The sequence below is a fragment of the Rhododendron vialii genome, chromosome 4a (assembly GCF_030253575.1).
Source record: "Rhododendron vialii isolate Sample 1 chromosome 4a, ASM3025357v1".
Classification (NCBI taxonomy): Eukaryota; Viridiplantae; Streptophyta; class Magnoliopsida; order Ericales; family Ericaceae; genus Rhododendron; species Rhododendron vialii.
Window position 1 is genome coordinate 11,808,560 of NC_080560.1, and position 72,089 is coordinate 11,880,648.

General features: G+C 39.8%; 2 protein-coding genes across 2 annotated transcripts; both read left to right on the forward strand.

Annotated features, from left to right (window-relative positions):
• Nucleotides 1-11,787: 11,787 nt before the first annotated feature.
• Nucleotides 11,788-19,641, forward strand: LOC131321775 (wall-associated receptor kinase 2-like). Its single transcript, XM_058352722.1, has 4 exons — nucleotides 11,788-12,427; nucleotides 13,763-14,042; nucleotides 14,179-14,343; nucleotides 18,246-19,641. The coding sequence occupies exons 1-4, from the start codon at nucleotides 11,792-11,794 to the stop codon at nucleotides 19,451-19,453; spliced, it is 2,289 nt and encodes a 762-aa protein (XP_058208705.1). The 5' UTR covers nucleotides 11,788-11,791; the 3' UTR covers nucleotides 19,454-19,641.
• Nucleotides 19,642-32,716: 13,075 nt separating this feature from the next.
• Nucleotides 32,717-35,652, forward strand: LOC131323675 (wall-associated receptor kinase 5-like). The gene is made up of 2 exons (XM_058355523.1): nucleotides 32,717-32,954; nucleotides 35,413-35,652. Exons 1-2 carry the CDS (start codon nucleotides 32,751-32,753, stop codon nucleotides 35,650-35,652), a joined length of 444 nt encoding a protein of 147 aa, XP_058211506.1. The 5' UTR covers nucleotides 32,717-32,750.
• The last annotated feature ends 36,437 nt before the right edge of the window (nucleotides 35,653-72,089 follow it).

The window sequence follows — 72,089 nt, forward strand, 5'->3', positions numbered from 1 at the left end:
CGTTCACCTTTTGCTCCTCTCTCCCATACTCTTATCTTTTGCTCCTCTCTTTATTGTATGAATTATTTTGACCATTAAAATATTATTTTTATGTTAAAGAGTTTCCCATTAAAATATTATTTTTTTTCTCTCTCTCTACCACTTCTCTCATCCTCTCTTGTTCTTTATATATTATATTAAACAGTTTTAAAAAAAATTTAAGTGCTCCAATTTACGATCTATTTGAATTTGTTCAAAAATTTTATTTTGAAGATCATATTATTTTACAGAATGATGATTAATTTTTGTTTCTAGAGCTCTTATAATTAATATATAAACAGTCTAAAAAATTAAATACTTTAATATTCAATCTTTTTGAACTTGTGCGAAGATCTTATTTTTTTTGATCATTTTATCCTATAAAGACATAGGGTCATAATTAATTTTTATCTCTAATATTCTCATAATCAAGTATCTGTTCTACAGGATTCTAAATGAAGAACATATACTTAATTATGATAGCCCTAAACACAAAAAGTAATATGACCTTTTAGGATAATGATTAAAAAAAATTGCACCGGTCCAAACGAATTAAAAATTAGAGCACTTAATTCTTTTATCATATTTTTAATGTATAAGCAGTCTAAAAAAATTAAATAGATGGAAGTGTATATTTTAATAGGTATTAAGTAAAATAGATAGTGTTGATGTAATTGTGAAAGAAAAAATTAATAGCTTAATAAAAAATATGCATTATTCATGAGGTAGTTATTTATTAATGTACATGCTCTAAGAGATAAAGGGGGAGAGAGACAGAGTAAAAAAAGAGCGAAAGCTGAAGTGGCTTGTCTTACTTGGCCTCAACCGCCGACATTTCCTGTGGCTGCTAATTCCAGCGCTTTCCAAGGAGAGGCTCTTTTCGCACCCCCTGACAACTCCCTCCTCTGGGCCCCATCATTTTTCCCCCCCTTTCCCCGCCCTGCCCCCGTTTTAGGGTTTTTTTTAGTTTCTTTTTAATTTTACTTATAGAAGACTTTAAATACTTTTTTTTTACTAAGACTTTAATTACTGTTTTATTTTTTTTTACTTTAATTACTTTTCTAAATTTCAATCCGTTTGAATCGGTGGAAAGATTTTTTAGTTTTCTGATAATTTTATCTTAAATGGTCATAATTAAATTTTAATTCTAGGGCTCTCATTGATTAGTCCTAAGAGATATTTGATTTTATAACTTTCTTAGGGCTAATCAACGAGAGTCCTAGAGTCAAAATTTAATTATGACCATTTAGGATCAAATGATCAGAAAACTAAAATCTTTCCATTGGTTCAAACGGATTGAAATTTGGAAAATTTAATTTTTTTAACTTCTTTATACAGTTTATATATTAAAAAATATAGTTAAAAATTTAAGTATTTCAAATTTCAATCCGTTTGAACAGATGAAAAGATTTTAGTTTTCTGATCATTTTATTCTAAATGGTCATAATTAAATTTTGACTCTAGGACTCTCGTTAATTAGCCTTAAGAAAGTTATAGAATCAAATATCTTTTAGGGCTAATCAACGAGAGTCTTAAAGTCAAAATTTAATTATGACAATTTAGGATAAAATGATCAGAAAATTAAAATCTTTCCACCCGTTCAAACGGATTGAAATTTGAAAAACATAATTTTTTTATCCTCTTTATACCGTTTATATATTAAAAAATATGATTAAAAAATTAAGTGTTTCAAATTTTAATCCGTTTGAACCGGTGAAAAGATTTTAATTTTCTGATCATTTTATTCTAAATGGTCATAATTGAATTTTGACTCTAGGACTATCGTTAATTAGCCCTAAGAAAGTTGTAGAATCAAATATCTCTTAGGGCTAATCGACGAGAGCTTTAGAGTCAAAATTTAATTATGACCATTTAGGATAAAATGATCTGAAAACTAAAATCTTTCCAGAGATTCAAACGGATTAAAATTTGAAATACTTAATTTTTTAACCATATTTTTTAATAAACTGTCTAAAGAGGTTAAAAAATTAAAATGTTCCAAATTTCAATCCATTTGAACCAGTGGAAAGATTTTAGTTTTTTGATCATTTTATTCTAAATGGTCATAATTAAATTTTGACTGTAAAGCTCTCGTCGATTAGCCATGAGAGATATTTGATTCTACAACTTTCTTAGTGCCAAAAATTTATTATAACTATTGAAGATAAAATGATAAAAAAAAATTTCACCGATTCAACCGGATTGAAAATTAGAATAATAAAATAATATTAAATAAATAAAAGAGAAAAAAGATACAGATTACATAGTATAAACATTGTATGTAAATAAATAAAAAAAGAGAAAATGGGTTCGATATTTCTGGGATGCGTGGGGATATTTTCGTAAGAGGGGAGGTGGGGTCGGGAGGTGCATGTGTCAGGGGATGCGTGGGAATATTTTCGTAAGAGGTGAGGTGGGGTCGGGAGGTGCGTGTGTCAGGGAGGTGCGAGAAGAGATTTACTTTTCCAAGCGCTGCAGGGACTTGGGACCCGGGTTAACTGGGTTGTACTGAGTAACAGAGAAAGGATGAGGTACAGGGGGACAGGTGTCACATGTTGAAGGCTGGGACACGGAGTCGGACAGGCACAAGTCGGACAGAGGATCTCAAGACCCGGAATAGTACTTTGGTTGGTTCAAACTTTTAAAACCTTCAACCACCCCATTAAAGTAAGAAGATGACCAAGACTTCCATGCAACATAAAAAAAAAACACACGGTTCCAACACATTTAAAAAAAAAAAAAAAAACAATTCCAACATAGTTTGAAAAAAAAAAAGAATAAATTCTTTACACCGCCGGTGTAAACATTGTTTCCTCTAAATCAATTGCATTGCGCCACATCGCCATATTTTATTAATTGGGACTACTATTTTGACACGTGTCGCAATGCAATTATTTCAGAGGAAACAAATGTTTACACTGGCGGTGTAAAGAATTTATTCTCAAAAAGAAAACACCTCCAACACAGTTTGAAAAAAAAACAAAAAAAAACACAGTTCCAACACTGTTTCAATACACAATATTCAATGCATATACCTGCTTTCCATTGTCTCATAAATCAATCAAAAACAGTGGGGCACCATTCAAAGCCATTGAATACATACACCTCCTTGCCAAAACAAACAAACAATTTTGCACAGTGAGCATCTTTGCCATTTTGACACGTGTCGCAATGCAATTGTTTTAGAGGAAACAAATGTTTATACTGACGGTGTAAAAAATTTATTCTCAAAAAGAAAACACCTCCAACACAGTTTGAAAAAAAAACAAAAAAAAACACAGTTCCAACACTGTTTCAATACATAATATTCAATGCATATACCTGCTTTCCATTGTCTCGTAAATCAATCAAAAATAGTGGCACCATTCAATGCCATTGAATACATACACCTACTTGCCAAAACAAACAAACAATTTTGCACAGTGAGCATCTCTGCCATATCTACCGGCAAGTTCCAACAGAGCAAAAGTGGATCTGGACAAAAGAAAAAGTGATCCTCATTCAATGCAATGACCCATGGTCAGCATTGGGACCACGTTGGCTTTCAATTTCCTGCTGTACTCACTGGACGACCCCTTCTAGCCCAATTTTTCTACGATGTCCCAATGTAGTATTGGAGCATGATGTCCCCATTTAATATGAGTCTTTAGATAAATTTTTAGGTGAATTTGAGTCATTGAATCAAAACCATCTCCAAAAAGTATGATGGTTTTATATTTTTCTTCAAAAAAAACGTCATTATATTTACCATGAACACTGGCTCTACTTATTATAGTTTATGCTAAAACTTACCACAAAATATTGTATACTTACCACAACAAAAGACTACAATTCAAAGTTTTTTGCCCTTTCTCTCTCTAACTTGTTCTTTAGGTAGCCGGTTTGGCAGGAAAATATATTTTTTTGGCCGAAAAATGTACATTTTTGCAAGAATTTTTTTAATTATTGAAAATTTATAAGTTCACACCACTTTTTGTCATATTCACCCTACTTTTTTTCATTTTCTTAATCATTTGTGTAATAGACTATCAAATATTGAGAGAAAATATAAATATAATTTGATAATATTTAATTTGTAAACAAATTTTTTATAACAAATTTTTGAAAATAAATATTTAAGCCAAAAAATTGCCTTGATTTTAGATTCATGTTGTTAATATATTTCATTAAATTATTTTTAATTAAAAAGTATTTTACAAATATTATTGTAAAAATAATTATTCATTTACTGTTTTGAATTACTTACAATTAATGTTGTTAAGAAATTCCATTAAATTTTTACAATAAATGGCGGTTTGTCGTGGCGGCTTGGAGCTCACGATCCAACGGTGGGTGGTTGGGCTGCCTCCTCCTCCTCCTCCTTCTTCTCCCTCTTTCTCTCTCTTTCTCTCTCTCTCAACTTTTATATATCCCAAGTATAGGAGGAGTCTTGGTATCCCCTCCGCACCGTTTCAATTTTTCGGCCATTTTCCGAGCATATCTTATCAAAAATTATGATCATAGGACTTTAGTAAATACATGATCAGCACACGTGAAAAATACAAGAAAACAAAAACTAGTTTCCGATTCCGTGTGTTTTTGGATCCAATTTTTGTTTTTTTTTTTTTTAATTTTCATGTGTGTTGATCATGTAGCTACTAAAATCCGATGAACATGATTTTTTTGAAATTAAATTTCTAGCCAAGCTCTAAAAAAAGAACAAAATTGATCATCAAATTGTGCTCGAAAAATTGAAAATGAAACAAAACCAATCATCAAATTGTGCTCGAAAAATTGAAAATGAAACAAAACCGATCATCAATTTGTGCTCGAAAAATTGAAAATGAACTGAAACTCTGAAAGGGGATACCAAGACCCTTCCTATACTTGAGACATAGAAATTATATATTAAGGAACCCTAATTGTGGACAATTTAAGATTCTCCTATTGTCCTTGGATCCCAAACTCAAATTTCTGCTCCCAAAAATTTAAATAGAACGTAATCCAAAAAATATAATTTGCTAAGTGTGTTTAGCCTGAATAATATATTGAGATATACAACTCAAAGCAAATATTTTTGGACTAGCCTCTAAACAAATTGCATGCACTTAGGATACCTTTTTCAGTAATGCTACACGCACAGCAAATGTGCACAGATTTTGTGCACAGATTTTTTGTGGGGCCCACTACGGGTCCCATACAAATAATCCGAGCCGTTCATTAAATGTAAAACATTTTTTCAAGAGCCCTCACAAAAAATCAGCTCAATCCAATACTCATAGATGCTTGATTCAATCATTTAACTTTTCATTCGAATCTCAGGATAATGAAAAGTTAAATGATTGAATCAAACACTTATAGATATAGGATTGAGCTGATTTTTTATGAGGGCCCTTGGAAAAATGTTTTACATTTAATAAACGGCTCGGATTATTTGTGTGGGACCCGTAGTGGGCCTTACAAAAAATATGTGCACAAAATCTGTGCACATTTGCTGTGCGTGCAGCATTACTGTACCATTTTAGGGGAAGATTGATATAGAAAGACTTGAAAGCTGTAAGTCCCAAAACGCTGCGTCTCATTTGGTTGGCAATTTCATTTACAGAACACACTTTAGTTTGTATCCCATTTTTATCGAGTCAGTATTTTTTTTATTTTAAGCTATCAAAGTATCAAGTCTATATAAGATTGGAGTGGAAGTAATCTTGTTATGTAATTGAGAGTAAGCGTATCGGCCGGATAAAATAGGAAAGATTTATGTGATTAACTTTCCGACTTGCTAAATAACTTGGGTTAGCTCAGTTAGCCAAGACTCTTACATCTCACTAGGAGGTTATGAATAGAGTCTTTCTACTTGTGTGTGGGTGTTCTTTCTTTTATATTTAGTGGAGTTATTTCTCCCCCTAATAAGGCTTGTAATTGAGTTAGGCTAATAATGATTGTGGTCCCTTAATCGAGTCTTTCCAGTTGACCGGGCCATTTAGTGGCAGCTAGCCTCTCAATATACGTGATAAAAAAGATTGCAAGACTTCATATGAAAGGAAAGGGGTTCTGCTCTCCAAAGTTGTCAAGAGATTGAGAGGAAAAAAAAACCAGTAGTGGTTTTCCCCATTTTGTTGATGATATTGCCGTGTGAAACATGAGAAGGAAAAATACCCATTTATGTTTAGCCGGGACTCCTGAGGGGGCATATTGGAAGTGGTCTTTGCTTTGTTTTGTCTTGGAGTACAGTGACAACTCCAAGAAGTTTATATGCACATCTTTGATTCAACTATTTGAATTGTTTTTCAATGTGTTTTTGGAAGTATCTTGGAAGATTTGTGGATTGGCAACGGTCAAGCACTGCTGCATTGGGTGTGGTGAACGGGTGATTTGACAAGTAGGTCTTAAGGCGATTGTGAGGATTTAAATCGAAGGTAAGATTACTTGTAATTAAGTACACATGGAGTATAGTGTTTTGATTCCTTCACCTTTTTTTTTTTTTACCCATTTGGGGTTTTCCACATATATTTTGCCGTTCGTTGTTTGTTTGCCTTCTGTTTGTGAGATTGTATTACTTTTCGTTTGATGGGTTGATTAATTGAAGAGATAAAACATAGCAAATTTTAAACCCAGACAATTTAGGATTTTTCAAAAATTAACATTCTCACTCGACTTGATAATTCAAATATTCTACAACCACACTCAAAATCATACATCCAAATACACACCCTCTCACAAAACACAAAGATCCCTTGTGTTTTGTGGGAGAGTGTAATTTTGGGTGTGGTTGTAGCATCTCTCTTGATAATTTTGGGATGCGAGCCAGTGTGTAATTAACTGGGTGTCTCTAAAGTCTCAAGACCTACTTGCCGAGAAATGCTACACTTAATAGCATCCCGTTACACTCTGGCGTGGCAGTGTCCCACAATTGGGCAGATTTTGCTAATTAGGTACTCCCTCCGTCCGGATTTAATAGTCCATTGTTCAATTCTAACCGGATAAAAAAAGAGTTATATCTTTAAATTGATAATGAATTTTATATCTAATATAGATTTTGTTTGATAGATCTCAATTAGTTCTATAAGATAATGTTTTCAAAATTATATAAAACATAATAAATTAAAAAATATAATCGATTGAAAAATAGTACAAACTCCAAAAATGACTATTAAATCTGGACGGGGAGAGTAGAATGGTTCTTACGATGCAACGATTTGCCATGAACTTGCAGATTCTTACTTGATTATGCCGTACGTGTCCGAATCTGTGTCCATGCCCAATGTTTCTTTTTATTGCACATGCATATATACTACTAAGTCAAAACAGAAAACTAAGCTCTCTCGAAAGACCAAAGACACCATCTTTAATTCCTGGAAGTTGCATGAGAAAGCAACATGACCATTTTATTCCTTTGTTCCCACTTAAAAAAAGAAGAAGAAGAGGATAACTTGAAGGACATGTACAAACTAATAGAAGAAAATAACACAACAAAATCCATTTAAACTGATTTTTTTTAATTTTATTGAAGGTCATGTAATTACATCGTCTGAGTACAAGTTACAAGATTCATCTCTCAACGTGTGGGAATTAAAAAAACTTCTAAAGTACTACATGACTATTCGTCCGATTATAATATAATATATATACTCCTACATGCATCACTATCGTCTTGCACGGTCCAAGGAAAAGCCATCTACTAGTACCACAAAATAGGGCAAACACCGTAGAGAGGGGCAGAAAGAGTACTATTTCTTTAAAACTCAGGAGACCCAATCCCATGGATATCCACCTAGTACCATACACTAGAACAAGTTTGAGTCCTTCAAAATCATGTTCACTTGTGAGCTTCAAAATTGCATATACAAATAAAGACAAAAAAGGGATTCCGCTGAAAATGGCGATGATCACAGGTTCAAAATGCGGAAACAGTTTTCTCCACACGCGAATATATTCTCATGCACGACGATAAAGTAAACAAAGATGGTACTAGAAAGTAAAAAGTACTGGTACGGATCGGAGTCATAGCTCATGCTAGTTGATTACCAGAAGTGCCAGCAAGGGCACAAAACTAAAGTTGGTCCTGTATTCTCGCAAGTCTCCCAAACAAAAAACCAGCAAAAATAAACAGATCACTGAACTACACAATCAACTCATCGAATTTAGTCAATCAAACTAACCACAAAAAATTCCCAATTTCGTAATGGATCACAAACCCTAATTTTTGGGGGTCCCCAAATTTTAGAACCCTAAGATAGAGAATCTAGGGCTCATAGAGAGAGAGACCTTGGTCGAAGTTTGAGCTCGTCGTCGATGTCAGTGCGTTGGTGGTGGTCGACAAAGGCCCATAAGTGGTCGTCGGAATGGGGAAGATAGTGGTGATGGTTGGCAGTGGTGGGATGTTGGCTGGGTGGGTCGCCCCTCTCTCCCCCTCACTCTCTCTAGTCTGGAGGCTCTGCTCTTGTGAGTTTATAAGTCTGAAACTTATTTCAGTATTTTTTACTTTTCATAATTTTAGTTTAGCTTTTCATCATAATTTTGGGGTTAATCATTCATCTCGACAAGACAAATCGGAAAAGTATAAAAACATGGGCCAATGTTGAAAAAATTTAAATAAGACGGTACTTTAGACAAATAAGATAGTTGTTTAATACTTATTTCGTCTTTAGTGATCTTTTGTTTGCTTTCGGTCATAATTTTGTACTTTTTAGACTCCTTTTGTTGAGATAGATGATTAATTCAAAAAATATCACTCAAATCTAACAAAAATTAAAAAAAAAAAAATACACAAAACGAAAAAATATTTAAGTTTAAGGGAAACTTCGTCTTTATTTTTGATTTTTCACATTTTTTTTGGCTGGGTTAAATCAGTAGGTCCCAGAGTTGACGTAGCTCGTCACGTCAGCGTGTTGTAATCATGGTCTAAAGGGATGTTGTAATAAGTGTAAGAGCAAGTTTATCAATAATTAGGTAAAAAATTTTGTGAACAGTGCACATTTTTTATTTTACCTACTCACATTTCTTTCAACACTACACCAACACTATCTATTTAACCTATCCTCTATTAAAATAAACCTTTTTCTTTCTCAAAAAGTACAACAAAGTACAATTTAAAAAAAAAAGAAAAACGAAACAGGGAGAGAGAGGGACAGAGAGAGGAAAGAGAAAATAATTTTTTTTCCTTACCTGATGAACAGTTGCTAGGTAAAAGTGTCGAAGCACTGTTCACAAATTCATTTTAGCTCTTTGTTTATCTAATCTAGTGTAGGACTATTTTTCCTCTTTTGATGAGTTAAAATAGCTATAAAGCTATTTTAGCTTTGCTGGTAAAATTGCTCTAACATTTCTGCAAGTTGATCTACCTCTTACACTTGTCACATCATTATCTTAAATTATTACAACCGGAAAAAGCGAGTTGATTTATTTAAAAGCTAACCATCTCCAATAATATCTCATCTTTTTTAAATATAGAAAATTAGTCTTAGGTCTATTATGTGAATTTCATAAGTCTATAACTCCACATATTAATTTTGTAAGGTCTTAAGTCCATTTTAGGGTACTTTAAAATATGATAGTATACCTTAGAATTTAGGCACTTTCACAAGATTTTAGGATGCAATTTTATTATTGTAGGGTATGATAGATTATCCTAGCGTGGGATACCCTAGGGTTTAGGCACTTTTATAGGATTTTAGAGTGCACTTTTCTATTATAGGTTTTTAGTGGTTTATGCACTTTCATAGGATTTAGGGTTTTAGGCACTTTCATAGGGTACTCTAGAATTTAGGTTGTGTGGAATTGTGACTTTACAAAACTATTAGGTGGACTTGTAAACTTATGAAATATCTATACTGAACCTATCACTAAACCTATATGCTTAAAATCGTAGATAAGCTAAGTTGACCTAGTAACTGGTCGATGACTTGAACATTTAGCGACTTGCAGATGTGGTCAAGTTTAATTTGAGAAATTTGTTTTCTCGTTTTACATAATCTTACCGCGTTAATCAAGTAGAACTCAGCAAACTTTTTTTTTTTGTCAAAAGTAAAAAAATTGTATTGGTAAACGTCCAACAACACTTATAAAACGGAGATCGCTATAAAGAATTTGCATAAAGCCAAACTAATCGTTTAAAAATACAAAACAAGTTAATCACAAGATAATCGATGTCTTTCATCATAACCCAGACATGACCTGATGTAACAGCGACACTTTTAAACTGCCTAACATCTAATTAGGAGTCTCAAACGAGGAAAAATGCAAAGTTAAAAACAAAAGACACCAAATACCCAAACGATTAGAAGCACTCCACCTACGTATGAACGCACTAATGAACTCCCAAAAACTACAGATCTGTTAAGCCGCGGGGGGTTGCCTCGCCAAAGATATCGTGTAGAGATAGAGTGCTGAAGCACAAATATCGTTGTGAAGCAACCTCGATTGAGAGAATCCGATCTATAGATAAAATTTGTCCAAAGACAAAACTAATAACTCTCGTTGAACAATAGACAAAACTCTTATACAAAATTCGTCCAAAGATAAAACTAATAACTATCGTTGAACGAGAGACAAAACTTTCGTAAAACGAGAGACAAAACTCTCACAGATTAGACAACAAGTCGTTGATCTGAAGAGACGGAAGAAAAAAAAAAAAAAAACAAAGAAATGGAGTCAGTTGTACCATGGTCTCCCCCTCCCGCCGCCTCATATGGGTATGAAACCCAAGGGGGAAGGGAAGGGACAAGAGGAGTTGTGGGAGCTAGAATTGAAAGAGAGGGAGAGGGAGAGATAGATAGGGTTGAATTACATGTTCGATGTAATCGTCCACATAATCTCAGGCAAATATTTAACAAATATATTGATCAAGAGTCGAGTTCAAATATTTGATATTCTAGGCTGACACTACTCAAATCATGCCCACCACTTGATTTGTGGTTTAGGGGCACCCAAATTTCTGTTCCACAAATTGCAACCTGGATGTCACTCTCAGAGAAAATGCACCACTTGAATTCTTGTCTCTTGTTTTAAAAATTTGAATGGCTGTATTCCACGCCCTCCGATTCTAACTTTTCTTATTAGCTTAAATTCCTTCTCTCGCTTTCATTTAGGGTTGCTCAATCAAACTAACCACAAAAAATTTCCAATTTCGTAATGGATTTCAAACCCTAATTTTTGGGGGTCTCCAAATTTTAGAACCCTAAGATGGAGAATCTAGGGCGCAGAAAGAGAGACCTTGGTCGAAGTTCGAGCTTGTCGTAAGTGTCGGTGCGGTGGTGGTGGTCGTTAGAAGCCCAGGAGTACGTGGTCGCCGGAGTGGGGAAGGCAATGGTGGGGATGGTGGCTGGGTGGGTCTCCCCCCGGCTCTATCTGGTCTGGAGGCGGCGTTATCATATACTTATAAGTCTGAAATTTATTTCGGTATTCCTTACTTTTCGTAATTTTTTGTTTAGCCTTTCGTTGTAAAATGGAATAAATAATTCAGTTTTCGAAATTTTTTTGTTTAACCTTTCGTTGTAAAATGGAATAAATAATTCAGTTTACAAAAATGAGGTCGGAATTTATCAAACGAACCAGGTGGAGGAAAAAAGCCACGTTTTTTTATTTTTGATTTTCCACTTTTATTTTTTTGGCTGTGTTAAATCAGTGGGTCCCGGAGCTGACGTGGCATGCCAATCAGCGTGTTGTAACCATGTTGTAAAACGGATGTTGTAATTAAGCGTAGCATTTCTGCAAGTTGAATTCTTGTTTTGAAAATTTGAAAATGGCTGTATATATTCCACGCCCTCCTCCTATGTTCCAACACTTGCTATTATATATGTGTCCACCCTTAAACATGTATGTCCATGCAGTACTCCTCTTGTTTCTTTCATGGCTCCTCTTATTAGCACAACCCACAATACTAGCAAAAAACGTAACCGCCAACATCGCCGCTGTAACCTCCAACAGCTTCCTCAGCACCAAGCCCAACTGCCAACCTAAATGCGGAAACCTAAACGTCCCTTACCCGTTCGGCATAGGGGCTGCCTGCTCCTTGGATTCGAACTTCATAATCAACTGCAGCAATTCAAAGCCCTTCATGGACGAACTCGTGGTCTTATCCATCTCACCAACCCAAGTCCGGATCCGAAACGTTGTCGCTTCCATGTGCTACAACAAGACCGGGGCCGTGACCAATAATATTGGCCTGGCCTGGACTTCGTTGCCGTTTGACGAGCCATACACCTTTTCGGACACCGCAAATAAGTTGACGGTCGTCGGCTGCGATGACCGGGGCGAACTCTGGGCGTATAGTCAAGCTGGGAGCCTCACTAGTGGGTGTGGGTCCATATGCTCCAACAGTACGAACATGACTGGTGCTAATTGTCCCGGTATTGGTTGCTGCCAAACCGATATTCCAAAGGGGCTCAAGAAGTACAACATTTCCCTTAGTAGCTTTTACAATCATACTCAGGTTTGGACTAGTGTATTCCTTCTTCTTTTTTCTTTTTTGCTTTTTTTGACGACCGACACGTGAAAAATAATTAAGTAAATCATTAAAATAATTCACTTAATTACCACAAGTTATTGGGTACTGAATGGGAGAGGCTGTAGTACGGACAAGATTGATGCAAATTGTACCAGTATTGGTTGCTGCCAAACCAATATTCCAAAGGGGATGCGAGGTTTCGCTTTCTAGCTTTGACAATCATACCCAGGTTTGGTTTGGACTTGTGTATTCATTTATTTACTTATTTTTCTTTTTTGAAAACGAACACATGAAAAATAATTAAGGAAATCGTTTTGAAAAAATCACTTAATTACCAAATTAAGTCATTGGGTACTGCTCCAACCACCACGCATAGAGTATCATGGTAGTGCCCCATCCATAGGAGCATTGAATAATTACTGACCATAACGCGTAACAGTTATGTTAGATTTTCAAATTAGTATTGGATTGAATTTAGAGCGATGAGATTATGAAAGAAACAAAAGAGAACATGTAAGATTCACGAGATGATACATGAGAGCTAGTATACGTATTGTTGGATTAGATAGTTAGGTAATTTTACTCAAAGAAAAGTAGAAAGACTTTTATGTATATTTTTTGAGTGAAAAATCATACGAAAACATATAGTTCACGGATTAATATTAATTAAATATATTAAGCAACATTAAGCACATGTTCCCAAGTCGAAGTCCTGTCGACTTTTTATTCTAGCATCAAACCTACTCATAAGGCGAAAGGAAATAAACCTTACTCCACCATTATATCTGTTGGAAAACATAACCCAAGCAATCGATTAAATACCAAAAGGCTAAAGAAATTCAATTGTGGGGACACATAGGTAGTTAGGTGAAGGATCCCATGATTCCCATGCATGCACCTCCCTTAAATTTACTCTAGTCTCTAAAAGGTATTGCACCGCGTCTACTTTGTCTCGTTCTGCGTTCTTTCTATGCTCACCATGCCATCATATTGTTAAAGAATGACATGTCTTGTAAACGAGAAATAACTACTTAAAAAATAAGAATTTTAGCGGAACAGGGCCTTAGGAATTAAATATGGAGAGTTGATTGAATACCAATTAATTAATATGATTACGCAATAAATATTTCATGATGATCTTGACAAGTTTTAACAAATCAACAGTTTCGATTGTCCCCGGCCCAAAATCGGGTAAAACTGGACGTTCCATCCCTTGGAAGAGAAGTTGCATCGTTTTCTCCTTTTTCCAGTCTAGTTTTTAAGATCATAACCACCTGAGAAAAGTCATTCTCTTCTGTCTTGTTCTTATGCTTGTTACAGGTTTGGTCATACAACAACTGTAGCTATGCGTTTGTGGGAGAGCAGGATAGAATTAGCAGCCTATCAGATTTTTTGGACCCCAATTTCGTGTACCAAGTACCCATAGTACTTGATTTTGCTATTGGAAACCAGAGCTGTGATGAAGCCCGAAACTCAAATGCATATTTGTGCCAGCCGAATACTTCATGTTCTAATAATATGGATGGTGGCTCTAGAGGATATCGTTGCAGTTGCAAAGATGGTTACAAGGGCAATCCTTATCTCAGTCCTGGATGCATAGGTTTGTTGTTGGCTATGCTATTTTAATTTGTTTTTCCAACTCATAATGCTATATATGTGGTAAACTCATAAGTAAAAAATAGAAGACCCAGAGATTAGCGTACCAATTAATATATTTCTTAATGATTGACTGGCAGATATTGACGAATGCGAAGATCGCAACCTTAATGACTGTGATGGAAATGCAACTTGCACCAATACTCCAGGAAATTTTAGTTGTTCTTGTAATCATCGTTACGTTGGGGATGGACGTGGGTGCACTCGTCAGGCCTCACAAATCTCAGTGATCAAGTTATCTCTAGGTACGTACGTACGTAATTGCCTAGTACATAAAACGTGCTTCAGATCCAATTCTATGTTGGTAAAGTCATGCACAATATGGTTGCTACTTTGCTAGTTTAACATAGGAGTTAATTATCATAAGCATTTTGGATAGAGCTATCACACAATCTCGATCGTTACACAAGAATCAGTGGTGTATTGGACAATCTCGGCCAATATCGGGTAAACATAGGTATTGAAATTCCAACATCTTCATCTATCATCCTACGGTTAAGATATTACTGGATTTTTGATTTATTGATCACGATTGGGATTTAAGACTCAATTTGGTTAGGATAGATTTGGCTACGATTGTTATTTCTTGATCTTACAACAAGTAGTGGGAATGGTGTTGTTTTCCTTCGATGAACTGGGTTACACAATTAATCTGGAGAAAAAATGTGTTACTCTTATAAAAGTATTTTGGGTAAATTTCAATAACCTCCCTTGAGGTTTTTAACAAATGCAAAGACCTCGCATGAGGTTTCTAAATGATACTAACGTTGGATATAGTTAACAAATTCATAAACTTACTATAATTAAGATTTTGGAGGGAAAGCTGTATTTAGAAAAGGAATTGAGGGTGTTTTTGAAAAATGGAGATAGAAATACAGAATTGTGGTTGGAGTATGCATGAATGAATAGTGACATTCGATCTCTCTTTATTTACACTTTTTCAGTAAAATACAATATTTTGAGTCTCCAAAATAGAGAAATTGAGAGAAGTATATAGAGTGAAGAACGGGTGTGTGGGATAATGGGAGGAAGCTTGATTGGAGAGGTGGGAGGTGAAAGGTACGTGGGTGGTGGAGATTTTTGGAGCCAGCCATTTGGTTCATGATCAACTATTTGGGTTAGGTCATAATAAATGTAGTCCATCTAGGACAATTCTAGTCTTGTGGTTAGGTCTTGGTTTGATTTGCTCACTACTAACTTAGCCATGTTGTTCAGTTAGGTCCTAATTAAGTTTAAATGTGACTACATGTTCTAGCTAGCCACCAAGTCTAGCAAAGTTATTCTAGTCAATTATGCTAAATTCCAATATAAATCAATTCCCCAAAAAATTTCCAATATTAATCAAACAATAGTTCATACAATTTAGGCAATTAAAGTATAGTTTAATTAAATAAAAATGTTTTCAATTAGATTTAAAACTTCAGAATATTACGCTCTCAAATCCGGCTCCCTTCCCTTGTCAAGAAATAGGTGCGGAAAAATTGCTCTTGAGAAACTTTTAGTGGGGAGAAAGTAAAGGAAAATACAACTTTTCTTTCAACATGTGTTGGAAACTATGGAAACTAATAAAAAATTAGTTTGCGAAAAAGTTCAAAAGTAATAGTTTGTTAATTTAATTGTATTTGACACTATAAAAAAAATTTCTGCAAAATCTTGTGTTTTATGCAGGATGGATTTTGAGGAAATCTAATCCTAGTGGAAAAGTTAGAGATCTCACAACTCTCTTACTAATTAAACACCCAAAAAATGTAGAAAAATCAAACATTCCCGTACCTTCTTTTCCTTGCAATTTTTCGGTGCCTTCTTGCAAACCTGTTAATAATTACTTCTACTTTTTGCCAAGTAGAAATTCAGTGTTCGGGTTGAATATTATGCCACGTGATGTATTATTATTATTATTATTATTATTTTTTATAAGTATTGACGTTTGTAGAAGCTCAAAACACCTTACAAGATCTTGGGGGCATTCCCCTGTAAACCAAGGCACAACTATACAACTTTTAGCAGCCCAAAACCTATTCTTTAACAGCCACAAACCTAAGCCAACAGAAAAAAGAATCAAGAAAGGAAAAGCTGTACATCCGGATCCTACAATATAAGAGCTAGGAAGAAGAAAAAATCCTAGCTGAAAGACCCCAAGATGACCTCAGATCTCTGTTCCCTTGGGATGTATAACATCCCTGTTCAGACTCAGAGCTTCTGTAATACAAGAAACTGTACGAAGGACAAGTTGGTCCCTAGATAAGGCCTTCCGCAGAAAAATCCTTTGGTTCCGTTCCATCCATAAAGTATAAACAGTAGCAGCTAACACAATTTTCAACAACCAACTGTTAAAACCAGTCCCCTTGACATTTTGGACAAACCAGGCTACTATATCAGTCAATGAAGGAGCGAGGGACATGATAAATTGATGACCTCCTCCAAACTTCACTCCACAAAGAAAAGGACAATGGGCACTGGAAGAAAAGGTGGTGGTGAGATTCTTGGCCAATATTACAGAAAGTACAACCGCAATCCACAAGCCCCAAGAAAGATTAAGTCTATTAATTCCTAGTGTTCAACTTCTGTTGAACAGCCAACCACAAAACAAAGGACCAACGAAGAATATTTTAACTAAACCAAATCACTTTAGATCACTGTTGGACAGGTCTTCCACTTCTAATTGCTTCCCAAGAAGATTTCACAGAAAACCCTTGTGGATGGGGAAGCCACACTACAGAATCTTCCTTACCAAGTCAGGCTTAAAATCCGATAGAGTATGGGCCATGATGGATTGAGTGACTCTATTCCTTTGAGGAGGCCATTTCCAATCCTCATTCTGGATAATTGTTGTAACCTTTGAAGACAGTGATCTTCCAAAGATTGTAAACAACACTCTCACCAAATTAATCATAATTAAAGGGGACCAAGGGGATGCCAATTATAAGGCCACAAGAAACAAGAAAGTAAGTGGTGTATTGAATGTACTACCATATATATGGGACCAATAAAGAACGATTTGTTATGTCAACTCGGTAATTTCAGGTTTCAGAAAGTAAGGAGAAATTAAATTGCATGAAAATTTATATATAGTGTCAAAATATAGTGAAGAGCCTCATATAAATATTTGACATTGCATTTTTAATATTTACGTGGCCATAGTACTAAATGGTTGTCGACTGAAGTAATCAAGCCAGAGTGACAAGAACAAATATTCGATTAAAATATAGCGCAGAGCCTCATACAAATATTCGATTAGAAATTGACAGTGGAGCATATTTGAGTCTTTTTCGCATAGAGTATTGTCTTTTCAAACTTGCAAAGCTTTTTTAAGTTGTGGTTACTTGTATGAGTGGTTAATTCCTTTTTCATAGCATTCTACTTAGAGAAACTTATTTACGGAGGTTTCGTGAACAATCTGATCACGGAGCTGCGCAATTTCAGCCATCCATTCGCGCAATCAATGACTGAGATTCTTTTTTCAATTATGACCGATCACAATTAAACAATTAATTGTTACCAGTCACAATTGATTTTCTATCCGGACCGTCTGAAAACACTTTGGATGTGCGCAATTGGCCTCCACACGTAATCTCTTCTTTACGGAATGATCCGCAAATAAGATTTTCTCTTCTGCTTAATCTCCTTTGAATGTTCATACTTTCATTTTGTGTCTGATAGTTACTGAGTATCTTATCTTGTAATCTTATTCTATACAGAATACTCTATCAAAATGAGGTTATAACAACAACATTTCAAAGTAGGACGCGCCACGTTGATGGGCTTTAGCTAAGCTTGATAAGACTTAATTCTATTTTCAAATTTGTCACATCATCCTATATTGATTACTTGTTTGTACATTGTTATGGTTTAGATTCAAATTTCATCATCGACGTAGTAGCACAGTCAATGAAATTTTCTTAGAATTCTTCCACTGTAAATGCAGAGGACGTTTCATCCATTTTCAAGGAAAAAAGGACATGAATGGTGAAAAAAATGAAGAATCATACGGTTTGGTAGTGCCACTAATCCATTGGAATCACAAGTACCAATTTCCTCCTGTGAAACACAGTCTGGGCAAAGCTTATTACAACATACTGCGAAATAGCTTTTATTTGTCTTTAGAAGAGATTATCTAATGTCTAATCTATACCTATGTTTTATGTAGGACTGAGCTTTGGCTTCGTGTCATTACTGATTGGTGTAATTTGGATATATTCCTGCATCAATAGAAGGAAGCTAATCAAACTAAGAGAGCAATTCTTCAAACAAAACGGTGGCTTATTAATGAAACAAAAAATTTCTTCAATTGAAGGAACAAGTGCGGAGTCATCAAAAATCTTTACTGCTGAAGAGCTAAAGAAAGCCACAAACAACTATGCTGAGAACCGAATACTTGGGCGTGGTGGATACGGTGTGGTTTACAAAGGAATTTTACCAGACCAACGCGTAGTCGCCATCAAAAAGTCCAAAGTAATGGATGCGAACCAAGTAGAGCAGTTTATCAATGAGTTGTTGATAGTAACACAAGTTAACCATAGGAATGTTGTGAAGCTCTTGGGGTGTTGTTTCGAATCAGAGGTTCCCGAGCTTGTTTACGAGTATATACCAAATGGCACGCTATTCGAACATATTCATAAGACATTATCTAGGTTAACATTGGAGAATCGATTGAGAATAGCCACAGAAGCAGCTGGTGCACTTTCCTATCTTCACTCTGCCGCATCCATTCCGATCATTCATAGAGATGTTAAGTCTACCAATATATTGCTAGACGGTAATTACGTGGCAAAAATGGCAGATTTCGGTGCTTCAAGATTAGTCCCCTTGGACCAAACTCAAGTGACTACATTAGTACAAGGGACTTTAGGTTATTTGGATCCTGAGTACTTCCACACTGGCCAATTAAACGAGAAAAGTGATGTATACAGTTTCGGAGTGGTTCTAGCAGAACTACTAACAGGAAAAAAGCCTATTTGTCTTGAGAGGACTCCAGGGGAAAAGAATTTGGCGACCTACTTCCTTGTGTCAATGAAGGAAAATAGGTTGTACCAAATTTTAGAGCCTCGGGTGGTGAAGGAAGGGACCTTGGATCAACTCCAAGCAATTGCAGAGCTTGTGAAGAGGTGTCTTTATGTGAAAAGTGAAGAGAGGCCTACAATGAAAGAAGTGGCTATGGAATTAGAAAGTTTAAGGAAGTATAGAAAGGATCCATGGGTTAATCAACAAAGTCACGAAGAGAGTGAAAACTTGCTGTGTGACGAAGCACCAACAGACCTTTATTCTTTGTCAATAGGTCCTTCCACTGGTGACATATCTGGGCAATATAGTTTCGGTAGCAGCACGACATTTCCGCTTAGTAAGTCATTCTACTAATGTTGGTGACATATTGCGCAATAGGTATACGAAGGTAATGTGTCGGGCTTTCTAAATAGCATTGTGGGGTCCTACGTGCAGACAAAAACAACCAACTACCCGCGATTTTAAATTGGGATTGCATTTCAATTTTGTATGTAACAGATAGAACAAGCGAATGAGCAGTTATATATTTTATATTTCAAAAATATTAATCTTTAATGGACGAATCTATAAGACATAATAATGCTCAAATCACCGATATGTACAGGGGATTTTAAATGAGGGATACGATTATAAATTATCAAATCTTAGTTTGAAAAATCTTCATCACGTAAAAATAGTCATGGTTACCTGCCAATCTCAATTAATTGTGGGACTTCAAGTTGCCCAGAAAATCGCCGGCCTTGGAATAATTACGTTAAGACTGTGCAAGTGGCAATGTTTGTGAGTGCGACCGCTATGTTATAGTACATGGCCGAAATGTATGAGTGTATGGCCGCGAGATCGGACCTGGTCCTTGACTGTTTTTTGCTGGAACTCCAAAACATGTGTTCTGTGGTCCAATAACAATTGCGGAAGAGCAAATCCACCAAAGATTAACCCGCGGAAGATCAAGTTGGCGGGAAAAAATAGCAGTTTGTCATGGCAGCATGGAGCTCACGATCCAACGGTGGGTGGTTGGGCTACCCTCTTCTTCTTCTTCTTCTTCTTCTTCTTCTCTCTCTAGAAACTTTTATATATCTCAGGTATACGAGGGGTTTTGGTATCCCCTCCGCTCCATTTCAATTTTTTGCCATTTTTCGAGTACATTTTGATGATCGTCTTCATTCATTTTGTAAAGTTCGGCAAGAATAATAATCTTGGAAAAAATTATGATCATAGGATTTTAGTAAATACATGATTGGCACACGTGAAAAATGCAAGAAAATAAAATTTGGATTCCGAATCAGTGTGCTAGCGCTTTTGGATTCAATTTTTGTTTTTCTTCAATTTTTCACATGTGTTGATCATATATCTACTAAAGTCCGAGGAACATGATTTTTTTGAAATTAATTTTCTCGATTGCCGATCTCTACAAAATAAACGAAGCTAATCTTCAAAGTGTGCTCAAAAAATTGAAAACGTACCGGAAGGGGAAACCAAGACCCTTCCTATACCTAAGACATTCAAATTATATATTATGGGACCCTAATTGTGAAAAATTTAAGATTCACCCAATGTCTGTAAAAAGTTATTATTTTGATTTAACTCTAGAACCACCTCCTTGGATCCCAAACTCAAATTTCTGCTCCGAAAAATTTAAATAGAACGTGATCCAAAAAATATGTAATTTGCTAAAGTTTGTTTAGCCTGAATGATATATTGAGATATACAGCTCAAAGAAAATGTTTTTGGACTAGCCTCTAAACAAATTGCATGCACTTAGGATATCTTTTTAGGGGAAAATTGATATAGAAAGACTTCAAAACTGTAAGTCCAAAAACGCTGTGTCCTATTTGGTTGGCAATTTTATTTACAAAACACACTTTTGTTTGTATCGCATTTTTATCGGGTCAGTATTTTTTTATTTTAAACTAGCGAGTCTGTACGTATAAGATTCGAGTGGAATGAATCTTGTTATGTAATTGAGAGTGAGCGTATCAGCCGGATAAAATAGGAAAGATTTACGTGATTAACTTTCCAACTTGCTGACCAACTTGGGCTAGCTCAATTAGGAGGTCAGGAATCGAGTCTTTCTACCTGCATGTGGGTGTTCTTTCATATCTATTTGTTGGGGTTATTTCTCCCTTTAATGGAGCTTGTAGTTGAATTTGGCTTATAGTGATTGTGGTCTCATTGATGGACTTATTTATCCTTTAGTTCAGTTGTTGGACTTGGTTATCTCGTAAACTCTCACACAATGGATGTAGTATCTTGTGATTTGTACTTTGTTCTTCATACATGATGTAATGATCTCTCCTCCCAGTTAGGGAAAAAAAATAAAAAACTTTCCAATTCGTTGGGCAACTAACAAATTCACGAAATTAACTTTCCAATTGATCGGGCCATTTACTGGCAGGTAGCCTCTCAATTTACTTGATAAAAAAGATTGCAAGACTTCATATAAAAGGAAAGGGGTTGTGCTCTCCAAAGTTGTCAAGAGATTGAGAGGAGAAAAAAAAAACTGTAGTGTTTTTCCCTTTTTGTTGTTGATGATATTGGTGTGTGAAACATGAGAAGGAAAAGTACCCATTTATGTTTAGCCGCCACTCTCGAGGGATATATATTGGAAGCGTTCTTTGCTTTGTTTGAGTCTTGGAGTACAGCACGACAACTCCAAGAAGTTTAAACATTTTTTATTCAACTATTTGAATTGTTTTTCGGTGTATTTCTGGAAGCATCTTGGTTGGTTTGTAGATTCAGGGCAATAGTGGTGAAGCACTGAGTGTGGTGAACGAGCGATTCGACAAGTAGGTCTTAGGCAATTGTGAGGATTCAAATCGTAGGTTAGATTACTTGTAACTGCACATTAAGTATAGTGTTTTGATTCATTCCCGTGATTTTACCCATTTGGAGTTTTCTACGTATATCTTGGTCTTGGTGTTCGTTATTTATTTGCTTTCCATTTGTGAAATTGGTTTACTTTTCAGTTTGGGGTTGATTAATTGAAGATATAAAACATCTTTGAACCTAGGTGATCTAGAATTTTTCAAAATCTATTTTCCGTTAGTTTAATTTTGGCCAAAAATTAACATTCTCCCTCGACTTGATAATTTTGGGATGCAAGCCAGTGTGCAATTAACGGGGTGTCTTTAAAATCTTTTATAATATAATAAATTAGAAAAGAGTGTAAGTTTAGCTTGTACAATAAAAACTTTATAATCTGATCAAAAAAAATAAAAAATAAAAAATAAAAACTTTATAAAGCGAATCAGTAGGGGAGTGATTTTGCCACTCTCAAATTGTTAACGGCACTTCCTAGGAAGTGCCAAAATCAACTCATATTGATTTTGCCACTCCCTAAAAGTTAACAATTTGGAGAGTTACAAAATCAACCTATAATATTACAGCACACTGACATGGCAGTGTCTCACAATTGGGCAGATTTTGCTAATTAGAGCGCCCATACTCCTAATAATTGGAGACTAAATGGGTTTTCCTGCTATTGTTGTTGTAATTATAAAGTAGATATACACTTATAAAATGTATTTTTCCTTTATAATTAACTGGTCCAATGACTACATCTTGAAAACGATGCATTTTCGGCCTAGCTATTACCTGGTACATGTGAGACAAAAAATAATAAATAAATGGGGACGAAAATAGACGGGCAGAATGATATCGTACACTTACATTAGCCTAGGAGGACAAAAATGAAAAAAGGTAGAAAAGACTACTCCAAGAAGTATGTGTGGAGTCTTTGGATCAAAGTCACGCATGCCCAAGTCAATGGAATATGAAGGCCATATCATCGACATCGACCAAGACAATTGGCAAAACCATCCAATGACCAAGACTTAGCATTTAAGTCCGTGGAACACATGATGACTCCAATAGGATGTCCATTTAATTGGGCAAATTGGTTTAAAGGCCAGGACATATTTAAAGAGTTTCTCAAGTAATAAGGACATCAAAATATTTTCATGTTAGGGGAAGGACACAAAGGGTTTTTCATCCGCCACATCATCACCGAAGAGTTGACCGTTGACCCGCATTGACCGGTGTTGACCATTCAATAAAGGCTTTACCGGCGGTAGTATTACCGGCATTAAATAAATGCCGTTAAAGACACTTTTAGCGGCATTAATAAGACCGCCAGGAATAATTATCCTAAAATGACAGTTTTCCTAAGATTGCCGTTTTCAGTGACTTTTATCGGTTGTTTTTTAAATTACCGCCGGGAAAGTAGGATATACGATTGTTTTTAATACTGGCAGTAATACTTATAATAAAACTGACCCGTATAATATAAATAATATTATTTATCCTATTTGACCCAAAATGCAGGTTAGCCCAGTTGGTCACGTGTGTGTGCGTAGATCCAGAGGTTACGGGTTCGACTGTCACACCCCAAAAATGAGAACTGACCGTCCGTGAACCATAAGGCTAATCCATGGAACACGTAGCCTAAATAAATTAAAGTAACCAAAAATCAAATGATCACTTTTTCGTTATTAATCAAATCAAAAGCCAAATGGGTCTCATCATAAATATGGGGCACAACCATCCCATGAACCAAACAAGTGATCCAACAATAATAAAAAGAATTTGTTATCTAGCAATTCTTTTGAATGCGGAAGTGATTTTTAAAATAAAACTAAAGTGAGACACCCTAAGGAGGTCAACCAAAATAAATCCCCGAGATGCCGCCAGAGTCCTTGCCCCCAACTTGCCTGAAAGAGAAGTTGGAATAAATCCGTTAACTGACAAGCTCAGTGAATAACAAGTATGTATATTAAATACAGTTGAAAATGAAAATTAAAATAATTCACCATTAAACATAATTTAGCATACAAGGTGTCCAACAGAATAATAAATTAATCAATGAAGCATTTAACCGATAAATATTACTCCCTCCGTCCCCTTATTATAGTCCAGTATTCCATTTTGGGCTGTCCCTTAATAAGTGTCCATTTGGTAAAGTTAGTGGGTAAAAGTTGATACATTGTCTATTTTGTCCGTAAAAGTAGATTCTATTTTGAAAAGTTAGTAAGTAAAAAGTGTAATGATGATGGGTAAGTAGGGAAAATAGAAGAAAAAGTTGATGTGAAAGGTATAATGAAGATGTTTTTTTAATAAGTTGGAGTTATGAAGTAAGACATTTAAAAAGAGACGGGAGGAGTACTAGTAGTGATCACAACATCAACTCCATCAACAATGGGGGACCACAATCAAACAGTACCATGGCCAAAATAAATCTCGAAAATTGAAATCTACACTCCCTTTTTTGACATCTACACTCCCTTTTTTGGATTTTAGTGTTGAAAGTGTATGTAATTTTTTTGCTAAAAGACAAAAAAAGGAGTGTAGATGTGAAAAAAGAGAGTGTAGATTTCAATTTCCTAAATCTCAACAAAATTGGATCCAATATCGAACTTAGAGTCACCAGGGTTGGCAGCCCGTGATACTTTTCCCCAAGACGATCCGGCGAAAGAAAGTCGTTGAGCATTAGGGTCACCAGCCTAACACGGTCTTTTTCCCAATGGCCAGGGTCACCAACACGAGAAGGAATAATTTCTTTAGACTTCCGAAATAAATGTTTCCATTAATATCCACCAAGTTCTCACCAAAGAGAATATTATCAATTGATCTCAGAAATTCATCGCATGCCAATTTATAGAATATTACCAATTTATAGAACAACTTATAAACAGTTTTGAGTCTCTGAATAACATTCATATAAATTTCTGAAGGAAATACTTTTAAGGGACATAGGAAACTTTCGAAAATACGTAACATACTTAACTACTCACCTGGGTCCAAACGTACTGCAACGCGAATACACAAAGAGATGTTAACCTGAATCACAAGAATTGTATACAGGTCACCAATAGTATCAAGTGACGGCTAACCGCGACAATTAGACTAACATAAAATTACAATTTGCTAATCTTAGAACTAATCTCTACCAAAGCCACCAGAAACCCAAACTCTATGCTCTTCAAGTAGAGCAAACTCCTTGTTCCCCACGTGGACACCATGGCACATCTCCTGCTTCTTAAAGTATTCAATATTCACCCAAAATATAATACACCACACGTAAAACCCAAGTGTATCCATTCTGACCTCACACACGCACAAAACCACAATAACCCAAATCACCCCCAACCCTCACGGTCCAATAGCATGAAAGGTAAGTAATCCTTGTCCGTGAATTCATGTGACACTCAAAAACAAAAGCCAATTATATATCCTCTCACCAACACTACCGTCCAATATCACCCGACAACAACACACTTTTACTCCAAATCCACGTTCGGTAAAAAGAATGAAGAAGAAACAAGAATAAAGGAACAAGATCACTTACCTGATTAAACACCAAATCGCCAAACCTTTGACTGCAGTCTCTCTCTCTTTCTCTCTCACCCAAAGTTCTCTCAACTTCTTTTCTCAAAGGCTCTACCCAAATAAAACCCTACACCATGAAAATAACTCCCAACTTTGTAAACCTACCAACTACTCCTTATATTATAGCTAATTAGTTAATTAGAATTAGATAGAACGTAACACAATTTATAAAATTATCATCCGGTACCGCTATTTTACCCAAAATCAATCGCATACCCCAAATATTACAATCGTGTCAACAATATCCATAGTGCACACAAATTAATTAGTTGGGACCCAATCATAACACTAATTAATAATGGCTATATAACTATTTAAATAAATAAAAATGCTAGGCCGTAACATCGACTCATGGGGAGAGCGAAAAAAATTTACCGCCCATTTTATTATCGGCGGTAATAGTTCTGACGGTTTTGTAATGCCGTTTAGTATTACCGGCGATTTGTTACCATCGTGCGGTTTTTTGACTATTACCGGCGGTTGTTAGTATTACCGGCGGTTTTCTAATGTCGCTAAAGGAAAAATTTGGCGTAGTTTAATGGTTCCTCCTGTGGAGATTAATTAGAATGGTTCTACAATTGGGCAGATTCTTACTTGATTATGCCGTGTCCGAACCTGTGTCCTTGCCCCCATCGAGTCCCAAAGTCGATGTTACTTCGTATTGCACATACTAGTCGAAACAGACAGCAGAAAACTAACCTCACACTAAAGACCAGGGACACCATCTTTTCTTTTCTGGAAGTTGCATGAGAGAGCAACATGACCACTTTATTCCATTTAAAGAGTCTACTATTTCTTAAAACTAAGGTGACCCAATCCCATGGATATCTATCCACCTACTACGTACCATAGGCTAGAGCAAGTTTCAGACCTTCAAAATCATGTTCACTCGTGAGCTTCAAAATCATAGATACAAATAAAGACAAACAAAGGATTCCGCTGAAAAATGTATGATCAGCGGTTCGAAATACAGAGAAACAGTTTTCTCCACACGCGAATATATTATCATGCATGACGATATATTAAACAAAGAGGGTACTAAGAAGTAAAAAGTACTGGTACAGATCAGAGTTATAGCTCATGCTAGTTGATAAGCAAAGGTGCCAGCAAGGGCACAAAACTAAAGTTGGTCGTGCATACATGCAAAAACAAACAGACCCACTAGACTACACAATCAACTCATCTAAGTTAGTCAATTAAATTAACCACAAAAAATCCTCAATTTCGTAATGGATCACAAATCCTAACTTTTTTTTTTTGCTCGACAAACGAAACTTTTATTAACTCGAAGAGGGTACATCGAGAAATCAAGTACACAAAAAACAAAAACAAAACTATCCAACAAAAAGTTGGACGTTACACCACCTGAACCGCTACTAAATCCTTAGTTTTCGAATTCCATCCAAATAACCCTTAAACTCCTCCACCGTATATATTTTAATCTCAACTTAGACTTCATCCACATAGCCACTCTAGTCTTCACAAGCTCACCCACCTCTCCAATACTTGTTGTATCATTGTTAAACACATAGTCATTCCTTACTAACCACAAGGACCAGAGAGTTGCAAAAAAGGTAGCTTCCCACATATGTTTCTCCAAATTTTCAAACTTGCTATCAAACCACCATAGTGCCAAATCTGCCAATGAAGGAGGACATACCCACGTTACATGCCACCAATCCAAAATGAGAGACCAAATATCCCAAGAAAACCAACAGTATAGAAACAAATGTTGGGGAGTTTCCAGATGCAAAGAACATAACGGGCAAAGTAACTGGTGTTCCTCCTGAATCAAATTCTTGCTGAAAAGCTCTGATCTAGTAGCTACCTTACTTTGAATTGCCATCCATGTAAAAATTTCCACCTTAGGGGGGCTAAGGTTCTTCCAAATCGACCCCAAAACTTGATTCCCAGAATGACCTTGTTGCTCCCATTGGTAGTAGACTGATTTTACTGTGAAACATTTGTCCGATGCCCATTTCCATTATAAAATATCACTCTTGGATTGATCCAATGTCACAGACTGCAGTCTCTGCTTTAACTCATCCTCTTGTGGTTTCTCCCAATCACGCAACAATCTTCTAAATTGTAGATTCCACCTCTCATTCCCAAAGCCATTCTTCACTGAACTAATCACTTCCTCTTTCTGAGTAGAAAGTAAATATAGTCCAGGGAAAGACTCTTTGAGAGTACTATCTCCAAGCCATAAATGGTTCCAGAATGAAGTTTCCTGCCCAGAGTTAACCTGAATTCTAAAGCCTTCCGTAATTATCGAGTCAATACATGAAGAGGAATCCCCGACAGAGCATATATCTCTCCATATATTCGTAACACGACCTGACAATGGCAAATGAGGTAACCATGCTGCCTGATCCAGATTGTACTTTGCTCTGATAACCTTGACCCAAAGCACATCTTTGTCCTTGTTGAATCTCCACCACCACTTAGCAAGAAGAGCAAGGTTTTGTTGCATCAATCTTCTCACTCCGAGCCCCCCAAACTCCTCCTTTTTTGCAATTGTATCCCACTTCACCAAATGTAGCTTTTTCTTGTCCACTATATCACCCCAAAAAAATTGTCTCTGTAATTTCTCCATAGCCTTTGCTACGGTCACTGGTAGTTTGAAAATAGACATGTAATATGCTGGCAGATTAGTAAGAGAAGAATTGATAAGAGTAAGCTTGCCACCAGTGGAGTTGTTTCTCCTTCTCCACACACTTAACCGTTTCTCCATCCTGTCCAATACTGGTTCCCAAGTCTTGCTTCTACTGGGGTTAGCTCCAAGAGGCAGTCCCAAGTATTTGATTGGTAAAGATTCAATTCTGCATCCCATTACCTGAGCAAGGGATTCCACATCCTGTTGTTGGACATTGACACCACATAATGAACTTTTGGAGAAGTTAATTTTCACCCCTGACATGAGCTGAAAACATCTCCAAATTCTTTTAATGTTAGCCATCTCCTCTCTGTCATTATTACAGAATATTATAGTATCATCAGCAAATTGTAGATGAGACACAGTTACCCCAGAGGACCCAATCTTCACTCCTTTGATTATATTTAACTCCCGTGCTCTTTCCAACAAAATGTTAAGAGCTTCCACAACTATGTTGAAAAGAAAGGGGTATAAAAGATCCCCTTGTCTAAGGCTTTTCTGGATTCTAAACTCTTTAGACGCAGAGCCGTTGATCAAAACTGACATGGTAACTGATGAGCAACATTCCTTAATCCATCTACACCATTTCTCCCCAAAGCCCATTTTTGCAAGTAGATCAAGTAGAAATCCCCAATTGACACAATCATAAGCTCTTTCAAAATCAATTTTAAGTAGTAAACCCCCTTGATTACTATTCTTCCAGCTATGAATGACCTCATTAGCTATTAGAACCCCATCCAAAATTTGTTTTCCTCCAATAAAAGCAGCTTGCGATTCTCCAATAATTGAAGGTAAAATTTTTTTAATTCTACTAGCCAACACTTTAGATAGCACCTTATATATCCAACCCACCATACTAATAGGTCTATAATCTTTAAAAGACAAGGGGCAATCCACCTTAGGTATTAAAGATACAAATGTAGAGTTGATACCTTTAGTGAGCTTTTCTTTTGTATGAAACTCGGAGAAGAATTGTAGGACGACACCCTTCATGAACTCCCATCCTTTCTTTACAAAGGAGAAGTTAAAGCCATCCGGACCAGGAGCCTTGTTAGTACTACGTTTGATAGGCGCGCGGAATTCATGAATTTAAAGGCCTAAGTAAAGGAAATTAGCGCGTTAGACGTGCTATTAATTCTCATTTTCCATTTAATACGTGCACATGGTTGGATTTTGTGTTTGAGCTTGATTTGCAGGAAATTGAGATGTTTTGGCGCTAATGAGAAGTATTCGGAAAGGCCATGATGGAGTTAGAGCGCTAGGAAGGCTTTGGAGACTAAGTGTTGAAGTAGAACTCGAGAGGAAGTGATCAGAATCTCCGTGAGCGCTACAGGGGAATGAGTTCAGCGCTCAGAAGTGGCATAGCGTGTTGCACAAAGTGATCAGAGAGTTGGCGAGCGCTACACCCTTTTTGGTGTAGCGCTACCGAGAGGTTAGGGGACAAGAACAAACAAAGCTAGGTCAACGGAGTCAACGCCTCAAAAGAGTTCGCGAGCGCTATATCATTTTTGGTGTAGCGCTACCGAGGGTGTTAATTGGCTATGGAACGGTTGTGTTTTGGGTCGTTGCGGATCCGATTCCGATTTGTTTTAAGATTTTAATTAATTGCAATTAAGGGATTAATATAAAAGCCCTCTTAACACTAGCAGCTAGGTTAACAGAGATACGTACGTTTTATTTCTTTTTGTTTTTTTAACTTTGGCTGCTGTTTTCAGGAGATTAATTTCAGATTCAAGTTTGATTCAAGTTCTTTAAGGATTTCCAGTATTTAATTGGTGTTCTTCTTTGGTAATCGAATCCGTTACTCTTCCGCAAGTCCGTGGTATTGTGTTATTATTTTTATTTCAATTGTTTGAAGCATGTTTAGATCTAGGGTTAAAATTATTGCTGCATTCAATAAAGTTATGAGTGAGTAGATTCATAGAGTGCGGCCGCGGGGTGAAGGCGCCCCATGGCTAGTTCAATTAATGTTTTTACCTCGGGTTCGAATTAATTTAATTTTTAAGCAGTTTTAGAAGACGAAAACTCTTCTAACAAACAAAACCCAGGCATCGCCGGAATTCGAATGCGCATGGAAACTGGTGACAGGTGGTGCGCATTTGTTAGGGATCCTTTTTCCTATTTTAAAATCAACAAATTGAATAATTGTGGCCCGAGTAAACATTAGTTAGGCTAGTTGCGGACGCTGGGCTCCCACGGTTGTACTCTCCGTTTGAAATCCATCTTTGATTAATTCAGTTTGGTAAGTTAGTTAGTAAATCAACCTGATTAAACGAGGGGTGGCTACCTAAGAGCCAGGTTAAACTAGAATTCAACACTTTTGAGTCAAACACCGTCCGTTTGTCTCTGTGGTTCGACTCCGGTACTTCCGGATATTGTGCTACACCGGTCGAGGGTCCTACGCTTGGGACACGTCTTTATTTTAATTCACCCGGGCGGTCAAGCAACGTTCCTTCACTGCTTGAATAATCTCCCCCTCGTTAAACTGTCTTTCAAGAAGAAAAGGTTCTTCAGGCTTCAGTTTTCTGAGAAACACGCCCCCCAAAACAGGTCTAGTTGTTCGCTTCTCTTTGAAGTTATTACTAAAGTGCTCTACTGCCACATCCTTAATTTCCATAGGGTCTTCCACTACTCTACCATTGACAATGATTGAACCCACCAAATTCCTTCTGAACCTATTGTTAGCTACAGCTTGGAAGAATCTAGTGTTCTTGTCACCCAACTTCAACCAATTTGCCCTGGATTTTTGCCTCCACAATAATTTTAGAACCCTAAGATGGAGAGAGAGAGAGAGAGAGAGAGAGAGAGAGAGAGAGGGAGAGAGAGAGAGAGAGAGATTTAGTCAATTAAATTGACCACAAAAAATCCCCAATTTCGTAATGGATCACAAACCCTAATTTTTGGGGGTCTCTAAATTTTAGAACCCTAAGATGGAGAATCTAGGGCGCAGAGAAAGAGAGACCTTGGTCGAAATTCGAGTTTGTTGTAGATGTCGGTGCGGTGGTGGTCGCTAGAAGCCCAGGAGTGGTCGCCGGAGTGGGGAAGGCAGTGGTGGGGATGGTTGCTGGGTGGGTCGCCCCTCTCTCTCTCTCTGATCTTGAGCCTGCGCTCGCATATACTTATAAGTCTGAAATTTATTTCGGTATTCTTTACTTTTTGTAATTTTCTGTTTAGCTTTTCGTCGTAAAACAGAATAAATAATTAAGTTTACAACAATAAGGTTGGAATTTATCAAACGAACCAGGTGGAGGAAAAAAGCCGCGTTTTTTTATTTTTGATTTTCCACTCTTTTTTTCTTGGCCTGTGTTAAATCAGTGGTTCCCGGAGCTGACATGGCACGCCACATCAGCGTGTTGTAACCATGTTGTAAACGGATGTCGTAATTAAGCGTAGCATTTCTGCAAGTTGAATTCTTGTTTAGAAAATTCGAAAATGGCTGTATTCCACGCCCTCCTATTATGACTTTTCTTATACGTATTAGCTTAATTTCCTTCTCTCGCTTTCCACTTTGTACATTTAAATAGTACCTCCGCGCACGTAACTTCGATCATTTCATTTGTGGAGTGCATATTATTAACATCCTAAGTTCCAACACTATCATATATGTGTCCATCCTTAAACATGTATCTCCATGCAGTACTCTTCTTTTTTCTTTCATGGCTCCTCCCACTATTAGCACAACCCACAGTAGTAGTACTAGAAAAAAACATAACCGCAAACATCGCCAACGTAACCTACAACAGCTTCTTCAACGCCACCAAGCAGCCCGGTTGCCCACTCAAATGCGGAAACATAAGCATCCCTTACCCATTCGGCATAGGGGTTGACTGCTCCTTGGGTCCGTATACTTCACAATCAACTGCACCAATAGTTCAGAGCCCTTGTTGGTCGGCCTCAAGGTCCGATCCATCTCACCAGGGCTGGCTTTGAGATTTTGGGGCTTCAGACGAACGTAGACAATGAGACCCTTAATAAAATTTACGACAATAAAATAACAAGTAGTTAAATGATTTTTTTAAAGCCAAATGCATGTATTCGACAAGGAAAAAACCCATACAAATACTAATTTCTGATCTTGTTTTCTCTTCTTTGATCTCTAATTCATCTTCTTCCATTTATTGTGTGTTCAGGAGATTAGAACTGTTAAGGGTAGAATATGCATAAAACTTATATAGGAACCCACCACATGGGATTATTTTCCAAGGGGCTCTACATGAAGACAGCCGCCTGTGATCTGCATTTTCTTTTTCCTTTTCCTTTTTTGTTTCCTTTGATTGAGCAAGTCAGGTTGGGCCCAACCATTGGGCCTGTGTCTCTGAAGTGTAAAATAGGTGGTTTGGGTATTCAAATGGGCCTCTAGTGTTGCTATACCCAAAAAAATTGGACATATATAATGGGTACCCAAAATAATAGGATGTCCTAATTTTTACACATTCTTGGGGGCTTAAGGCGCCGGCCTCTTGAGCCTTAGCCCAGAGCCGGGCTTGCATCTCACCGACCCAAGTCCGGATCCAAAACGTTGTTGCTTCCAGGTGCAACGCCCAGGCCGGGAATTTGACTGATTCTACTCGGGCCTGGCCGTACACGATTACGGACACGGCGAATAAGTTTATGGTCTTGAGCTGCGATGACTTTGGCCAACTCTTGGGCTCTAGTCAAGTTGGGTCCCTCAGCAGTGGATGTGGGTCTATATGCTCCAACAGTATGGACATGACTGATTTAAAATGTCCCGGTATTGGTTGCTGCCAAATTATTGTTCCGAAGGGGCTGAAGTCGTACAACGTTTCCCTTAAAAGCTTTGAAAATCGTACCCAGGTTTGGACTTTTGTATTCTTTCTTCTTTTTTTTCTTTTTTCTTCTTTTGGACACTCGACACTTGAAAAATAATTAAGGAAATCATTAAAAAAAATCACTTAATTACCACAAGTTATTGGACACTCCAAGCACCACATAGTACTCCAATTTCATCCACGTACAAGTTAGAACTACAAACTTGTGTATGAATGTGAAGATATCATGGCAGTGCCCCATACCCACAGGAGCACTGCACAATTACTCGCTAAAATTTTACAGTCATGTTAGATTTTCAAATTAGTTTTGGATTGAAATTTTTTATGTTTTTTTCCAAAACGACAACGAATGATCACTACAAGAAAAATTGCATTGGGTGACGAATGAATATCGTCACAAATTGCTTGTTTTTCATCACAAATAATATAGGTGACGAAAAAAAATTTGTCGACTAAAGGTTCTCGAGGATTCCTACCTGGTGACGAAATCTATTTTTCGTCACCTATAGTGTCTTTTGATGACGAAATATTTCGTCATCAAAAAGTGAATAATTGGTGACGAAATTTTTTTCCTCACTTATTGTGTTTCTTGACGACGAAATTTTTTGTCATAAATTATTCCTTTTGGCAACGAAAAAATTCGTCACTGATGAGTCTCATCGGTGACAAAAAATTTCGTTGCAAAAGACATTTTCATATGGGAAAAAAATCCTTCTTTCTTACTCTTGCTGGGTTTCGAACCCGAGTCTCTTGAGATTTTCGCGCAAGCTCTAACCAACTGCACCACACACACTTTTAAGTAAATATTTGAAATATCTAATATATAACATATATGTTTAACATAAAAATATATTTCAAATGTAATTTTGAACCTTTAAACATTAAAATTAGTAATTTTGATAAACATGAAAGTTGTAGGCAATTGAGTTATTGTTCAAACCCAATTTGAATTATCTCAATCGGAGTTTTTAGTAAAGAGTTATGTTCGAAATACATTTAGTGACAAAGCGCAATTCATAAATTTCGTCACGAAAGGTACCCATTTGATGACGAAATATATTTTTCGACACTAAAAGCATTAAAATGGTGACGAAATTATTTTTCGTCACCAAAGTTAAGCATTTGGTGACAAAAAAAATATTTCGTTACTAAATTGGACTCATTTAGTGACGAAATTTTTTTTTGTCACCAAATGATTATCTTTGGCGACAAAAAATACTTTCGTCACCTTTTTTTAAGCTTTTGGTGACGAAAAATGTATTTTGTCTCCAAATGGGTACTTTTGGTGACGAAAATATTTTTTTCGCCGCTAAACAGGTATATTTGATGACAAAATTATTTCGTCACAGAAGTTGTCAAAACGGTGACGAATTTATTTTTTCGTCGCAAAATATGCTCATTTAGTGACAAAATTAAATTTCGTCACCAATTTTCATTTTTCTTGTAGTGGATATTATAAATCTAAGAAACAGTACATCAAAAGAAAATTACATCCTTAAACAAGAGATCAAGAAACCAAACAGGGGGGAGACTCAGTCCAACGTCTACACCCAACTCAAACTAAACCCACTACTCCAAACGGATGGAGCAAAAACACCCAATCATGGGTAATAGAAGCCCCACAAATGGGGAGAAATACACACGGGACACCAAATAAGAGAATCAGAAAAAACAAAAACAAAAAAAAAAAAAGAAGAGAAAAACCAGTAACGGAACAGTCCGCCATCCTGGAGCAGACTTCATCCACCAACCTAGATCTCCCACTCCGGCGGGGGAGGACACCTTTGGCAACCACGATTTGAAAGGCACTACCTTCAAAAGCTGTCGGACTACACAGCGGGAAAGGCGGAGGAGGAGCAACGGATGGTGGTTTGGAGAAGAGGATGATGGAGGTGAAAAGAGAAGGTGAGAAAACCTCTGAGATCTAGGATCGGGAGGTGGAAAACCCCACTAAGGGGAGAAATCCGTCACCCATTAGGGCGTAAAACCCTTGGGGGAGGGGAAGGAGGGAGATGGGGGCAGTGCTTCATTAGGGTTAGGGAGAGAGAGGGCGCAGATGGTTAATATCTATTCTTATTTTAGGCTTGGTGTTCTGTGTTTAATTACTCTAATATGCTTAATGGAATGAAACTAGAGAGAACATGTAAGATTCACGAGATGATAAATGGGAGCTAGTATACATATTGTTGGATTAGACAGCTAGCCAATCTTATTGAAAGAAAGTTAGAAGAACTTTTATGAATATTTTTGAGTGAAAAATCTTATAAAAACACATAATTTACGGATTAATATTAATTTAATATATTAAGCAACATTAATAAATCAACGAATTGTCCCCGGCCGAAAATTGGGTGAAATTGGAGGTTCCACCCCTTCGAAGAGAAGTTGCACCGTTTTCTCCTTTTTCCAGATTTGTTCTTAAGATCATGATAACCACTTGAAAAGTCATTCTCTTCCTTCTTGTGTTATTATGCTTGTTACAGATTATGTCAAACGGCAAATGTGGCTATGCGTTTGTGGGAGAGCAGGATGGCTTTCATTTCCCCAGTCTATCAGATTTTTCGGACCCCAATTTCAGGAACCGGATACCCATAGTGCTTGATTATGCGATTGGAAACCAGAGTTGTGCTGTGGTCAATAACTCAAATGCATATTTGTGCCAACAGAATACTTTGTGTATTGATAATATGGAGAGTGGCTTAGGAGGCACTATAACAAAATAGGCTTAGGGCAGTCAAAACTGCCTCAATAAGGGACTTGTTGGGGCAGTTTATCTATTGAGGCACTACGAGTTAGTGTCGCGTGTATCGATGCAGCTATAGGGGTAACGCAGCACTTGTTATGAGGCACTTTAATGTGCCACAAGAACTCCTTCTAGCTGCACTTTTAGGTGCCGCATAATTCACTTATTAAGACACTCATAATGAGGCACTTTGAGGAGCCTCTTCTACCTGCACTTGTAAGTGCCCCATAGTTTACTTATTAAGGCATTTTTGAATGCCACCTCAGAATTTTTTTGAGGCACTCTAATGTACCTCAAGAACTCTTTCTAGTTGCACTTTCAGGTGCCGCATAATTCACTTATTAAGGCACTCATAATGAGACACTTTGAGGAGCCTCAAGAGTTTCTTCTAGCTGCATTTGTAAGTGCCCCATAGTTTACTTATTAAGGCATTTTTGGATGCAGCCTCATAATTTTTTTGAGGCACTTTAATATACCTCAAGAACTCCTTCTAGCTGCACTTTCAGGTGCCGCATAAATCACTTATTAAGGCACTCATAACACTTTTAACGCACTTCAAAGTGCAGCATGAACCACTTCGGTTGAGGTCAAAAGAATAGCTTTAACGGCACTTATGAATGCCTTCTAAGGCGTTAGGATTTTTTTTTTCCTTTTTTACTACTCTACGGTGACAACACAATAGAACCATAATAAATTGCAATTTATTTCTCAGCCATGTCCAAACAACATAAGCCATAGTCATTCAATAGAAACTACTAGTCAACAAACCTCACAAGGATTCAAAAACAAAACACATAACATTGAATAGAAACTGTTTTAGCAGAACTCTAACGTTTTCAACAAAAAACAAACTTCACTTCTAAGAAACTTACTAAAGTTTCCAGCAAAAACCTAACTTACCAAACTCTAGATCAAAGCATGAAATGCCTACCCTTAAAAGAACCACCAGTAGAAACAAAAAAAACAAAACCCACAAAACCAGTATTCTTGTGACATAACTCTGTCAACTAGGCATCTTCCAACTGATCTCATTCATTCAATAAAGCCATCATCATCATCTCTCACTACCTGATCAAAGCAAAACAAAATTCACGGTTTTAAAAGCCTTTGTCTTGCAATAAGAATTGGAAAATAGACAGTATTGTACATCAAACGTACCAAAGAAATAGGCCATGCTATTGGCGTACCAATGGCATCACCTACGGTCTTAAGGACTCCGTAAGGCCTCATCAAATGCTCGCCCCATATGATTGGGATTTGAACATGAATCTCACACCAATTAACTCCAAGTTCTACTCCGCCTACCTCCGTAGATGGATCCATACTAGCAATCCTCCTTTGCCTACAACTTCTATGGGATTGGCTACGCTCTTGAAATAAACACAATCTCCCATCTAGCATCAATCAATAAGAAAATGTCATATTGACAAACGGATAGGAAAGTAAGGAATCTCATTCTACTACAATAGCATGACAAGGGCGACCAACATATAGGTTCAAATACAACATAAACTCAGATTTTCAAACTAAGTCCTAGGAAAACAAATGGTTGGGTGACAGGCCTCTTTTTGCCCAACAAGAATAAGGTACTGCTATAAAAAAAACCTCAATTTCAGCACATAAAGTAAGAATTTCAACACTTAGTCAACATGTAACCTCATTTTCCAGCATAACCATTAAAATTCAAAACTCAGAATGTCAGTTTAGTAACTATAAACCTGTATTTCAGCACTCCAAGTAAAAATTTCAGCACTAAACCAGCATGTAGTACTCATTTTCTAGCATATAGCAAAAATTCAGCACTCAAAAATTTCAGTTACATCAACTACAAACATGTATTTCAGCATTTCAAGTAAGAATTCCAGCTCCAAATCACTAGGTAATACTCCTTTTCCATCATATATAAAAAATTCAGCAATTATAGGTTCAATCCTCTCCAAACATAATGCACCGACACGTTTTAAGTGGTTCCCATGTCAATGTCCATAGTTTTCCAAAGTAAAAAAGTGTCTGCATGTTCATTTTTGTATCCATGCTTGAATTTATTTACCTTAACACGTCCTTGTTGGGTAATAGATGTTGATGAACCAGTGTGTTGGTTTGGATATGTGACTGGAATGTTTGGAGATGTGACTCGAGTGTTTGAGGAGTTAGCCCCATTTGCTTGACTCTGCAAATATAAATTCGTTAGCACAGCGGGGCACAGCACGAGAATGTGCTGTTTGGGAAAGTTTTTTTTCGGATGAAAATCGGTTGGCGATGTGCCGGCACCGGCACGACACGATTTAAAAAAGGCACGGCATGACACAACATGATCGATAAAGTAAACGGGCCAGCACGGCAGGCTTAAATAATGGCACAGCACGGCGTGGCATGATTAAGTAAACGGGACCGGCACGGCACGTTTGACACCTCTAGTTAAGATATTACTGGATTTTTTGGCTTATTGGTCACGATTGGAATTTAAGGCTCGATTTGGTTAGATTTGGTTTGGCTACGATTGCTATTTCTTGATCTTAACAAGTAGTGGGAATGGTGTTGTTTTCCTTTGATGACCTGGGTTTCACAATTAATCTAGACAAAATACGCATTATTCTTTCTTTTTTTTGGGGGTAAATTTCATTAACCTCCCTTGAGGTTTTAATTAACAAATGCAAAGACCCCGCATGCAGTGGCAGAGCCAAGAATTTCCTTCAACGGGGGCACCTAGTGGCGAAACCACTAATCATTCATGTGGTTCTGCAATTGATTGTTCAACTTCTATTTTGCAAAGCTAAAAAATGAGTTGGATAGACTAAACATGTCAAACAAAGTAGCAATTTATTATTTTCCGCCATGAAATAAGCATTTAATTCTTTAATGAATAGAAAAGATAAAGGGACTGAAGGTCCCCATACTGACGGCTACGTGGGGCCCACTATAGGTCCCACATGAAAAATTCGAGCTATTCAATGGAGTATAATTTTAAAAAAAACGAGTGCACATCGCTAAAAATCATCTCAGTTCGATATGTGTAGGTGCTCAATCCAATCTTCTCATTTTTTAAATATCGGCAAAAATGGAAAGATTGGATGAAAATTTGAGAGATTAGATCAAGCACCTACACATATCGGATTAAGTTGATTATCCACAATGCCCACTTGATTTTTTGTTTTAAAATTATTGAATTGTTAGATAAAGATAAGAAGAGTTAGTGTAGTTATCTAATCTTTGTATCCTTATCAGTTGTATGTATCCTAGATCATGGTAAAGTCTATCTCTTGTAACTAATTGTATTATAAAGACACGGCAATCTAATGGCTCTGCGTGTGAGCCTTTATTCTCTAAACACTTGCAATATTATTATATGGTATCAGAGCTTCAAAGTCAAATGGCTTCTCAATCCTCTTCCTCTTCTGCTACCAGTTTGCCTCTTTCCTCTCCACATATCACTTGCAATTCTTCCACCTCATCTTTTCCAAGTGCCCACCATTTTCTCACTCTCAAGCTAACTACCACCAATTACCTTTATTGGAAAACACAACTTGCTCCCTTTCTTCGTGGCCACAAACTGATGGGTTTTGTTGATGGCACCAATCTGTGTCCTCCTTCTCATCTAGCACCCAATGATGCTAATCCTTCGGGACAACAAAATCCGGCCTACGATGTTTGGGTCTGTGAAGATCAGATGCTAATGAGTCTTCTCATTGGTTCTCTTTCTGATGAAGTTTTTTCCTTGGTTGTTGGCCTCACCACATCTAAGGCCATATGGGAAACTCTCGAGGCGTCGTTGGCGTCTCCATCCAACACCCGTATCCTACAGCTTCACATGCAATTGCAACAAATCAGGCAAGAGGATAAATCTGTGTCCTCATTTCTTCATCGGGCTAAATCCATTTTCGATGAACTGGCTGCTGCTGGTCATCCGTTATCCCCTACTGATTTCAACATCTATGTTTTCAAAGGCCTTCGTTCAGAATTTAAGGACCTTGTTATCACACTTGCAGCCCGTCCCGATCCTGTTTCTTTCGCTGAATTGCATGCCCTTCTCCTCAGTCATGAGTTTCTGAATGCTGATTCGTTTGCGTCAGCTGTGACAATTTCTGCTGCTGCTCCTGACCCCTCCCCTATAGCCAATTTGGTTCAACACAATGGCACATCTAACCGTGATCGCGGTACCTCCAATTCTAACCGTGATCGCAACTTTAACCGTGATCGCGGTACCTTCATTTTTGGTGGCCGCTCTCGTGGTCGAGGCAGGGGTGGTCGTGGTCAGGATTCTCGCCCTTTTTATGGTGACAATCGTTCTCGTTGCCAAATTTGCAATGCTACTTCCCACATGGCGTCCACATGCAACCAAAGGTATAATCATGCTCAGCAAGCCCCTGCCGCGCATCTTGCGGCCTTCTCCAACAATGGTCTAGCCCACAATTATGATTGGTTCCCTGATACCGGCGCCACTCACCATGTCACGCCTGATCTCTCTACCATCACTCATCCTGAACCTTATCATGGTACTGACCAACTCCGCGTTGGCAATGGTAAGGGCCTTCCTATTTCTCACACTGGTACTTCCTTTCTTTCTTCTCCTTCTTCTCAATTTAAACTTTCTAATGTTCTCCATGTTCCCGCTCTTTCCAAATCTCTTCTATCTGTTCATCAATTTTGCAAAGACAATTCTGTATTTTTTGAGTTTCATCCATCGTCTTTCTTTGTCAAGGATCAGGTCAACAAGAAAACTCTTCTCTCCGGGAAGAATAAAGATGGCCTCTATCACTTCACTCCATCTACTGCGTCGTCTCCACCTTCTCTTTTTGCTGTTGAGCGTGTTTCTTTAGATTGTTGGCACCACCGTCTCGGGCATCCTCATCGAGAGGCTCTCCGTCCTGTGCTTCGTCAAAATAAAGTGCCTTGTTCTTTTAGTCATTTTCATCCTGTTTGTTCTGCTTGTGTTGAGAAAAGATTATAATTTTTTTAGATATGTCATGGGAAAAGATATGATAAATTTTTCATGTTAGAAGCACGTCAAACAGATGTGATGACGCTATAAAGTTTAAGCTTAGAAAATGAAAGCGGTCAAACAAAGGGGATGACCTATTGATGCATCCAGACAATTGTACCGAGTTTGAGGAACGCATAAAAAGATACCATAACACAGAATGGAGTTATACGGACGGAAAGAATAGGGCTCTAGTGGCCAGTGACTTGATCATTTCACACAACAAGAGGGGTCGCTCCCCTACAGAAAGATTAGGCTATTGGATGAACATCATAAGATTATTTGTTTCATATTATGCAAACATTTGTGTTAAAATTGTTTCCATGGTATAAAACATGCAACTTTTGTATTTGTATCTCACACGAGCATTCGGCTTATGAAAATTGATATTTTTTACAGATAATGAAGAATAGAGATGGAGTTGTTGCTGCCCTGGGACATGCTTGTTATACTTTTGTGTAGATATTGTAAAGAAGTTATCTTTTTAAAAGACTTGGGTTTTGTAATAAGGGTATTTGAAATAAAACAGTTATGTTTTTCTCATAATATTGTCTCCAAATTTAATTATGAAAAAGAGGCCTGGATGAGCGTTAGAACTCATCGGCCGGTCACGATGACTTGACAAAAATTCTAGAATCAGGGTCGTGACAATTGTGGTATCAGAGCAAGCTTTTTACAAAAAGAAATATATTTTTTTTTTAAAAAGCAACCTGAAAATTTTCTTTAAAAGAAAAATAAGTGAAAAAAAAATGTTTTAGCAGCCCTAAAATTTCGAAGGAAAAGAATATATACATATATTTGTATTTGTTTGTTCAACAGAGTCTCTGGGCAGCTGGCATAACTTAAACGGTGAAATTATTTAAATTCTAAATATATTGATTGTAGGAATGGCAAATCATCATGCAATGGATATTTGGGGCGGATACATAGTCAACCCACCTGTTAGTGGACGCCCTGCTGTTCACCTAGCGAACCCCCAACTGTACGAACATCTTACCGCTCGGGATGCCCAAGCACTCGCCTACCGAGCAGTACGAAGGGTGGTGCAACTCCAACCCTTACTATCAACAGAAGCAAAAAGAAGTGTTGTAGAACATCGTCTCGATACCGAAACTCTCATAAGCAAAAAGCGTTACAACTTTTGCAAGATAATGAACGCTTCCAAGTTATGTTGAATCGGATAAATGCAGAAGAGGAAGAATATGAGAGACGAGCTGCTAATAGAGAAGGACCAGGACCCTCTAATGAAAATCAGTTGCCAATGGAAAATGGGTACCACTAGAAGGGGAAAATGCCTGTGTAAATAGTATAAATAGTGTAAAAGTGTACAGGGAAGAAGTAGTTTGTATACAGATATGTATATAAATAAAAAAAGTCTAGTTTTCTCTGTAAATTCGGTACTACCTAGTAGCTGGAACTACAAAGTATATAGTAATATATTAGAACAATGTAAAAAGAAACAATTAATGTAATGTTTTTGTTTCGTCTGACGGTAATCAAACAGAGCGCCTTACATTTTTATAATAGTGAAGTATAGTAACAAAATTGAATTTCAATAAAAGTGGTTGTTTCAGGATGTCTAGCCTATCGGACTCTATCACTATTGACGAATGGGGACCCTTCCGAGTTAAAGGAAATGAAGCCAAGCACATAAATCAAGATTCTCACGAGCGAAGAGTCCAATACCGGGCCAAGGAGGCACTAACAGGAGAAATAAATAGAATAGAAGAATATTTTAGATACTACACGAAAGAGCAGAAGAAGTCTATCATAAAGAAACGTGCTAAAAGCAATTGCTTAGTATGGTTCAAGGCGTTCAAAATGATTGGAGAGCAACCAGAAGAAATGAAGGAACTTGAAAAGAAAGCTAAGGAAAATCCTCCAATTCGAGTTCGCCACCATATTCCTAGCGAGGGTTCTTGCAGTGCGGAACCCCTGTCTCCAAGATGCGTGTCATCAGTACCCATAGACATCCCTAGCAACTAAGAGATGAAAAAAAAAAAGAGAAAGAGAAGAAAAGGAAAAGGACAATGTAAATTAGCGTTGTAAATTAAGTGTGATGAGCGGTGCAGTTAATTCAAGACTTTGATAACGTGACTGTCAAACATGTCTCAAGGAGCATGAATATTGAAGCAAATAGTTTGGCCCAAGCCTCAACAGGCCTAAAGCTATCACTGGAGACTTTTCATAAGGTCATTACAGTCCAGAAAAGGCTACTCCCTTCTGTCAGCAGAAAAGGCTACTCCCTTCTGTCAGGAGAAGAGGTTTAGGCCTAGAAGTATTTGTTACTGACCTTCCAATTGAAGAAGAAGAGGAGGGTAATAAGGACTGGCGTGATCCTATCATTGCTTACTTAAAACGACCTCATGCGGGGGCTAGTAGAAAAGTCAAGAGAAGAGTGATGAGCTATGTTCTTCTTGGAGATGAATTATACAAGAAGAGCCTCGAAGGTGATTTGTTGCTGAGGTGTTTATGCCATACCGAGGCCATGAAGGTAATGGCAGAAGTCCACGAAGGGATTTGCGGAGCACATCAGTCCGGTATCAAGATGAGTGTAGGCGGACAAATTCAAGTAGTGCTTTGGACAGCACCGGAATGCAGCGGCTTCACGTGCCTCTTGAACGTAACCCTAATTTGTCAAAGAAACCCTTATCCTGCAAAACATACAAGGAGTGAGTGCACCTTTGCCTCTCGTGGCAAAGGCCCTCCGATGCCTTTGTTAGTGTTTCGTACTAATGATCAAAACCCTAATTATCAGTAGGAAAGCAAATAGAATGCAGTGTATTGCGTACCTCTCACCTCTAGGTTTACCTCATATTTATAGATTTACGGATGCTTGCTGTCCAAGCATCCATGTTACCATAGGATTCCTAACTCGTATAGGAAACCTAGGATATCAAGGAGTCTCGTTTCCTTTATCAGTTTATGAAAAGAGTCCTTTTAGGATTCTTTTCCTTTAAGAGCCGAACATCCCATATTCGTTGGGTATCTTTCCCAGATCCTATATTCTTGGGATCTTTATCCCTTTATGGGACATGACTATTCTGGAACCTTCCAGAATGTTCCCTCAAATAGTACTTCTCACTCTGTTCGGCCATCTCATGGCCGAACAGATGGCCTGGACCAATTACCTCACGTGTTACTGGTCCTAAGGAAACAATTCGAACCATATCCTTTGTAAGGAACTCTCCTCCTGTTCGGCTCTCTCTTGCCGAACAAGTTTCTATGAACAATGGCATCTCATGTCATTTTCCTTGTATTTGGTCCTAATAACGTCTCATGTTATTGCACCGAGAATCGTACAACCTCTCTGGACCATTGACTTCTCATGTCACTGGTCCACAGTGCGTTGACCCTTTGTTGACCATGCTCGGGCTTATTTTGCACCTGTTCGGGAATACCTCCCTACAATTGCTCCCCAGCTTTGCTCGTTTATTTTTTACTCAGATGACGTGTAAAGCTTTTTTACCGAACAAATGCACTTTGTTTCTGCACCCTACTTCACATATCGGTGCAACGTTTCATCACGTTGCTTAAGAAAAAATCATCTTTTCTTGTGGCCGTCACAGGCTTTTAACCCTAACTTTTACACGTGTCGATCATCGTATTGCGTTTCATTAAATACGAACAGACGTGTTTATGGGAAAACGGAACGCTCAAACGGCGTCTGGGATGACGTTTCACGTACACCACCCACTTTTTGGGGTATTTTTGGGTTTTCGTCCCATTTTCAAAAATCTCAATCTCTCTCTTAGATTTCCTCAGCAGAAAGAGGCGATTTCAAGGTTTACCCGCCATTGAAGCTCTGTTCATCATTTCAAGACCTCTTCCTCTCTGCTCTTAGGGATTCAATCGACTATTTTTCGTAAGTCATCATTCCTCTCCTTACTGCTCTATTTCTCTTGGTGGATTGTTCACAATCTTTCGTTTAGGGTTTCATCGTCCCCTTTCTTTATACTTCAAAGAACCCAAAAAGCTTTTCTGGTAATGGGGAGATTTCGCAGACATTGCAATACTCCTCAAACTATGGCTAGTTTCAGATCTCGATATGGGATTCCTGACAACGTAGCTATTGTTTTGGCACCTGAGGACGCCATCCGTGAGAGTTTTGATTTCGACACCCTTCATATTCCGGTAGTAGCCGTCGTTGAAGGTGGAGTTAGGTTTCCCTTAGCCCCTCTGCTCCGCCAAGTCTTAGCGTATTACAGGCTTTCGCCAATGCAGGTTTCTGCTAATTTCTTCAGGGTAGTTATGGGCATAAATACTTTAAACCAAATGTTAGGGACTTCGCTAGGCCTGTACGACATTCATCATCTATACAGTATTTCCAGAACTGGGGACGCCCTTACTTATTATCTAAAAAGTAGGGATTCTAGAAAAAAGCTTGTCCTTGAACTCCCTGACTCTGCTCGAGGGGATGATGACGACTTTCTGATCGTTACGGGCAACTTCGAACCCAGAGACGAGGACGACCAAGTGATTGGTTTTCATGCCCCTCACATATTCGGGAGCCCACGTTAGTGCTTTTCCCTAATTTCATATGTGTTGTCCTTTTTCATAGGAAGAGCTTTTTCGTGCTTCTAATTTCTTTGTGCTTTGTTTCAGCATCAAATATCAACCGTGGTTATAACATCATAACCCCACAAGTTCACGTAGCTGATATCAGACGAGCACTCGCATTCAACGGCGAAGGGACATACCTTGCAGGCCGAGCAAGAGCAGCCCAAGTACTTCTCAGCTACAAAGCTTCATACGGTGGGTTTATTGATCGGCGAACCCGAGCAGCTGATAATCCTGCAGTAGCTGGTCCTTCAAGACCAGTTCCCGAACAAGAAGAGAGGCGTTCCCAGACTCCTCCAATCTCTGACGAGCCTATCCCTCTTGCTGAGGAAGCTTCCAGTTCCACATCCAACTCGTCTTCCAGCGGCCGTACCTTCTCAACTTCAGAGATGAACCGGCCAATTGACTTGGGCAGCCTCCTCACCATTCCTGGTAGAGGTCGTGGTCGGGGCCAAAATGTTCAAGGTCGTGGTCGTCGCCTCCAAACTCAAACAGATGCTCCCCCTGGATTTTCCCTTGAAGAGATTGAAGCCCTTCACCGTGAAAAACGTCAACGAGTGGAGGAAACTCAAGAAAGACCCCCTACATCCTCCTCATCTCCTGCTCCCCTCTGGGCTCCTCCATTCTCACACGGGAGCCGAGCTATCACTGCTCGGGACAGTGTTGAGTCAGAAGGCACTGCCCTTGCCTTGTCTCAAGCTTTTCTGCTGCCAGGAGATATGCAGAAGGAGGTGGCAAGCTCGCCTGACAACCTTCTAAGCTCATTCATGTCTCACAATGCCAAGGTAAAAAGTTCGCTTTTGTAAATCATAGCATACCATAGCATTTGGTTTCCACGTTTAACTATTTTGATCGTTCCAGGTGATGCAAAAAATGGTGGCTATGGCTCAAAAGCTTAGCCAGTCTGAGCCTCAACGTGTCAAGCTTGCAAGTGAGAATACCAAGCTTCAACGTACCATCATCAGGCTCGAGAAAGAAAGGAACCAAGCCTTGGCAGTGGCAGATGGGTTAAAGGGACAACTGAAGGGGGCGGAGGACAGTCTTGCTCAAACTTTGAAGGAGCTTGAGACGACCCAGACTGAAGCCAAAGCTGCTTTTGAGAAAGGATATAATGAAGGAATCAAGATTGCCACGGAAAGCTACACTAGCCAAATGCCTGGGATACAAGACCAAGTCTGGGTGGCCTCTTGGACAGCTTGCCTTGCCAAAGCTGAGATTCCTGAATCATCTCCTCTGTGGACCAACATTGAACTACCCAGTGCTGCTAGTCAAGAGGAGGATGTTGCTGAGGAGATAAATGATGAACAGGAGGTGAACGTGTCTGCTGAGCAACCTGTGTCTGAAGTGGAGCCTCAAGTTGATATGACCAATCCTGGCCAAAAGGAAGTCAGTGATGGTCAACTTGGAGATGAAAATCCCACAGAAGAGCTGGCTGCTCCAGTAGCTCCTATAATTACTCCTGCAGCTGTCCAAGATCTCACAGAAGATGAATGAGCTCTGTCGTTTTTCACATCTGTTTTTGAATTATTCCTGTCAAGATACCTTTTCCATATGTTTCTGTCATGGGTGTTTTAAGATGTTTAAGTATTTCATACTTAAATCGTTTAAAGTTTAAAGTTTAAAAGTTTCACGTACTGTTATGCATATATTCGTATGCTTCCAAGTTTGTGCATATTTTCGTATGCTGTGGACTGTTGGTGCATATACTCGTATGCTTTTATGCATGTATTCGTATGCACCGTAAGGGTTCTCGTACTTTGAATATCTCGTGGCTAACATATACTTTTTTAAAGTTTATGCATATCTGTCCAAGTTTCTCGTTCTTCAATTTCATACAATTGTTTCGAACTTGTGTTCAAGTATCACGTACTTAAATGGATATCCTATACCCTGCTCCCCAATACGAATGAGGGAAACCAATATCATGATTTCGTATTCAAAACAAATACCAAGAAAACAGCAGTCTAGACAAAAAACGTAACTTCATTCATAAACTGTAAAACCCAAGAGAGCGTTACTCGTATCCCTTGTAAAAATAACAAAACTAGAACACAAGAGAGTTTTATTCGTAACTCCCACACAATCACGATGTGCATAAAGAAAAATTATATAAAAAACTTTCTTAGATTATGGACATTCCAAGGTCTTAGCACTGGGTTCCCATCCAAGTCGGCCAATCGATAAGCCCCAATGCCTGCGATTTCTGTAACTCGATATGGGCCTTCCCAATTTGCCCCTAGCTTTCCCTCATTAGCCACTTTAGTATTGCCGAGCACTTTTCGTAGCACAAGGTCTCCAACACCAAACTCTCGTGGGTGTACATTCTTGTTATAACTTTTGATGAGCTGCTCTTGGTATGAGGCCAAGTGCACCAAGGCCCGTTCTCGTCGTTCCTCGGCAAAGTCTAACTCAATCTCCAAGGCTCTGTCATTTCCTCCACTTTCAACCAAAGTGGTCCTGTTGGTCGGCAGACCTATTTCTAATGGAATAACAGCCTCTGTTCCATATGCTAATGAATAGGGGGTCTCTCCCGTAGACCTCCTAGGCGTTGTTCGGTATGCCCATAGGACCAATGGCAATTCATCGGGCCATTTCCCCTTTGCTTTATCCAAACGTTTCTTAATCCCATCAAGGATTGTTTTGTTTGAAGCCTCTGCTTGTCCGTTGCTTTGAGGGTAAGCTGGAGTTGAATAATAATTTCTTATCCCATACTGGGCACAGAAAGTTTTGAATTTCTTCTGAAATTGCGACCCATTGTCTGTAATCAACGAATAGGGTACCCCAAAGCGAGTTATGATGCTTTTCCACACAAACCTTTCTATCATAGGTTCAGTAATCTTGGCCAACGGCTCAGCCTCAATCCATTTAGTGAAGTAATCTGTTGCAACTAATAGGAACTTTCGATTCCCAGTTGCTTTGTGTAGTGGACCCACTATGTCCATTCCCCATTGAGCAAACGGCCAGGGACTTATCAGCGGCACCAGGTCCTCGGCTGGTGTTCGAATCATTGGTGAAAATTTTTGACACTTCTCACAAATTTTTACGTACACCTTAGCATCTTCTTGCATGTACGGCCACCAATACCCTTGGGTGATTGCTCGGTGGGCTATGGACCGACCACCAGCATGGCTTCCACAAGTCCCCTCGTGAATTTCGTGGAGGAACTTTTGCACCATCTCAGGATGCACACAAAGCAAGTAGGGTCCTGTAAAAGACTTCCTATATAGTTTTCCCTCTGGGGATAACCAGAACCGAGCAGATTTGGTCCTGATTTTATGTGCCTCCTTTTTGTCCAAAGGGAGTACTTCATCTCGTAAAAACTCCACTATTGGGTCCATCCAACTTGGTCCTTGGTTCACGTCCAAGACCATCTCTACACTTCTGCCAATGCTCGGCTCAGCCAAATACTCTACGGCTATTTTTCTTTTAAACTCAGATGGCACAGCTGCGGCTAACCATGCCAATGAATCTGCATGAGCATTCTTCCCAGAACTTATCTGTTCAATATACACCCTTTCGAAGGTATCAAGTAGATCTCTGGTCACCTGTACATATGCCGCCATCTTCTCGCTCCGGGTTTCATATTGCCCGGACAGTTGATGGACCACGAGCTGTGAATCAGAATACACCCTAACTCGTTCAGATTTTAGGGTTTTTGCACTTCTCAAACCAGCTAAGAGTGCCTCATACTCTGCCACATTATTTGATGCATCGAACCCTAGCCGAACAGATAATTCTAACATTGACCCTTCAGGGGGTAAAAGCACAACTCCAATACCTGAACCGGTGTTGCAAGCTGACCCATCAACAAACAGCTTCCATTCCAGGGGATCTTGTTCGGCTAACGCCTGTTTCTTCGTTACAAGAGACTTTGCTTCACACTCCTTTCTCGTAGGAGGCAGAGGTGCAACCGTAGGTGAGAACTCTGCCACAAAATCTGCCAACACCTGGCCTTTGATTGCTGTGCGCGGCTGATAGTCGATGTCATATTGGCTCAACTCAACGGACCAAGTTGAGATCCTTCCCGAGAAATCTGCCTTTCGGAGCAGTGATTTTAATGGGAACTCGGTGTAGACCACAACTTTATGGCTCTGGAAATAATGTGGCAATTTTCTAGTTGCTGTCCTTAGTGCTAGGACCAATTTCTCGAGGGGCAAATACCTTGTTTCGGCATCTAACAAAGTTTTACTCACATAATAAACTGGGATTTGCTCGGATCCCTTATCTCTTAAAAGTACTGCACTTACAGCATGCTCAGAAACAGCTAAGTATAAAATCAGAGACTCACCTGTTTCTGGAGTCGAAAGAAGGGGAGGAGAGGCCAAATATCCCTTTAGATCCTGAAAGGCTTGTTCACATTCTGCTCCCCATTCGAACCCTTCCCTTTTCTTCAATAGCTGAAAGAAAGGTCTGCACTTGTCACTTGATCGGTTAATAAATCGATTAAGAGCTGCTGCCATCCCAGTTAATCGTTGGACTTCTTTCGTTGTCCGAGGACTTTCCAGATTTTGTAAGGCCTTTATCTGGTCGGGATTCGCCTCTATTCCCCGTAGAGTTACAAGGTGGCCTAGAAACTTTCCAGAGCCAACTCCGAACGCAAACTTCGAGGCGTTGAGTTTCAACTTGTATTTCCTCAAAATCTCAAAAGCTTCTCTCAAATCGGTAATATGGCCTTGCCCAGATTTACTTTTCACCACCATGTCATCTATGTAAACCTCCATAGTTTTGCCGAGCAATTTTCTGAACATGATGGTTGCCAGTCTCTGATACGTTGCCCCTGCATTCTTCAATCCAAAAGGCATGACATTATAACAATACAACCCTCGTGGTGTAATAAAAGACGTCTTCTCCTGATCTGGCCCAAACATTGCAATTTGATGGTATCCTCGATATGCATCGAGAAAACTCATCCGTCCATATCCCGCTGTTGCATCAACCAACTGGTCAATCCTTGGAAGAGGAAAACTGTCTTTAGGACACGCCTTGTTTAAATCTGTGAAGTCAACACATACACGCCATTTTCCGTTCTTTTTCTTGACGACAACAGTATTTGATAGCCACTCTGGATAATAGACTTCCCTTATTGCCTTGGCTTCCAACAAGTGATCCACTTCTTCAACTACAGCGTCAACGTGCTGTACGGCTGCCCTTCGTTTCTTTTGAATGACCGGTTTATGCTGTGGATCTATATTCAAATGATGGCAGATTACATCTGCATTCACCCCAGGCATCTCCTCTGGTGTCCAAGCAAATACATCGACATAAGGTTTCAAAAAACTAATCAGTTCATTCTCTTCCTCTTCTGGCAGTGATTCCCCAATTAGAAAATACCTATCTGGATCAGTCTCGTTGATCAGTGTTTTCTTCAATTCTCAACCACCCTCTCGGTTGGGTCTTTTCCGATATCCTCAATGGTCGGCAGATCCGGAGTTTCCACAGTATTAATATGGTGGGCATTATGGACTCTTTTAATGATGGATACCAAACATTGTTGAGCTATCTTTTGGTTACCTTTGATGTGCTCAATCCCATTAGACCCTGGGAACTTTACCATCTGATGGAAAGTTGAAGAGACTGCCCTCATCTTGTGCAACCATGTCCTTCCTATAATCACGTTATAGGAAGACGGTACATCCACCACTAAAAAGTCGGTTCGTAGCACCACTGTCCCAGCCCGAACAGGCAGAGTTACCTTGCCTAACGGCCAAACTGCTCCTGCTCCAAATCCGACCAATGGAGTTACTGATTGTACCAAATCTTCTTGTGTGAGCCCCAGTTTCTTAAATGCATCATAGTACAGCACTTCGGTGCAACTCCCTGAATCCACCAGGATTCTTTCCATATCATATTCCCCAACTCGTAGGGTTATGACCAAAGCATCATTGTGAGGTACCTGGACTCCTCCCAGATCTTCATCTGTAAAAACTATGCCTTCGTTACTTGCCCTTTCGTCGCGCCCTCTTTTCTTCCCCAACTGCATTACATGTTGGTCATGTTTTACGTGCCTCTGAAGCAATCTGACCTCATTTCTCGTATAAGGTTCGGCTAATCCATGTATCATATGGATTACCCCTTTTGGAATCTGTTCGTAATCCAATTCCATTGCCTTGTCTTTATCCTTGGAATCTTCTTGGATAAATTCTTTAAGGTAACCTCGTGAGACCAAATCATCAAGATGTCGTTTAAACATCTCACAGTCCTCTGTCATGTGACCCCAATCCTTATGGTAACTGCAGTGCTGATTCGTAGCACGTTTTGCATCTTTATTCCCACCAAGAGTTGGGGGCCATTTGAAGTATGGTTGATTCTTTATTCGATAAAGAATCCTGTAAATGGGCTCTTTCCAAACCGTGTTTATTGAAAAGAATGACTTGGGATCCGGGGCTTGTTTATCCTTGTACTGCTCTTTCTTCGCCTGCCCATAATCTTTCCTTTCACGATAAGTTTTGGGCTCTGGCTTGTCAGCTTTCTTTATAGGCCCCTTTACTTGCTCGGCGGCCAACTTTCCATCCTCTCGTAGGATGTCATCCTCGTTCCTGGCGTGCTGCTCAATCCTCTCCATTAATTTTGCCAATGTCTGCACGGGACTCATGTTTAGAGACTTACGTAGTTCCCCCCGAACAGGTAAACCCGTTTTGAACGTGGCTATTGCGTACTCTTCACTACATCCTTCAATTTCGTTGAAGGTTTCCCAGTACTTCTTTGCATAAGTCCTGATTGGCTCGTCCTCTCCCTGTTTCATAAAAGAAAGACTCTCAAAGGTTTTGGGAGCTTTCCTGCTCGTCAAGAACCGTGCAGTGAATTCCTCGGCCAATTGCACCCATGTTCGGATGGAGCGCGAGCCCAGTTTGTGGAACCAGGACAGAGCAACCTTCCCCAAACTTGACGGGAACATCTTGCACATGATTGCATCATCCCCTTCATGCATAAACATCGCTTGCTGGTAATGCTGTATATGGGCCACGGGATCAGCATCTGTCTCGTAGAGGATGAATGTCCCATGCTTTACCCTGGTCGGCAATCTAGCCTCCTGTAACTTTCTTGCAAAAGGGGAAGACGCTATATTCTGCAGTGCTTTCCGTGCTGCTTTCCGTGCAGTCATGGCTTCATCCTCCGGTCCTTTCTTGGATCTAATTCGTTCCCAATCGGAATCAGGTCTCTCGTACCTGTCCCTATGATGTTTTCTACTCCCTTCGTCTTCGGGGGTAGAACTCCGACCTCTGCTTCTCCTCTTTCTCGGAGATATCCTCCTTCGCTCGGGTGTTCGGATCCTGCTCCTCCCTTTTCGTGGAGAAGTTTTATGTCGCCTTGGGGTCAGACTTCTGCTTTTGCTCCTCCTTCCTCGTGAAGGAGCTTTTTGATACTGCACCAGAGCGTATTCACTACCTCTAGAATTTCTTCGAGATAGTCCAGAGTCCTCCGGATGTTCTCTGATTTTCTCTAATTCTCTGATCTCATGTTCTCGTTTTTTGATCAAACGAGCGTACTCCTCGATTTCTTGTCTCTTCTTATCAAGAACGTCTTCGCTACGGTATACACTCCTAGAGTGTGCAATCGATTCATCCCCTCGATGGGATTTAGTCCTTCTCGTGGACTTCGATGCCGTCTCTCCATCTCTATTTTTGGAGTTGCCATGGATAGTAAGGGGGTGGCCCTTACTCGTGGTCCTTCTGTGTCCTCCTTCGGGCTTTCTCGGAGCCCCGGGTGGAGACTTATCCCCTCCTCCAATTAACACATCCTTCGGGTCGTGTGGCGTTACTGGCTCTACTTCCACCATGGTCGTATTTCAAAGGGAACTCTTTCGTTTCCCACAGACGGCGCCAATTGTAGGCGGACAAATTCAAGTAGTGCTTTGGACAGCACCGGAATGCAGCGGCTTCACGTGCCTCTTGAACGTAACCCTAATTTGTCAAAGAAACCCTTATCCTGCAAAACATACAAGGAGTGAGTGCACCTTTGCCTCTCGTGGCAAAGGCCCTCCGATGCCTTTGTTAGTGTTTCGTACTAATGATCAAAACCCTAATTATCAGTAGGAAAGCAAATAGAATGCAGTGTATTGCGTACCTCTCACCTCTAGGTTTACCTCATATTTATAGATTTACGGATGCTTGCTGTCCAAGCATCCATGTTACCATAGGATTCCTAACTCGTATAGGAAACCTAGGATATCAAGGAGTCTCGTTTCCTTTATCAGTTTATGAAAAGAGTCCTTTTAGGATTCTTTTCCTTTAAGAGCCGAACATCCCATATTCGTTGGGTATCTTTCCCAGATCCTATATTCTTGGGATCTTTATCCCTTTATGGGACATGACTATTCTGGAACCTTCCAGAATGTTCCCTCAAATAGTACTTCTCACTCTGTTCGGCCATCTCATGGCCGAACAGATGGCCTGGACCAATTACCTCACGTGTTACTGGTCCTAAGGAAACAATTCAAACCATATCCTTTGTAAGGAACTCTCCTCCTGTTCGGCTCTCTCTTGCCGAACAAGTTTCTATGAACAATGGCATCTCATGTCATTTTCCTTGTATTTGGTCCTAATAACGTCTCATGTTATTGCACCGAGAATCGTACAACCTCTCTGGACCATTGACTTCTCATGTCACTGGTCCACAGTGCGTTGACCCTTTGTTGACCATGCTCGGGCTTATTTTGCACCTGTTCGGGAATACCTCCCTACAATGAGATGGCTAATTAGAAGGTATGGATACTATTGGCCCACTATCTTAGAAGATTGCATACGTTTTTCTAAGGGGTGCCAGCCTTGTCAAGCTTATGGCCCAGTACATCACACACCTGCAACAGATTATCAAGCTGTAGTAAAGCCTTGGCCTTTTAGAGGCTGGGCTTTGGATATAATTGGGATGATTTATCCCCCTTCATCGAAACAACACAGATTCATCTTGGTAGCCATGGATTATTTTACGAAATGGGTGGAGGCCATTCCATTAAAATCTGTGGATCAACAAGATGTGATCAAGGTCATGAGGGAGAGAATCATCCATAGGTTCGGGATATCCGAGGATTTTGTGGCGGACAGAGGCTCAGTGTTCTTTGGGGCACAAGTTCGGGCCTTCACCAGCGAATTCAATATACAGCTTTCTCATTCAACTCCCTATTATGCACAAGGGAATTGCGAGGCCGAATCAACCAATAAGACCTTGATTGGGATTATTGAGAAGATGGTGGAGGACAATCCAAGGGTTTGGCATGAACTCCTTTCTGATGCATTATGGGCTTACAGGACTTCAAAGAAGCAGGCCACAAATGTTACTCCTTACATGTTGTATATGACCATGATCCCGTCCTTCCTATGGAAGTAACGGTCAGATCGGCCAGAATTGCTTATCAAAATGGCTTGAGTCCTGCTGACTATAGCCAAGCCATGTTAATGGAGTTGGAAAACCTTGATGAGGTAAGGTTAGCTGCTCTAGATCATATGTTGGTTCAGAAGTGCCAAGTGGCTAAAGCCTACAACAGAAGAGTGAGAAGGAAAAGCTTCACAGAAGGAGATTTGGTATGGGAAGTTGTCCTTCCCTTGGGTACTCAAACCTCAAAGTACGGGAAGTGGTCTCCAACTTGGGAGGGGCCTTATCAAATTTGCAAAGTGTTTGAAGGTAATGTCTATCTTTTAATGGATCTGAATGGTGGAATGCATAAACATACTATCAACGGAAAGTTTTTAAAACATCATTATCCTACGATGTGGGAAATGAGGAATTTTAAAGAAAACCTACCATCAAAGCCATAGGAGATAGATAAAGGCCTAAATCTGCTTAGGTCACCATAAAGGCCTGAATCAAGTTAGGCCATCAAAAACATTAACAGTCAAAAAGGCCTAAGGTTCAGGCCATGCAAACACAAACAGCCCTACGGACTAGAGTTCAGGGCTAAATTAAAGTTCTACTCTATTACAAAGCCAAAATGGCTTACAGCTCACCAACGAGGCTTGATTGAAGATTATCCCAGGAGTTGGCAAGGCCGCTGAGTTGGGCCTCTAACCTTTCTTTGGAGGTTTGGAGGCTAGGTTGATTGGAAACCAGGGGTTGAAGTTTGATTTTGACAGCCTTGGAAGTGGCAAACAAATCCTTTTGTTGGGCTTCCAGATTTGATTGCTGAGTCACCATGAGCACCAGGCTCTTTTCAGCCTTGTCCTGCTTATTCTTCAGATCTTGGATTTGGTCCTCCCAAGCTTGAATGTCTTTGGCAAGGTTGATTTTCTGTTCCTCAATTGCGCTGATCTGTGCTTTTAGAGCCCCATAGCCGTCCACGCACTTGTTCATTGCTTGGCGAAGATCCCCGATCTCAGTAAGGCTTGATTCAACCTTGGATAGCTCAAGGCATGCTCCGTCATATGACTTTTGCAACTCTGGGAAGTCCTTGTGAAAATACTGTAGGGCTGTTTCGGCAGCTTCACTGAAGATATGAGCCCCAGCCAAGGTATCAAGAGCTTTTTTGAATGAGGAAGACCTCCCTGGGTGAAAAGCTGTTCGGATGTCCATTTTGATCAAGGTTTTGAAGGTTTCTTTGGCCTCAGCAATCTCTTCGACTGTTCGGGGCACTTGGGCAGAACTTGATCCATCTCCGGAAATGCCCGAAAGAGACACTTGAACAAGGCGAGCAGCAGTTTTGAAGAAATCCTCCATATCCTCGTCAGCAGCTTCCTCAACAATTTCTTCTTTTTGGATGGGTGTTGGATCAGGATTGATTGGAGAGACCTTGGATTTATCAAGGGTTTGGGATGACGCCTCAAGTTCAGGATTGAGGGAAGGACCTTCCGAGGTGGCTTGGGTTTATCAAAGGATAGAAGACAAGTTAGCCAAGGAAGGACCATCAGAGGATTAAAACGGTCAAGGCTAAGAAATGGTGTATTACCTCCAATGAAGCAGTGGAAGAGTCACTAGAGGCAATTGAAGGACTTTTCTTCAATTCTGCCTTTTGGACGCCTTCTTCTTGTGACTTTTTGGGATGAGCCGTCTTTATTTTTGTCTTCTTAACAGCCTTTCTTGGAATCGACTCGCCCTGATCAGTAGCTACTTTTGATTCGGCCTGAAGGAAAATCCAAAGTTTGGCAAAAAATATGAATGTAAGTATTCAGGCCTTAATGAAAATGTGATTCAGGCCTCGATACAAAACATATTCAAGCCTCAATACAGGGATACCTTATCTGTAGGGGATGAAAACAATTGATGCTTCGGATCACCTTGGATTGCAACGGCTTATTCGTGCTTTTTCACCGGAACCCTAATTCGCCGTCGGAACCCTAATCTGCAAAATAGATAGGGGGTGAGTGCACCTTTGCCTCTCGTGGCAAAGGCCTCCGATGGCAAAGTTAGTATCACGTACTAGAAAAACCCTAATTATCAGTAGGAAAATATCGAATAATGCAATGTATTGCGTACCTTTCACCTCTATGTTTACCTCATATTTATAGATTTGCGTATGCTTGCTGCCCAAGCATTCCTGTTGCCCTAGGATTCCTATTTCGTATAGGAATCCCTGGATATCAAGGATTCTCGTTTTCCTTATCAATTCATTGTAAAAGAGTCCTTTTAGGATTCTTTTCCATTAAAAGCCGAACATCCCATTCTCATTAGGTATCTTTCTCAGATCCTATATTCTTGGGATCTCATCCGTGACTACTCTGGAATCTTCCAGAGTATTTCCTCTGCTATTGCTCTTGATTTAGAGCTCTTTCCTTGTTTGGCTGTATCGTAGCCAAACAGTCTGCCTGGACCAGCTACTTCACATGTAACTTGGTCCAATGTAATCAGAATGTCTCTATCTGCCGAACAGTTAGTTTACACCAATGACTTCTCATGTTATTTGGCCTTTACTTCCTTTCAACGCACTGATCGGCGATCGGCCTTGTCCAATCTTTCACGTGTTCTTTACACATTACGTGTTCAGCAACTAGATGTATCTGTTCGGGAACACCTCCCTACAATTGCTCCCCAGCTTCATTTACATGCCATTTGTTCGGGGGCAATATATGAAGCTTTTAGAAACAAATGTTTAGACCAAACTCTTCTGATCCCGTGCAGTCATTGTTTTAATATTCATTTGATGCTTTGGCGCCTTTGCCTTCATACCATCTCGAGGCAATGACTCCACGTGGCACGTTTCGTATGCCTACCATTAATTTCGAACTGATGTTCTATGGAACAGCGTCAGAGCGGCGCTTGCTTTCCGTCACTTTAACTTGTAACGGCGTAGGAGGAGACGCTTCATCTCCGTTTCTGTCACTTAAATCCCTAAAAGGGATTTCCTTTTGTTTTTTATCCAAAACTCAGAGCATTGTTTTGTCTTCTTCAGGCGAAAAACTCCATTTCTTCCACCATAACCGCCGCCTGCAACTCGCTCGTGTCACAGGAATCTCGTAAAATCTCTATTTCTTCTGCTTAGGTTTCCTACTAAGATTTCTCCCTCATTCCATTAGTTTCCATCTGAGATCTTTATTCTCAGATTTTTGGGTCGTTTCTAGGGTTTTCAGTCGCACCCATTTCCAAGTTTACTTTTTTCTTCGAATATATCCATGGCGGATGAACAAGATCCAAAACCCAATAAATTTAGGAAGCTCTGCGATACCTCTGCTGCCATGGCGGTATTTAGAGTAGAATATGACATTTCTGATAACGTAGAACTCGAACTCGCCCCTCTAGGAGCAGATAGGGATGGTGGCTCATGGGATAGAATGTGTATCCCTATTGTGGCCATTGTAGAAGGTGGAGTCCGATTTCCTCTTCATCCACTACTTCGTCAGATCCTAAACTGGTACCGTCTCACCCCTATGCAAGTATCAATAAATGTTTTTAGGCTGATAATGGGAGTAGTTGCTTTGAATAGGATTCTGGGGACCCAGCTAGGAATTTGGGATATTCAGTGGTGGTACAGCATTGTACTAAACCCTGAATACAATACCTACAAAGTTAGAAAGGCAGAAAAGCGTCTCGTGCTAAACCTGCCAGACTCTGCTCGGGATCATGAGATTGATTTTCTTTACGTCACTGGAGCCTTTGAGCCACTAGGAAAGGATGGTCAGGTGGTGGGCCTCCACTGCCCCCATATATGGGGATACCCACGTATGCTCCTCATTTTTTGATCTTTGCAATTTTTCTTACTGGCTCTCGTCTAGGACGCTTGTTCGCGTTTTCAGCTGCAAGATAAACATTGAAAAAACCAAACTGAACAGAGGACATCAACAAGATCCTGAAATATACAGGCAAACCTGGTACCCGAACAGCAGGTCGGGGTCGTGACGCTGACATATTGCTGGGATATGACCCTGCGTACAGAGGTGTCATTGACAAGAGGCTTGCCCACCCCAGCACCAGTGCCGCCTCTACTTCAACTACTCCCCAGCCAAGAAGTCAAAGAGCTAACATTGGAGTGACGGTAGCCGGGCAGCTGGGTGAAGTCCCTATTTCAGAAGGCGTCCCTCTACCCCGCTTGAGACTCCGAAGACCCTCTCAAAGACAGGTCGTTTCTCATCATCAACCCGAACAGCCAGTATTGAATCACGACACCAGCCAATCATCCTCTTCTGGATATTCTCCTTCTCCTCCAAACTCAGCAAGTATGTCTCGTCAACCTTTAAATTTAAGTTCTCTGCTTACCGTCTCATCCAGAGGGCGTGGTGCTGGCCGGGCATCCTCTACTGGGCTTGCTCCTCCACGACCCCGTCGTACCAGGGGTGGTTCTGCTCGATCTTCTTCTTCCCCTCGTGAAGTGGACACTACTGTAAAGGCTAGTGACGCTCATAGAGACAAACAGCCTAGGTATGAAGACCCAACTGGCACTGCCTCTCGAGCAGAAACTGAAACTCATTACCCTTCTTCACCAATTTCCCAAATCCTTCCCCAGACGTGGACTCCTCCATTTACTAGGGGAGACCGTCCCGTTCACATTGGGGACAGTGCTAGTTCATTCGAAACAGCACTTGCCCTAGCTCAAGGGTTACTGCTTCCGGTCGACATGCAGAAAGAATCTGGATCTGCACCTGACCGTCTTGTAGCCATTGGTCTCGTCAGTGGTATTAAGGTAGTGTGACTTGATCTTTCCTTCTAATTACATATAAGTTTTTATGTATATTTCGTATACTATATATCATGTATTGCTACACCCATTACTTACTGTTCGGTGCTTTGCCAGTTCATTCAAAAGATGGTCACTTTGGGCCAGAAGTACCAAGAAGCTGAGACCGAAAGGATCAGACTGCTGAATGACAACACACGGCTACTTTGGACAGTTTCACGTTTAAAAAGAGAGAGAGATAAAGCCAAAGCTGATTTTGATGGAGCTAAGGGCAAACTCGAGATTGCCGAGGAGAGCCTAAATCAGGCTTTGTCGGAGATTGATAGCACCAATAAAGCCGCTTATGAAGATGGATACCAGAAGGGTTTTGATGCTACAACTGCCAGCTATGTCGAACAGATGTCTGCTATTCAAGACCAGATCTGGATTGCGTGTTGGGAGACATGTTTAACAAAAGTTGGCATTGCAGACGACTCCCCTCTCTGGATTGAGAATGAATTGCCGAGCAACCGGGCTGCAGCTCCCCAAGAGCATGAGGTGCCCCTGGAAGATGATGTTGAGAAGCAAATTGAAGATTTTGCTGGTACAGAGGAAGATATTCTATCTGGATCTCAACCCGTCCAGTCACCTGTTCGTGATTCAGTTAATGAACCTATCAACCTCGAAGAGAATCCAACTGGCAGTGTTGCCACCGCTGAAGTTCATGCAGAGATCCCGGATGAAACTGCTCCTGAGCTTCAGAATCTGGACTAACAGGTTAGTATTTGGCATAAAAAGTTTGACTGGTCCTGCGTGACCGTAAGCATTGGCCCTGCGTGGCACTAGTACTTTCAATACTTTTGTTTGATACAGGTATTCGGCCCTTTGTGGCATAACTTTTACATTTTGTTCGGCTTCCCTTTTTGTTGCATCTGTTCGGATGCAAATTAGTTTAATCTAAGTATTTCGTACTTTGATAATTTTAATCGTATGTTTTGCTTGTTTGCATAAGTGTTTCGTACTTTAGCAAATCCTACAAACATGATTTCTTGTACTGAATTTAAGTTTCACGTACTTAAAAACTTTCTAAGTTTCTCGTATTCTGAATGAACTTGTGCAATCTTCAAATACTCGTATTTGTACGTTCTGCAAGTGTTCAAGCATGCTATCGTACTTGAATACCTCTAAGTTTCTCGTACTTGAAATGAATTGTAAACCATACAAGTATTTCATACTTGTACTCGCTAAGTTTCACGTACTCAACTGTTTTAAGTTTCTCGTACTTGAATAGTTATGGCTAACATATACTCGTTATGCTTAAAGCCAAGCCAATTGTTTACGAACAATCATACAAGTGTTTCTTAAGTTTCACGTACTTAAGAACAAACGAACAAACATACAAGTGTTTTCATACTTGTTAAGTGTCACGTACTTAAGAACAAACGAACAAACATACTAGTGTTTTCATACTTGTTAAGTGTCACATACTCTGCTCCCCAATACGAATGGAGGAAACCAAGCCCATAATTCGTATTCTTAAGACAAATACTAAGAACGCAATAGTTATACTGCAAAAAAGTGATTTTATTTATAATCTGTGAAACTCAAGAGGGCATTATGCGTACCCCTTGTGACTAAAACAATAAAACTAGAACAAGGGAATTATATTCGAAATTCCCACACAATCACGTAGTGCAATCTAAAATAGAACTCAATGCTTCTAAACAAAGAATTTTCGTAGATTATGGATATTCCAAGGCCTCGGAATTGGATTACCATCCAGATCTGTCAATCGATAGGCCCCTACACCTACAATCTCGGTCACTCGATACGGACCTTCCTAGTTGGCCCCCAACTTGCCTTCGTTGGACACTTTAGTGTGCCGAGCACTTTTCGTAGTACGAGGTCCCCAACACTAAACTCTCGAGGATGAACATGCTTATTATAGCTCTTCATCAACTGTTCCTGGTAGGAAGCCAAATGGATTATGGCCCTTTCTCTCCTCTCTTCGGCGAGATCAAGCTCAATTTCAAGGGCCCTATCATTGCCCCCACTTTCAACCAAAACGGTCCTTTTGGTCGGCAGACCTACTTCGAGAGGTATGACAGCTTCTGTTCCATATGCCAATGAATAGGGGGTCTCTCTCGTAGACCTTCTAGGTGTTGTTCGGTGAGCCCACTGCACCAATGGTAATTCGTCAGGCCACTTCCCTTTGGCTTTGTCTAGCCTTTTCTTGATCCCATCAAGGATAGTTCTATTAGACGCCTCTGCCAGCCCATTACTCTGAGGGTAGGCTGGGGTGGAATAATAATTTCGTATTTCATACTGGGCACAAAAAGTCTTGAATTTCTTCTGAAATTGGGATCCATTGTCTGTGATCAATGAGTAAGGGACCCCAAAGCGAGTGATGATGCTTTTCCACACGAACCTTTCTATCATGGGTTCTGTGATTTTGGCCAGTGGTTCTGCCTCAATCCACTGAGTAAAATAGTCAGTTGCAACTAGCAGGAATTTTCGATTCCCAGTTGCTTTGTGTAGTGGACCCACGATGTCCATTCCCCATTGAGCAAACGGCCAAGGACTTGTCAAAGGCACCAGATCCTCGACGGGTGTTCGAATCATTGGTGAGAATATTTGACACTTCTCACAAATCTTCACATACACCTTTGCATCTTCTTGCATGTGTGGCCACCAGTAGCCTTGGGTAATTGCTCGGTGGGCAATAGATCTGCCTCCAGCATGGCTTCCACATGTTCCCTCGTGGATTTCATGAAGAAACTTCTGCACCATCTCAGGATGTACGCATAGCAAATATGGGCCTGTAAAGGATTTTCTGTATAACTTACCCTTTGGGGATAGCCAAAACCTAGCAGATTTAATCATTATCTTATGAGCCTCCTTTTTGTCAGAAGGGAGTTTCTCGTCTCGTAAGAACTCCATGATTGTGTCCATCCAACTTGGTCCTTGGTTCACGTCCAAGACCGAGTCTACACTCCTCCCAATGCTCGGCTCATTCAGATATTCTACTGCCACCTTCCTTTTAAACTCAGTTGGTACAGCTTCAGCCAACCAAGCTAATGAATCTGCATGAGCATTCTGTCCATAACTTATCTGTTCAATGTATACCCTTTCGAAGGTATCAAGCAGGTCTTTGGCCGCTTGTACGTAAGCTTCCATCTTTTCACTTCGGGTTTCATATTCCTCGGACAGTTGATTAACCACAAGTTGTGAATCACAATATACCCTAACCCGTTCTGCCCTTAGGGTTTTCGCACTCCTTAATCCAGCCAAGAGTGCCTCATACTCAGCCACATTATTCGATGCATTAAATCCGAGCCGAACAGATAGTTCAATCAGTACTCCTTCAGGAGGAATAAGGACAATCCCAATTCCTGCACCAGTGTTACATGCTGATCCATCAACGAATAGCTTCCATTCCATAGGATCCTGTTCGGCTGAGGGCTGATCCTTCATGGGTGATGTCTTAATCGCCTGTTCTTTTCTCGTAGGAGGTAGGGGAGCCACCGTGGGAGAAAACTCTGCCACAAAATCAGCCAACACTTGGCCTTTGATTGCCGTGCGTGGCTGATAATCGATATCGTACTGGCTTAACTCGACGGACCATGTTGAGATCCTTCCCGAGAAGTCTGCTTTTCGTAGCAGTGATTTTAATGAAAACTCAGTATAAATCACAACCTTGTGGCTTTAGAAGTAGTGTGGCAATTTCCTTGTGGCTGTCCAAAGTGCCAGGATAAGTTTTTCTAAAGGTAGATATCTCGTCTCTACATCCAGCAATGTCTTGCTAACATAATAAATAGGGATTTGTTCGATTCCCAAATCCCTCAACAGGACTGCACTTACTGCATGCTCAGAAACAGCTAAATACAGAATTAAAGACTCACCTGGCTGTGGAGTTGACAAAAACGGGGGCTCGGCCAGATATTTCTTCAGGTCCTGGAAGGTCTGTTCACACTCTGCTCTCCATTCAAATCCCTCCCTCTTTTTCAACAATTGAAAAAAGGGTCTGTATTTGTCACTTGACTTGCTGATAAATCTATTAAGTGCTGCAGCCATTCCAGTCAACCTCTGGACTTCTTTGGTGGTTTTGGGACTTTGTAGCCTTTGTAGGGCCGCAATTTGATTAGGGTTAGCCTCAATCCCTCTCATGGTCACCAAATGGCCCAGTAATTTTCCTGATCCAACTCCAAACGCACATTTCGAAGCGTTGAGTTTCAGTTTGTACTCCCTCAAAATTTCGAAAACTTCTTTCAAATCAGTTATATGCCCCCGTTTATCTTGACTTTTCACCACCATATCATCTATGTAGACTTCCATAGTCTTTCCAAGAAACTCTTTGAACATGATGGTTGCAAGTCTTTGGTATGTTGCCCCAGCATTCTTTAGCCCGAACGGCATAACACTATAGCAGTACAACCCTCGTGGTGTGATAAATGAAGTCTTCTCTTGATCAGGCCCAAACATAGCAATCTTATGATATCCTCGATATGCATCAAGAAAACTCATTCGCTCGTAACCAGCGGTTGCATCAACCAACTGGTCAATTCTTGGAAGAGGAAAACTATCTTTTGGACACGCTTTGTTCAGGTCTGTGAAGTCTACGCAGACACGCCACTTCCTATTCTTTTTTTCTTCACCACAACGGTGTTGGATAACCATTCTGGGTAGTAGACTTCACGTATTGCTTTAGCTTCCAGTAAATGATCGACCTCCTCAATCACTGCATCCACATGCTGCACGGCTGCCCTCCGTTTTTTCTGAATGATCGGCTTATGCTGAGGGTCAACGTTTAAATGGTGACAAATCACACCTGCATCCACCCCGGGCATTTCCTCTAGCACCCATGCAAATACATCAATATATTCTTTCAGAAATCTTATTGATTCAGCCTTTTCCTCTGCTGGTAATGATTCCCTTACCAAGAAATATCTTTCAGGATCAGTCTCGTTGATCTGGATTTTCTCCAAGCCTTCAACCACCTTTTTAGCCGGACTCCTTCCAACATCCTCGATAGTTGGTTGATCTGGTACTTCTAATGTATGAACGTGGTGGACCTTTGGGGCTCTTTTAATGATTGAAATCAAACATTGTTGCGCCACTTTTTGATTGCCTCTAAGTACCTCAACCCCATTCGATCCTGGGAATTTCACCATCTGGTGATAAGTCGAGGAGACTGCTCTCATCTTGTGTAACCATGTCCTCCCTATAATCGCATTATAGGAAGAAGGAACATCGATGACTAAAAAGTCTGTCCTCAAAACCACTGACCCGGCCCGAACAGGTAGTGTTACCTTCCCAAGAGGCCAGACTGCTCCTGCACCAAACCCGATCAGAGGTGTTGTAGATTGCTCTAAGTCTGTTTGGGCCAGTCCCAGCTTCTTGAATGCATCGTAGTACATATCTCTGTACAACTTCCTGAGTCCACTAAAATCCTCTCAATGTCATATTCCCCAACTCGTAGGGTTATGACCAAAGCATCGTTGTGGGGTATTTGGACCTCTCCCAGGTCATCATCACTGAATGCTATGCTCTCATTGCACACATCATTCTCTCGCCCTCTCTTGTTTCCCAATCGCATCACATACTGATCGTGCTTGACTTGCCTTTGTAACAGCCTAACCTCATTTCTCGTATAAGGTGTGGCCAACCCATGTATCATATGGATTACTCCTTTAGGGTTTTGCTCGTAACCCAGTTCCATAGCTTTCCCTTTCTCCTTTGGATCCTCCTGGATAAATTCCTTGAGATAGCCCCGAGAGACCAAATCATCAAGGTGTCTCTTGTACATCTCGCAATCCTCAGTCATATGGCCCCAATCTTTATGGTAACTGCAGTGCTGATTCGTAGGCACGTTTTGCATCCTTGTCTCCACCTAGACTCGGGGGCCATTTAAAATATGGCTGATTCTTTATTCGATAAAGAATTCTATAAATTGGTTCCTTCCAAACCGTAGAGATAGAAAAGAAAGATTTGGGGTCAGGAGCTTGCTTATCCTTGTACGGCTCTTTCTTAGCCTGCCCATACTCCCTTCTTTCTCTATAAGTTTTGGGCTCTGGCTTATCCACTTTTTTGGCAGGTACCTTCGGCTGTTCGGCAACAGTCCTGCCATCCTCTCGGAGTATGTCATCCTCCATTATGGCATGTTGCTCTATCCGTTCCATCAACTTAGCCAGTGTGGCTACCAGATGTTTATTCAATGAGCGACGCAGCTCTCCCCGAATAGGCAAACCAGTCTGGAAGGTGGCAATTGCATACTCCTCACTGCAACTTTCAATCTCGTTGAAAGTTTCCCAGTACTTCTTTGTATAATCCCTGATCTGCTCGTTCTCTTCCTGTTTCATGGTGGAAAGACTTTCAAAAGTCTTTGGGGCTTTTCTGCTTGTCAAGAACCGAGCAGTGAATTCTTCGGCCAACTGCCTCCATCCTCGTATGGATCGTGGGGCCAGTTTATGAAACTAGGCTAAAGCCACCTTGCCAAGACTGGAGGGGACACATCTTGCATAAGATGGCATCATCCCCCTCATGCATAAACATAGCCTGTTGATAATGCTGTATGTGAGCCACGAGATCCGTATTTGTCTCGTAAAGTACGAACGTACCGTGCTTCACTCTGCTCGGCAACCTAGCCTCTTGAAGCCTCTTTGTAAAGGGGGAGGCTGCAATATTACTTAGAGCCTTTCGTGCTGCTTCTCGTGCAGTTACTGTCCCATCCTCAATCTCCTTAGATTTGTGAGCCGTAGCTTTAACCCAATCAGCATCAGGTCTATCGTACCTATCTCGATGGTGTTTCCCTGTTTCCTCCTCTTCGGGGGTGGAACTTCGGTCTCTGCTCCTCTTTTTTTGTGAAGAAGCCCTTCTCTCCGGTGTTCGGCTTTTACTTCTGCTTCTCCTTTTTCATGGAGAAGCTTCGTATCTCCCTTTGTTAGGACTCCTGCTTGTTCTCCTTCGTGAATGAGTCTGCTTATGGACTACCAGAGTCCGTCCGTCCTTCTGGGAATTCCTACGAGAAAGTTCAGAATCTTCTGGGTGCTCTCGTACCCGCTGTAATTCCTGTATCTCGTACTCTCATTTTCTAATTAAACGAGCATACTCCTCGATTTCCCTTCTCTTTTTATCGAGGACATCGTTATCATTGTGTATACTTCTCAAATGTGTAACTGACTCATGTCTTCGATGAGACTTACTCCTTCTCATGGAGCCAGTAGCAGTTTTATCTCCTTTTTCTCTTGAGTTATCCCCGTTATGTCTTCCAGTGGGCTTTCTCGGAGCGCCTGGTGGGGATTTATCTCTTCACCCACCCAACTGGTCATTTGGATTAAACGGCGTGACTGGATCTTCTTCCATCATGATTATTTTTCAGAAAAATTGGTTCGTTTCCCACAGACGGCGCCAATTGTAGGGGGATGAAAATAATTGATGCTTCAGATCACCTTGGATTGCAACGGCTTATTCGTGCCTTTTCACCGGAACCCTAATTCGTCGTCGGAACCCTAATCTGCAAAATAGACAGGGGGTGAGTGCACTTTTGCCTCTCGTGGCAAAGGCCCTCCGATGGCAAAGTTAGTATCACATACTAGAGAAACCCTAATTATCAGTAGGAAAATATCGAATAATGCAATGTATTGCGTATCTTTCACCTTTAGGTTTACCTCATATTTATAGATTTGTGTATGCTTGCGGCCCACGCATTCCTGTTGCCCTAGGATTCCTATTTCGTATAGGAATCCCTGGATATCAAGGATTCTCGTTTTCCTTATCAATTCATTGTAAAAGAGTCCTTTTAGGATTCTTTTTCATTAAAAGCCGAACATCCCATTCTCATTAGGTATCTTTCTCAGATCCTATATTCTTGGGATCTCATCCGTGACTACTCTGGAATCTTCCAGAGTATTTCCTCTGCTATTGCTCTTGATTTAGAGCTCTTTCCTTGTTTGGTTGTATCGTAGCCGAACAGTCTGCCTGGACCAGCTACTTCACATGTAACTTGGTCCAATGTAATCAGAATGTCTCTATCTGCCGAACAGATAGTTTACACCAATGACTTCTCATGTTATTTGGCCTTTACTTCCTTTCAACACACTGATCGGCGATTGGCCTTGTCCAATCTTTCACGTGTTTTTATACATCACGTGTTCTTTACACATTACGTGTTCAGCAACTAGATGTATCTGTTCGGGAACACCTCCCTACATTATCAGAGGGGTTAACCTGTTCAGGGGAGCTGGTCTTGGTGCTGCTTCGAGTCCTACCAGCAATTGCATTAGTCTTCTCGTGCAGGTTTAGGTATTTAGGCCTAGATCACAATGTTGAACAAGGAAAGGAAGAGTTGGTCAGATAATACAGTTGTTGGTCTTTTGTCAGATAGCTTCTTAAGCCTTTTCTTGTCACGACCCCGATTCTAGAAATTTTGTCGAGTCATCGTGACCGGTTGATGAGTCCTAACGCTCATCCAGGCCTCTTTTTCGTAATTAAATTTGGAGACAATGTTATGAGAAAAACATAACTGTTTTATTTCAAAAACCCTTATTACAAAGCCCACAAGTTTTTTAAAAAGATAACTTTTTTACAATATCTACACAAAAGTATAACAAGCATGTCCCAGGGCAGCAGCAACTCCATCTCTATTCTTCATTATCTGTAAAAAAAATATCAATTTTCATAAGCCGAATGCTCTTGTGAGATACAAATACAAAAGTTGCACGTTTTATACCATGGAAACAATTTTAACACAAATGTTTGCATAATCTGAAACAAATAATATTATGATGTTCATCCAACAGCCTAATCTTTCTGTAGGGGAGCGACCCCTCTTGCTGTATGAAATGATCAAGTCACAGGCCACTAGGGCCCTATTATTTCTGTCCGTATAACTCTATTCTGTGTTATGGTATCTTTTTATGCATCCCCCAAACTAGGAACAACTGTCTGGATGCATCAATAGGTCATCCCCTTTGTCTGACCGCTTTCATTTTCTAAGCTTAAACTTTACAGCGTCATCATCTCTGTTTGACGTGCTTCTAACATGAAAAATTTATCATATCTTTTCCCATGGCATATCTAAAAAAATTATAATCTTTTCTCAACACAAAATTATGCTACTTTATAAAGAAAAATCATGTAACTAGAGTATAAGTATCTCACTTTAGAATTCTTTGTTACGTATACTTGTTAACCTCTGGACGACGTAGTGGTAGCTCAGTGAACGAAAACTAAAGCACGACTGGGAGTCCAGTACCTCTTTTCCCTTTATTCAATACTGATCTACTAATATTCAGTACTTAACCTCACACATTTCTTTCTTCCCTTCTTTTTTTTTTTTTTTTTACCGTACTTAGCAAGTAGCTATTTTTGGCCATGCACTAAGTATAGGTCTCCTATTTATAGGCTTTCCATATTGGTCTAGCCTTGACACATGGCTTCCTAATTAGCATAACTTTGACACTTGTGTGCCTAATTTAATTTAATTTGGACACATGGTTTCTTAGGTGGCAATATATAAGCATGAGATGGCAATCTCATGTTTCCTAGAAAACAACAGAACCTCTAGCCTACTTCCGTATTTATCTGCTTTCTCTTTTTTTTTTTTTACGCGTATAGCATGAAAATATTCCTATTTTTTTTATCCGAAAATAAAGCTAGATAATTTCAAGCGCCGATTCCAACATTGTCTTCACTTTTTAGTCGAGTCACATATGTATTTTGGGTCGGGGTGTTACATCCTTCCCACCTTAAGAAGTTTGGTCCTCCAAACTTGCATACACTTCGAGAATAACTTGAATCTATTTAGTAAAGAAATAATTTAAGCATGGTACCTGATGGGATGTTCTTGATTTCTCTCATGTATCGCCAGGAAAAATTGCATAAGCTCTTCCTTGTCTCTGGCCTTTTCCTGTGTTTCCGGTCTTATTTTGCGGGTTTCCATTATTTTCTCTTTGTTGATCCCCATTTCCAACCAACAAGTTTGAGTTCTTTGGGCAATTCCTTCTGATATGGCCCAGCTCACCGCACCCATAGCAACCAGTTGATCCTTTCAAACATATCCCTGTATGTGCTTTTCCGCAATTTAAGCAGTTGGGGTGATTCTCAGTCCTATTCTGATTTTGTCCTTGCCCTCCTATATTTGATCGCTTAATTTGTCCATTGCTAGTATTGTGGTCCTCGTTCTTCCTTTTCTTAGGTTCCGACATATGGTCAGTCTTTGCACTTTCATCTTCTAACATTAAAGACCGATCTAGTACTTCTGCATATGTGGGTAATTTTAACGACTTAACGAGTTTGCGCAAGTCTGGGTTTAATCCTCCCTCAAATCTACGAGCTTTCATGTTTTCGTCTGGAATCAAATGTGGAGCATAGTGTGCTAATGTTGTGAACTCAGCCTCGTATTGGGCTACAGTCATGCTTGGTTTTTGTGTAAGGTTTGAAATTCCATACTTTTGCTATCTCTGATGGATGGAGGTATATACTTTTGGTTAAAGAGGTTGTAGAATCGTTCCGATCCCATTTGTGGTTCAGCCCTCCTTGCTAGTGTCCACCAATGCTGAGCTTCTCCTGTTAGGTTGTATGCTGCTAATGCCACTTTTTCTCTTCCTTCACATTGCATGACTTGGGCTATCTTTTCTATGGATTCCAACCATTCATTGGCTTTTACGGGATCTAATCCACCGGGGAATGTTAATGGTTTTAACTTTTGAAAGTCTCTTACTCGGACCTTAGTTACCGCTGGAACTGGTAGGGAATTTTTTGGGGGAATTACGGGTGGGTCATTCAAATTAATATGCACTCCCTGTGGAGGTGGCTGATTTTGCAAAAGTGTAAGAATTCTTTCCACTCACTGTTCTAGTCTTTCAAATCATTGGTGTAGGTGGACAAATTCAAGTAGTGCTCTGAACAGCACTGGAATGCAGCGGCTTCAGGTGCCTCTTGAACGTAACCCTAATTTGTCAATGAAACCCTTGTCCTGCAAAACAGACAAGGAGTGAGTGCACCTTTGCCTCTCGTGGCAAAGGCCCTCCGATGCCTTTGTTAGTATCACGTACTAACAATCAAACCCTAATTATCAGTAGGAAAGCAATAAGAATGCAGTGTATTGCGTACCGTTTGCCTCTAGGTTTACCTCATATTTATAGATTTGCATATGCTTGCTGGCCAAGCATCCATGTTGCCCTAGGATTCCTAACTCGTATAGGAAACCCAGGATATCAAGGATTCTCGTTTTCTTTATCAGTTTATTTCCTTAATCCTTGTAGGACTCTTTCCATAACAAGCCGAACATCCCATACTCGTTGGGTATCTTTCTTAGATCCTATATTCTTGGGATCTCATCCTTTAACGGAATACCAATGATTCTGGACCCTTCTAGAATGTTCCCTCTAATAGGACTTCTCTCTTTGTTCGGTCATCTCATGGCCGAATAGACGGCCTGGACCAGTTACTTCACATGTAACTGGTCCTAAGGAAACAATGTGGACCATATCCTTCTTAAGGAGCTCTCCTCCTGTTCGGCTCTCTCTTGCCGAACAAGTCTCTTGAACAGTGGCATCTCATGCCATTAAATTGTATTTGGTCCAATAACATCTCGTGTTATTGCACCGAGAATCGTGCAACCTCTCTGGACCATTGACTTCTCGTGTCACTGGTCCATAGCGTGTTGACCTTTTCTTGGACCGTGCTCGGGCTCGTTTTGTACCTGTTCAGGAATACCTCCCTACAATTGCTCCCCAACCTTACTCGTTTATAATTTTTACTTTGATGACGAGTAAAGTTTTTTACCGAGCAAATTCGTTTTGTCCTTGCACCCTATTTCATATATTGGTGCAATGTTTCATCATTCTACCAAGGCGAAAACATCTTTTCATCTGGCCGTCGCAAGCTTTTTAGCCCTAATCTTTACACGTGTCGATCATTGTATTGCTCATATTTAATACGGACAGACGTGTTTTGGGAAACAGAACGCTCAAACGGCATCTGGGGTGACGTTTCACGTACGCCACCAACTTTTAGGGTATTTTTGGGTTTTCGTCCCATTTTCAAAAAAACCTCAATCTCTCTCTTAGATTTCCTTCGCAGAAAGAGACGATTTCAAGTTTTACCCGCCATTGAAGCTCTGTTCATCATTTCAAGACCTCCTCCTCTCTGCTCTTAGGGATTCAATCGACTATTTTCGTAAGTCATCATTCCTCTCCTTACTGCTCTATTTCTCTTGGTGGATTGTTTACAATCGCTCGTTTAGGGTTTCATCGTCCTCTTTCTTTATACTTCAAAGATCCCCAAAAGCTTTTCTGGTAATGGGGAGATTTCGTAGACACTGTAATACTCCTCAAACCATGGCTAGTTTCAGATCTCGATATAGGATTCCTGACAACGTAGCTACTGTTTTGGCTCCTGAGGATGCCATTCGTGAAAGCTTCGATTTCGACACCCTTCACATTCCAGTAGTGGCCGTCGTTGAAGGCGGAGTTAGGTTTCCCTTAGCCCCTCTGCTCCGCCAAGTCTTAGCGTATTACAGGCTTTCGCCAATGCAGGTTTCTGCTAATTTCTTCCGAGTAGTTATGGGCATAAATACCCTAAACCAAATGCTAGGGACTTCTCTAGGCTTGTACGATATTCACCACCTATACAGTATTTCCAGAACTGGGGACGCCCTCACTTATTATTTAAAAAGTAGGGATTCTAGAAAGAAGCTAGTCCTTGAACTCCCTGACTCTGCTCGAGGGGATGACGACGACTTTCTGATCGTTACGGGCAACTTCGAACCCAGAGATGAGGACGACCAAGTGATTGGTTTCCATGCCCCTCACATTTTCGGGAGCCCACGTTAGTGCTTTCCCCTAATTTCATATGTTTTGTC

Excerpts from the sequence above, each read along its gene's own strand:
- LOC131321775 (XM_058352722.1), top strand. The coding sequence starts at position 11,792 with ATGTGTCCACCCTTAAACATGTATGTCCATGCAGTACTCCTCTTGTTT. Across the intron at positions 12,428-13,762 it reads GCTTTTACAATCATACTCAG|GTTTGGTCATACAACAACTG; the intron begins GTTTGGACTAGT and ends TGCTTGTTACAG. Across the intron at positions 14,344-18,245 it reads AGTGATCAAGTTATCTCTAG|GACTGAGCTTTGGCTTCGTG; the intron begins GTACGTACGTAC and ends TGTTTTATGTAG.
- LOC131323675 (XM_058355523.1), top strand. The coding sequence starts at position 32,751 with ATGGTCTTGAGCTGCGATGACTTTGGCCAACTCTTGGGCTCTAGTCAA. Across the intron at positions 32,955-35,412 it reads GCTTTGAAAATCGTACCCAG|ATTATGTCAAACGGCAAATG; the intron begins GTTTGGACTTTT and ends TGCTTGTTACAG.